Source organism: Sorex fumeus, unplaced genomic scaffold (assembly GCF_029834395.1).
Source record: "Sorex fumeus unplaced genomic scaffold, SorFum_2.1 ptg000081l, whole genome shotgun sequence".
NCBI classification, from domain to species: Eukaryota; Metazoa; Chordata; class Mammalia; order Eulipotyphla; family Soricidae; genus Sorex; species Sorex fumeus.
In genome coordinates, this window is record NW_026606138.1 from 6,126,152 (window position 1) to 6,198,240 (window position 72,089).

The 72,089-nt window shown below is 38.2% G+C and overlaps 1 protein-coding gene across 1 annotated transcript; it reads left to right on the forward strand.

The window, feature by feature from the left end:
- Positions 1 to 21,456: 21,456 nt before the first annotated feature.
- On the forward strand, positions 21,457 to 45,388 carry IL26 (interleukin 26). The gene is made up of 5 exons (XM_056130845.1): positions 21,457 to 21,627; positions 21,720 to 21,776; positions 21,952 to 22,086; positions 45,144 to 45,209; positions 45,302 to 45,388. Exons 1-5 carry the CDS (start codon positions 21,457 to 21,459, stop codon positions 45,386 to 45,388), a joined length of 516 nt encoding a protein of 171 aa, XP_055986820.1.
- The last annotated feature ends 26,701 nt before the right edge of the window (positions 45,389 to 72,089 follow it).

The following is a 72,089-nucleotide window of genomic DNA, read 5'->3' on the forward strand; positions in this document are numbered from 1 at the left end:
TTCTAATCAAGACACAGAGAACTCCACAGAGAAAACTGGGTTTCTCTCCAGTGAAACTTGAAGGTCCTCTCTTCTTTTTATTGCAGCTTGTGCTGATCTCTGGGGTGCAAGAGGTCCTTTATTCATCCAGAGCCATGAAACTCTCTCAGTGTCCTTTTCTTATGGCTAATTGTTAGTTTTTTTTCCTCTGAGGAGAAAAGCAAGTCACCTCCTTTATACCATCTTGGCTTCTAATTATATACCTGCAAATATTAAGAAATTTCTCTTTTAATTACTTCTTTGACTCCATAGTTATTCACAAACATGTTGTTTAATCTCCACATATTTGGAAGTTTTCCAGTTTCATTTTTGTGGTTGATTACCATTTTCTAGCAATGTGCAAAGAAGATACTTGGTATGATTTCAATCTTCACAAATTTATCTACAATTGTTTTATGGACAAACATATGGTCTATCTTTGAGAACAGTCCTTGTGCATGTGAGGAAAAAAGTCAATTCTGCTGTTTTCAATAAAATTTTCTGTAAACATCTATCTTTCAAATTTCATCTGTGATTAATTAATCTTATTTTATAATGAAAAAAAAAGCCCTATTTCTTATCCTATTTCTTGAGACCAGAGTGATAGCATAGGCATTAAGGTACGTGCCTTGCATGCAAGTGACCCTGGTTCTGTCTCTAGCACCACATGATCCCCCAGGCATCATTGGATACAACCTCAGAGGGTCTTAATCATCACTGGATATAATCCTGGAAGCCTTTGAGCACCACCAGACTGGCATAGGTACTCCCAGGCACCAAAGTCCTTCACAGAACCACATTCTAGGAACTTCATATGAAACTGCTCACCCTGTAAGGAATCACTACTTGGGCCCTCCCCCACCTCCAGCCCTGTTATATATCTCTACAAGGAAATACAGGGAATGTGGAGATTTACTCAAAGAAACCTATGGAACTTGATGATCCTCTTCTTTCCCTTCCTTTCCCTTCTTTTTCATGGACCACACAAGGAAACTACTTAAACTGGGCCAGTTTGCCAGCTAGAAGATAAAATTATTGCACCTGAATAATTCTGATTCCTTTTAAAAAAAAAATTTTTTTTTAAGAGTACTAGGGCACCAGAGCAATAGTATAGAGGGCAGACTTGCACACAGCCAACCTGGTTAATTCTGATTCCTCTTAACTTTCTGTTTTGGTGACTTTTTATTGTGTGGAGTCCCACTACCTTTTCTTCTCATTCTATAAGGAGAAGGAAAAGTAGGAGGAGGAACAAGAGGAGAAGGAGGGGAGGAGGAGGGAAAGAAGAGATAGTGGTGGTAGTGAAGGAGAAATACACAACTCACTATATTTGACTCATAACAACTAATATATTTATTATTTTGTATGGTACAGAAAAAATTTTCCCATCCAGTTCTAAGTCACTGATTATTATGAGAACATAAGCCATTTCTGGACAAAAATATTTAAGAAGACTGCCTGGGGTGTGTCTATAGGAGGGTAGGGCAACTTGACACATCTCTGGATACACATACTTGGGGAAGAAATAAAGGAGCTTAGGATGATGCTTCTTATTTACCTTTTTTAGAACATTATTAAAATTCAATTTAGAAGAATATAATTTCCAGAAAAGATTGAATTGATGTAGGCAGGTAGATAGTGAAAGGCCCTTTGCAATGAAACAAAGTTTCATGGAAGAAGAATTCTAGGAATGACCCACCTTGTGGATACAGAAAACAAAGGACTGATAAGACCACCCGCAGACCCTGAGGATTTAGGCCTCCTCCCCTTGAAATTCCTCTTTTTGGACCTCCCCTTTAATCTGATTATCTTTAGTGATTCAGCCCAAAGAAGACCATCATTGCACCCAACCATCCTGGTAACCTTCTTAGCAATGGACTTGTACCTGAGAAGAAGCTTCACGAGGGGGCAGGCTGGAGAAACCTTGAACAAAGGAAGGGCGCACATATGCTGCCCAAGCCCACGTGCTGCTCGCGCCCACGTGGCTGAGCACATGTGATGCCCGAGCACATGTGTCGCCCGCATCTCCCCTCTTGAGATGTGTACTTTCATGCTTTCGTGTCTTATGCTAGGATGTGTGTAGGGGGTCTCTCTCTCTCTCCACCCTTGGAGAAGCCCGTGTTCTCTCTTGAGTACGTTACTCTCTCTGTCTCTCTGTCTCTGTCTCTGTCTCTGTCTCTCACTCCCTCCACACCTTAAAAATCCCCCAAATAAAATCTATTTGTGTTAGGTCCCTAGGGACCCTGAGGGAGATTCCAGATTTAAAACTCTATAAATTAGTAACTCTCCTTTTCCTGCCCCCTCCCTAGCAGAGCTTTAGAATGAAACTCTTCCCTGTTGGAACGTAAAGTCGGGAACCATTTGTTGGGTCCTCCTTATCTGTTACCTCCCTTAGGAACTCTTCCCTTATCCACCTCCGGAATGCAGGCCTGAGAATCAAAGGAAGCCAGGTGATAACCAAATGTCCCAGTTACCTGATGCCCACTAGTCACAATGCCTATGTACGTAAATGCTGATCTTTGAATCTATAGGCTAAGGAGTGATGTACTGTTAAATGGATTGGTTAAGAAAGCATATGTTGTTACAAATCTATTGGCTATGAAATGCGCGGGCTTTGCTGTAACGGCCAGTGAAGGCCTATATAAGATCCCCTTTGAAGAAGTTCGGGGTCTTGCCTCACCTAACTGACCTGCGTGTCTGTGTAGGCAGTTTGACCCTGGCTAGCCAGTCTTACAATAAACCTTGCTTGCTGTTTGCAGTCACTGGAGTCTCTTTGTCGTTAAAGGGAGATCACGATCCGCGCCCTAACATTTGTTTCACTGCTTGTCTACTCCTGAAATTCATTTCTGTGAGGCGAGACAAGAACCCAGTAACCCTGGGTCCCGGGTGGCAGAGGTGGGTAGGGGGAAAGTGACCGTCTTTCTCCTCCCCACTTCACATAAGTCACCTGTGGGGCCCACAGACGTCAGAATGACTTATTTATTTATTATAGTTTATTTTTAAATTTAATTTAATTTTTTTATTGATTCATCGTGAGGTACAGTAACAAAACTTTCATGTTTAAGCTTCGATCATATAGTCATCAAACACCCATCTCTTCACCAGTGCCCATTTTCCACCACCAAAATCCCCAGTATTCACCCCCTCCCCCACCCCTTCCACACCTCCCCAGTACTGTGTGGCAGACAATTTGCACAATACTCTTTCTCAGGGTGAGCTTATTTAGGGAGAGAACAAAAGGGAATGCCCTGCCACAGAGGCAGGGTGGGGTGGGGAATGGAGGGTGGGAGGGATACTGGGACCTGTGGTGGTGGAAAATAGGTACTGGTGGAGGGATGGGTGTTTGATCATTGTATAATTGAAACCCAAGCACAAAAATTTGTAAATCTACAGCTGTACCTCATGGTGTTTCACTAATAAAAATTTTAAAAAAAAGAAAGAAAGAAAATGAACGAGATTTCTTGTGTGTACTGACTGGTTTGGATGAAGCTGAACATTTTTCCTCTTAAAAATGCCTTCATAATATAATTTTATAAATTTCAGTATACTGAAAGAGTCCATTTTTCCTTTTCTCATAGAAGCCCAGCCTGATCTTTGACATGTAGATTCCTGGCTCTGGCCCAGCCTAGTCTTTGGAATGCAAATCTCAAATACTTGTGGGCCAAGAAAGGTTTCTGTTTTGTTGTGTATTTCTTTCTTTAGGACAAAATTCACTGGCCTGAGGATACAAGGAAACAATACATGTTTTGCTGCTTCAAAGTTCTTTCTGTAACTTCTTTTGACTGCTTTTGATGATACAATATTGTCACAGTATTGCACCCTTTAGAGGTACCAACATCAATAAAAGGAGATTTTGGGGCTCTTTATGTGAACTCTCTTTATGAGAGTTCACGATGCCACTCTAACATTCATGGATCTAAAGAAGGCCTTTGATTCTGTCAAGACTGAAGTCTTCATCGAAGCCCTAGCCAAAAAGGGTGTTCAGTACATCAGGATTCTCCGTGAACTGTATTATGGACTCACGACCAGGACCTCACCATTCTACAAGGAAGTGATCATCGACATAAAGAGAGGGGTTAGGCAGGGTGATGCCATTTCACCAAAACTCTTCAGTGTCACCCTCGAGAACTTCATGCGATGAGTGGAATGGGAAGGAATGGGAGTGAAGATAGATGGTCGGCAACTACACCACCTCTACTTTGCATTGTTCTAGTAACACCAAACATTTGCTAAGAGGCACAAATGGTGACCAACTTTGACCTTGAGTGTGGAAAGCTCGGACTGTAGCTGAATCTCACTAAGACAATGTTCATGAGAAACGAGCTAGTTCCTGACGTTCCATTTGCTCTCAACATAATGAACATCTCCAAATGCAGTTATGTGTACCTGGGTGGAGAACTCAACATGACAAATGACTTGGCGTTTGTTGTTATGACAAATGAACTGTGCAGGAGGAAGAGAGCAGCATGAAACTCCTTCAAGAGGATCTAACAAGTTGTTAAGAGGATGAAGAAACTCTGGCTCTGGTTACATCTTTCCAACTCCATGATTCTTCCTGCTCTAACATAAGTCTCCGAGACCTGGGCCCTACAAAAACAGGACGAGAACACTATTCAGGACGAGAACACTATTAGGATATCCCATAGAAAGGCCCTCCCGTTGATCGTCGATTTGCTCGAGCGGGCCCAGTAACGTCTCCATTGGAGACTTTGTTGTTACTGTGTCTGGCATATCGAATACTCTCGGTAGCTTGCCGGGCTCTCCGAGAGGGGCGGAGGAATCGAACTCGGGTCGGCCATGTTGGCCGCTTGTAAGGCGAACGCCCTACCCGCTGTGCTATCGCTCCAGCAGGATATCCCATAGAGGAATTGAAAGAGCTACGCTTGGCATATCACTCTTCAGTTAAGTGAGAGAAGGAATCCAGAGTTCCATCCTCTGTTGACGATCAAGCATCAGGGATGCTGCCTCGTTTGTCAAGTTGTCAAAAATCAGATGGGCTGGACACATGATGCAATTTGGAGATGACCACTGGACTAGAGCCATTACCGACTGGATTCCCCAGGATGTCAAAAGAAGTTCTGGCCATGTGCCTACAAAATGGTTGGACTTCTTTGTCAAGATCCTGAATGAATGGTTTGATGCTCTTCATGTTCCTGGAGCAAGCAGATGCCATTGGGCTACACTAGCACGCTGCAGGGATGAATGGAGATGTTACTGGCGCCCACTCGAGCAAATTGATGAGTAATGGGATGACGAGTGTTACAAGTGATATAAGTTATGGATACAGTATAATATCATGTGGCTGAGAGAGCAGCTGCAAACCCTAAGAATTCTAATTTTTTAAAAATTAATTTGAAGAAATCACTGCAGCAAGTTTCTCAGATCCAAGATTCATTTGTGTGTCTCTGGATTGTGGCCATGTGGGAGTTTAAGTATTTGGTGGCTGGATGTGGCATCATCTCGGAATTCCGTGGGGGCGGGGGGAAGGAGAAGGCCCCACTCTGCCCCTGTTCCATGAGTCTTGGGATTTGCCGTCACTGCCACTGGTACCTGGAGTTTCTCGCTGACTTCTAGAAAATGGCTGCCGCTGGAGCTCCTAGAGGCCAGGTGGAGGGACAACAAGTTGTTCAAGTCCAAGATTTGTTTGTGTATTATAGTTTATTTTTAAAAAATTAAAATTTGAGACATCGTAGTCTGCAACTAAACCCTGTTAATGATAGGGCATCAGGAATACAATGACTCAACACCACACCCTCCAGCAGAGGCATCTGCTTCCTTCCACCATCGTCTCAGTATCCACCCCTCCAATTCTATTTCCTTCCACCAAGGTGAACTAAGTTCTGTAGGCTAGTTCTCATGTTCTTGCATTTGTTATTCCATTATTCTGTTTCTTGGTATCCCCCATATGAAAGAAATTATTCTGTATCTGTTTCTCTCCTTCTGACTAATTCTGCTCACCATGGTATTCTCCAGATAGTGGGAAAATGCATGATTTTTGAAAATTGAATAGTATTCCACTGTATATAGATGTATGTATATGTACATATATATATATTTATACCATAGTTTTTAATCAAGTCTTTGTTCTTTGACTACAGCAAAAATATAGCTGTTTTTATATTTTTGGCTATTGTGACTAGTGCTACAATAAATATAGGGGCATGAGTGTTTTTCTGGAATAGATACCACAGGAAGGATGTCAAGAAATGGAATTGCTAGGTTAGATGAAAGTCCAATTCTTAGTGTTTTGAGAAGTGTCCATATTGCTTGGAATGGTTTAATTCTATATGAGGGGAGGTGTCTCCTTCTTCATTTCAAGAATAAGAAATGTTTAGTTTCAAGATTATGACATACGACCCAACTATACCACTTCTTGGAATTATACCCTGGGGGTCCAAAACACACAGAAGAAATGCCTTCTGCACTTTTATGTTTATTGCAGCACTATTCACAATAGACAGAATTTGGAAACAACCCAAGTGCACAAGAACAGATGACTGGTTAAAGAAACTATGGTACATCTACACAATGGAATACTATGTAGCTGTTAGGAAAAATGAATTTATGAAATTAGCTTATAAATGGATGAACATGGAGAGTTTCATGTTGAGTGAAATGAATAAGAAGGAGAGGGACATACATAGAATTATTGCACTCATTTGTGGGATGTTTAAAAAACATAGGCTGATACCCATGGGCAGTTAGAAATAAGAGCCAGAAGGATTGGTCCACACTTGGAGCCTGATTCAAGTGGTTGGGGAGAAGGTAATTGGGACAGAGAAGGGGCCACTATGACAAATATAGTTTGAAATGATCATTCTGATTAAGAACTGCATGCTGTAAATAGGTAAAGGAACAAACATGGTAACCACTCAGTATCTGTATTGCAAACTATATTGCCCCAAAGGAGAGAGAGAGAGATAGAGAGAGAAAGGAGAAAAGTGCCTGACATAGAGATAGGTTTGGGAGGGTAGGTGGTGGTGGAAGGGAAACTGGGTACATCGATGATGAGAAATGTACACTGGCAGAGAGATGGATGTTGGAGCATTGTTGATGGGAACAGGATCATGAACAGCTTTGTAACTGTGAATCTCAAGGTGATTCAGTTAAAAGAATAAAATTAAATATTATTGACAGTGAAGAGTAGATATTACATCATACTTACTAAGTGATTAGACTGACTTTATATGTGCTTTTAGGTCACAGTATTTTTCTTGTTTACATAAGGTTTAAGTGTCTGGGTCATTATCTGCAATCTGCACCTCACTTTCACAAGTGCTTGCAGATTACCTTCATTCAGTACCACTTAAAAATTTACCAGTTATGTCCTTGCTAGCAGTTGCTACTTCCTCCTATGACTCATTTGCTGTGAGCTTGTGAGCTGCTATTTCATCTGCAACATTTTCATCTTTCCAACACTGCCAATGCTTTTTTTTAGGCAAAATTACTTCCTAGGAATTCTGTGACTCTGACTTTGCTGCTTCACTCCATGATACCTTTAGGGGATCACATTCAGTTCAACTCATTTTAATAAGCAACTATTTATAATAGGTATGAAAGATTCTGTGTGAGGGACTGTGAAAATAGGCTAGGTACAGTTGGATTTCATAAGGAGTCTTCAGTCTTGTGAAGCAAACAAGCAAACATAAATTGGGACATAAACTATAGGAGAGAGTCTGGCAAGATGACTTTCATGACCAAAGAAGGAACCAAAGTTACATTTGACCAGATCTTTTGAAGGATAAGAACATCAATAGTTTTGAATGTAATCTCTGTGGAATTCCCCCATTATATTCCCCCTTTTAACTTAAGCATGTTAATTTATCCATCATTAGAGCTTTCAAAGAAAATACGTATATATCTCTTTCTCTTACTACTTACTGATCTGAAATGTAATTGTTTTCTATGTCTGTGTCTTGAGAAATTTCAGGGACAGAGATTATTCTTTGCCTTTGTTTTATTACAGGACATAAGAATGCCTCATACTTTATAAATACAACTACAAGTTTTGGTGGACTAATAAAGACTGAAAAGTGTTCTGGACCCAAGAACCTAGAGGATCAAAGGACTGGAGACATGAATGGTGGCACAGTGCTCAGGGAAGGTTAGGGGGGAAGGATTCTGTGTGGTTGGACCACAGCTGGGGGTCTGATTACCATGGTAGATGATGACAGTTGGTAACATCAACCTTTTGACTTTTTTCCTCATTCCTCGAAGCTCAGTTGTTGATGGAACTTTTGAACAGAAAGCTTAGTGAACTTATAGTTTTAGCTCAGAATTTGTTCTGGTTGCTAACATGTATGATATCATATGACAAAACAAACAAAGGGACAGGTATAATTTAATTTTCTCCTTGAGTGGGGAGGCCAACACCCACTAACATTTTCCACAACCAAGTGCCTCATAAGAATTATAGAAAACCAATGTTGCTGATAGTATGGACTGAAGTTGACTAAATAAAAAGCAATGAAATCTTCTGAAGCAGATAAATAATGTCACCTCCATGGAAATTGCCACACTGTGGGAAATCCATCTGCAGCTACTTGGACCACTGTAAAAAAAATTATGCAACGCTGAAGGCTGTGTGTTCGCGGGCTCTCTGGACAGCTGTTGGCCAAGGGCAGATGGAGGAAGAGACGAGGGCCAGGCCAGTTGATCTTAGTGGCAGTTTATTACAAAGAAGTTTATCCCATAGAAGAACTTATGTTATGGAGGGCCTAGGTTCTCTCAAGAACATGTTCCCCTTGCTAGTCTCTCGGTAGTCCATCTTTCAGCCCTGCTCTCTCCTTCTCCAGCTCCCTTCTAGTCTGGGCTGACACTCCACCCAGTCAGGTAGCCAAATCAACATAAGAAAGCCCTTCCTGACTGCTCAAGGGCAAGATACCTCTTAAGGTGTTTTTCTCTTTTCCTCAGTCTAATAAACTATCAACTATTCCTGAGGTTATGCAGGAAGGACAGAACAGTGTTATCTTACAGACCACCTTTGTTGGTAATCACTAAGATATGAGGCATCTGGGTCCTTGGTAGTCTTACGCTATGGTGGGACAAACTTAAATTATCTGTTGATGGTTTTGTCAAAATATCTGCTCTGTTGTTTTTCAGAAGATTGTTCTCCACCCAGAGAAGTGAGATCTATTTTTTATTACTCATAATCCTTAAATTGAACATTTTTTTTGTTCTTAAAATAAAATTCTATGAGCAAAATCACGAGGAAACAGTTTTGTGGAAAAAATGGTTTTGTGGGAAGTACTTTTGTTATGAGTGGCAGAATGACAAAGTCATTTAGCATTGAATATGACCCAGAATAAAAATATGCTTGAAATTTCCCTTCAAATGCAAACAGTTCTGGCAGAACCATAAACTGTACCCATGACTACACTACAATTTTATTATGTGTATTCATTTAACTATATTTATTTTTGTTTATTTTATATTTGATTTGTATTATACCTTTGGTAATATAGTTGTAGGTAACATGGTTGCAATCGTGTTAATGTTTATGGTTTTAATGTACCATATCACTGTACCTTCACCACCACCAAAGTGCCTAAGACCTTCCAACACTAAACCTATGTCATTTCTGATCTGCCTTGTCCCTCCACACTCCTGCCGCCACTGCTCGTAAACTCAGTTTGGTAAACCAAGGTCAAGGGGTTTGTCACTGCTTGATACAGTCTATTCTTTTGTTTCTCTATATGACTCAAATGAGTGAGACTATCCAGTAGTTATCTTTTTTTCTCTGACGTTTTTCATTTACCATGATGCTATCATCCAAGTTCATGGCAGTAAAAGTAAAATTTCATCCAAGTTAAAAGTAAACTACATGATTTCTTCTTTTATTTTAGCTGCAGAATATTCCATTGTGTATATATACCACGACTTTATCCAGTTATCAGTCATTAAGCATTTCAGTTTCCATATCCTGGCTATTGTACTTAGCATGGCAATGAACATTTGTGCACATATATTTTTAATTAATGCTTCTGTTGGGAGGGAGCGATAGCACAGCAGGTAGGGCATTTGCCTTGCATGCAGCCAATCCGGCTGAGCGGGGTTCGATTCCTCCGCACCTCTCGGAGAGCCTGGCCAGCTACTGAGAGTATTTCACCCGCACGACAAAGCCTGGCAAGCTGCCTGTGACATATCCGATATGCCAAACACAGTAACAACAAGTCTCACAATGTTACTGGGCCAGCTCGAGCAAATCAAGGAACAGGAGGACAGTGCTACAGTGCTAATGTTTCCGTTATTGAAGTAGATAACAAGAAATAGAATCGCTGAGTCATACAAAAGCTTTATTCTTAATTTTTTGAGAAGTCACCACTTTTTTCCATAGAGGCTAAAAGACTCCCATCAACAGTAAGAGTGTTTCTTTTTTCATACCATCTTTTCTTACATTGGTTTTCTTTTCTACTCTTTTTTGATATATGCCATTCTTACTGGTGTGCGGGGACTCTGCGCCAGGCTGTTTTCACTCAGGGCACCCCAGAGGGGGGATGGGTGAGAGCCCTCCCCGCCCTAAGGGACCCAGCCCTGGCAGCCGACCTCCACTACCCAACCATCACCATGCTCCAAGCCGCTTTCTGGATGCTCAGGCTGAGCCTAACGCATGAATGAAGTCCCACAGAACCCAGGTAATGCTGAACTTTGTGACCTTGAACTCTGGACTCTACGGGACCCAGGAGCAGAGATCCTCTGCCTGCTTCTCCCAGTCTCCAGTGACCCAGGGATCACATCCATAAGTCACACCCTGCTGACACCAAATAATCTCCTCATCAGCTACCCTCCAGAATCCATGGCTGCTCCTCCCAGACGGGAGTATAAAATGAGGCTCCCATAACCATGCCATCGTACTCCGTGCCAGGCTGTTTTCACTCGTGGCGCCCCAGAGTGGGACGAATGAGAGCCCTTTCTGCCCCAAGGGACCCAGCTCTGGCAGCTGATCTCCACTACCCAACTGCTGCCATGCTTCAGGCTGCGTTCTGGACTTCACAGCCACTTGAGGCTGCGCGACACATTATAAGACACTTCCTACTCATTTTCCATAATTACCACACCCTATTTGATGGGGTTCAGACAGTAGGCAACAAATCATAGAGGGAAATAAATAAATATATGCCTCTCAGAAAGACAGGCAAGCTACCAGGAATATCCCGCCCACACCGGCAGAGCCTGACAAGCTCCCCGTGGCATATTTGATATGCCAAAACCAGTAACGACAACAGTTCTCATTCCCCTGACCCCTGAAAGAGCCTCCAATCGTTGGGAAAAGACAAGTAAGAGGAGGCTGCTAAAATCTCAGGGCTGGGAGGAATAGAGATGTTACTGGAGCCCGCTCGAGTAAATCTACGAATAACAGGATAGAGTGACACAGTGTTACAGTGATACTGATGTGAGATGATATCTCACTGTAATTTTGATTTCTGTTTTCCTAATAATATATGGTCATGATCACGTTTTATCCTCCTACTGACTAACCTCATGTTCTCTTCAGGGTAGTGTCTGTTCATCTCCTTTCCCAATTTTCTGATGCAGTTATTGGATTTTGTTATGTTTGAAACTTTATTTACAAAGTTTTTTACAATACAGTTGTTTCAGGCATCCAGTGTTCCAACATCAGTCCCACCACCAGAGTGACCATCCTTCCACCAATGTCTCTTATTAACTGCTTCCTGCCATCAGGGAGCACTCAGACCTGAAATACCATGAAAACAAGATGTACGTGACTCTGCAATAAAGTGAACAACTGGCATGTGGGGAGGTATGAGAGAAAAGATAAGAGCAAAAAGGAGTAGCCATTCTCTGAAGTGTTGTTGGAGAGGCTCCCATCAAACCCAGATGCTGAGTTGATCTGCTCCTCCTACGCGTCTGGTGTGGTTTAAATGCAAAGGAGAGAGGAAACATTGACGGGAGGGAAGGGGATGCCCATTCTAGGTTCTACAGATGTCAAGGGCAAGTTAAAAGATAAGGAACTTCTTGTGGCTGCTCAACTTAACTCAAAAGTGGGTCAAGAAGTAGACAAGGGGCAACTCCCAGAGTAGAGTTTATCTTTGTGTCAGCACCCATGTTTCTTCCTCTATCTCCCGAAGACTTGGTCATATTCTGCTGTTTTCCCATCCTCACAGGACATTAAGTGGTTATCAACTGGGGGCATATCTGATAATGAAACAGAATTTTGAATAGTGCAATGTAGCAGTCACTGTTTTGAACTGGGAGTACAGCAGACAAAACAGACCAAACAGATAAAAATCCCCACTGTGCTTTGGCCCCACTACTGGGATTTCTAAATTGTATCTCACTCTTGCTGTTATTACTGTGAGACTTCTTCTAATATAAATTAGAAAACACTATTATTAAGTCATAAACTTTTATTAAACTTTGGAGTATTCTTGGGTTTGTGCACATTGCATCCTTTCACTCCCTTTTCTTTTGCTTTTTAAGTTTATGGCAGGAGAAGAGATCAGGGTCACAGTGACCTATTTCCTGTGAGGTAGCTCTTTCTGGATATCTCCTATCTCATTTTTAATTTTGAGATAATAGTTTGGGTACTATTTTTTGCAGATTTTAGGAACTATGTCTCTCCTACAGCCAGACTGAGTGGCTAATTTTTTGATATGTGTAAATTTTTTTGAGTTTTTTTAAATTTTATTTTTAATTTTTTTAATTTTTATTAGTGAAACACCATGAGGAACAGTTGTAGAGTTACAAATTTTTGTTCTTGGGTTTCAGTTATACAATGATAGAGTACCCATCCTTCTGATACGTGTAAATTTTAAAAATGGCAAAATAACCAAAAGATCATCAATCTAAGAAGTAAATCTACACTGAATAAATAGTCGGTAAATTGTATAATAATTTTTAAAAAAATAAGTAAAAGTGTTAATTTATTTTATCAAGCTAACATGGCACAACAATTTCCATATTGTTGTATAATTTCAGTGCTATGTATCTGTCTCTCATCATCAGCCTTTCAATAACCCTCCTTCACTATCCTTTTCCCCACCTACCTTTGCTTTGTTGCTTCAGTTGGCCATTCTGTTGACAGTATTGGAATTTTATTTATTTATTTTATGTTTTGATTTCGGCTATACCCAGACGTGGTCTGTACTCTTCACTCAAAGCTCACTCCTAATAGAGCTCAGGGAACCACGTGGGGTACCAGGGATTGTATCCAGGTTAGAAGCTTCTGACTTCTGTATTATTGTTCTGGACCTGGGATTTGTTTTCTTTGGGGACTTTCTACATGTAAATATATTGCATGTGTGGGTGAGATTATTCAGTATCTTTTCTCCAGACTCACTTCACTTACTATGAAACTCTCAAATTCCATAGAGGTTGTGACAAACTGCATTATTTATTTTTAACAAAGCTGTAAACTATTTCGTTTTGTATATTTACCACAATTTTTAAATTTACCCATTTGTTTTTCGGTACTTGGATTTCCAGACCTTGGTTACTGTGAATAATGCTGCAAAGAACATTATTTGGCAACATTCTTGAAGATTATTTTGTTGTTCTTGGGATAGATGCCCAGGAGAAGAATTGCAGGGTCATATGTAATGTCTCTTATTCTTTCTCTGAGGAGTCTCCAAATTCTTTTCCACAAAGACTGGACCAGACAACAGAGACACCAACACTGAATGAGGATCCTTTTTTCACTGCATTCTTTCCAATACTGGTTGTTTCTATTATTTTTGATGTAGACCATTCTTGCTGTTGTAACTTTGATTTTATGTTACCCTGATAATTTTGATGATGAACATCTTTTAATGTTCCTGTTGGCGTTCTGTATATCTCTCCTTTGAGAAATGTTGGTTTATACCTGTGCAGTTGTTTTGTCAGGACTGGATACTTTTCTCTTATTGAGTTTTGTGGTTGTTTTATGTACCTAGGAAACTAGCCCTTTGTCTGATCCATGATGTGAGAATATATTCTTCCATTTAGCAGAGTGTACTTTTATTTTGGGCATTATTTGTTTAGCTGTAGAATTTTTAATTTGACATGCATATGAGAATTTACTTCTAGATTTTCAATTTTATTCCATTTATTTGAGAGCCTGTCTGTAGTCCAGGACCAGAGTTTTGATTACTATAGTTTTGTAATACAATTTTAAGTCAGGGAATGCAAAATCACCATAGTCCTCCCCAGCCCCCTATTCTCTTCGTTAATTCACTTAATGTATTACAGCCCTGGCCTCCTGCCTGCAATCCCAGGGATTTCCTTGGAAATTCTGGAAGCTTTTTGGTTCAATACAAATTTTAGAAATGTTTTGCCTGTGTCCTTAAATAAAATTGAAGGAATTTTTATATGTATTGTATTGAATGTGTAAATTGTTTTGATCATTTTGATGATACTGACTTTTTCAATCTAAGGAATATTTTTTATTTCTCTTGTCTTAGTTCTTTTTTTTTAACAATTTTTTTATTAGTGAAACACCATGAGGTAAAATTATAAACTTACAAATTTTTGTGCTTGGGTTTCAGTTATACAATGATCAAGTACCCATCCCTCCACCAGTGCCCATTTTCCACCACCATGGGTCCCAGTAACCCACCCACCCACCATCCCCCCATCCCACCCTGCCTCTGTGGCAGGGCATTCCCTTTCGTTCTCTCTCTCTCCTTTTGGGTGTTGTGGTTTGCAAGAGAGGCATTGAGTGGCAATCATGTTTGGTCTATAGTCTACTTTCAGCATACTTCTCTCATCCTGGTGTCTTAGTTCTTTAAGAGTAACTTAGAATTTTCACTAACAGGTTTTTAGCCTCCTTGTCAATTTGATTCCCAGGTATTTGATTTTTTTTATGACTGTGATAGGACTGATTTAAAACTTTTTCTTTTATTTGTTGTTTACAGATAAGAATGCAACAAATTTTTGCACATTGATTTTTTTAAACCTGATACTTAGCTGTATAGATTTATTAATTCTAGAAGTTTTTTTGGTGGAGTCTTTAGTGTTTCCTATGTTCAACATCATGCCATCTACAGTGTTAGTTTGACTTCTTTGCCAATATTAATCTGTTTAATTTCTTTCTCATTTTTCCTGTTGTTGTGGCTTAAACTTCCAATGCAATGTCAAATAATAGTTATGAAAGTGGACATCCTTATTTTGTGGCCAATATGAAAGGAAAGACTTTCAGTTTTGCCCCATTAAGTATGATGTTAACTGTGGGTTTGTTGCATATGTCTTTACTATGTTGAGGTAATTTCCTTAAATTTTCATTTTGTTAAGGATAGTTTTAATCACAAATGGATATTGGATCTTGTTATATATTTTTTCTGTATATACAGATATGATAATATGGTTTTAATCATTCCTTTTATTAGTATGTTGTATTATATTAATTGATTTGCATATATTGAACCATCTTTGTATTCTTGAAATAAATGCCACTTGATCTTGGTTTATGATTCACTTAATGTATTACATTCAATTTGCTAGGATTTTATTAAGGATATTTGAATCTATGTTCATCAGGGATACTGACCTATAAATGTCATCAGGGATACTGTCCTAAATGTCTCTGTCAACTTTTGGAGTCAGGGTAATAGCTTTATGGAATCTGTCTGGGAAAGTTATTATTTCTTTTACTCTTTGAGAGAGCATAAGATGATGGGTAGTATATCTTATTTGAAGATTTGGAAGAACTCACTGGTGAACCCAACTGATCTGGGCTGTTGTTTCTGGGAAGATTTAAAAATATTTATTGTTTCAACTTCCTTGATATAAGTCTTTTCAGGTTGTTTCCTTTCTAGTACAGTTTTGGGATAATGTATCACTAGAAATGTATCTGTTTCTTCTAGGTTCTCTAATTAAGTGGCATAGAGTTGTTCATAATTATCTTAAATATATATATATATTCAAGCTATATATATATATATATATATATATATATATATATATAACTTTTTGGGTCTCACCCGGCAATACACAGAGGTTATTCCTGGCTTTGTTTTCAGGAATTACTCCTGGTGGTGCTCAGGGAACCACATGGGATGCTGGGAATCGAACCTGAGTCAGTCGCATGCAAGGCAAACAGCCTATCGGCTGTACTATCATTCCAGCCCCTGAACATTTATATTTCTATAGTGTCTGTCACAACTTTTCCTCTTGGATTTCTGATATGATAGATTTTTGATGGTAGATTTTTCTTATACTACTTATAAGTTCCTGGACAAATGCAAACAATTACAATGCAAAATAGTTATAAACTCAGTAGAAAGATGGTACTTTCTACCATGGAATTGTTAGGAAACCAATGATTAAAAACCACCAGCTCTTGGCAAAAACCAACTTCTTGCAAAATCCATAACAGGATATTCCCATATGGAACACAGAACTAGCAACCACTGTCAAAATTTCCCAGGGAAAACCCAGTAGGGACCCCAAAGAGTAGGAGACAACATTTCATAATAAGTCATGCTTATTCTCCCAGAAATTCTCATTGTGACTAAAAGATATGCATGCTAGCAGGAAAAATCACAAATTAGACCACATATGAGCATAATCAAGCAGATTGGACTGGACCTGTTACATCCTAGAAATCTATCTAAGTTTTGGGTCCTAAGACAGGTACTCCTCTCTGGGTTCCCTTGTCCGATTGGTCTTCACTTGAGTGCTTTTTTCAATAAAGTCTCTTGTTTTGTCAATATGCAAATATATTCAGAAAATACTTTTTTTGGGTTAGACTAGGGTCCACTCTTGGTCTTTGGAAAGGGTCCTCCAGTAGTACAACTAACATTGGGTTTATTTGAAGACATGAATCAAGGCCTTATATGAGTTTTGACTTGGGAATGTATTTGTAAGATTTCATGAATTACAAAATGTAATGATTTGAGAAATATTAAAGTGTGAAAAATAGCCATGTCTTTGAGTCAAATAAGCAGCTAAGAAATTTAGGAATCCCTCCCCACCCCCACATATACATTCTATCAAAGGTCAGATATAAAATTGCATCACAGAGGATTCCCATTATGCCACTATTCTCTGCATAAGGAGTGAGTTCATTTTGCACATTGGATATACAGCAGACTATGAAGTATACTTAACAGCTATTTGTTCTGTGGATGTGTGTGGGATGAATTAGATGGCTTTTGCCCATACATATATTTGTACATGTGTATGAAGTATTATCATACCATTGTTCATCTATTATTCTTTATATTTTTTGACCAATTCTCAAAGTTTCTGAAAACTTGAAATTAACTGAACTATTTCTCAGAGTATTGTAGCACTGTCTTCCTGTTGTTCATTGATTTGCTTGAGTGGGCACCAGTAACGTCTCTTGTTGTTACTGTTTTTGGCATATCAAATACACCACAGGGAGCGTGCCAGGCTCTGCAGTGCAGGCAGGATACTCTTGGTAGCTTGAGGGGCTCTCCGAGAGGGGCGGAAGAATCAAACCAGGGTCAGCTGTGTACAAGGTAAACGCCTTACCTGCTGTGCTATTGCTCCAGAGTATTAGACATGTATTTTACTATGATATAAGCACTTGCATTATCCCTATAAATTCTACCATACTCTATACATCCTCTATAGGTCCCAAAGGATGACAGTAGGAGCTAGTGATTTGGTCTCCAAGATGTGCCATGATTAAGGGAATTAGTGCCTTTGTGAAAGATACCTGAGAGAGATCCTTTTCGAAGATCAGTGAGAAGTTGGTATCTTGGAAGAGAACTGCAATCAGAACATGACCATGCTTGTGTACTCATCTTGAACATCTCTGCCTCCAGAATCATAAGAAACTAATTAATGTGCTTTGTAAGTAACCAAACCTTTCATTTTGATTGATCACTTAAATGAAGTAATTAAAAAGTAACTCAAAAGCTGTTATACCCAGAGAATTTCTGCATTTCTGTAGCTTTTCTTGCTTGAAACACTGTATTTATATTAGTTTTTTTTTTTGGCTCAGGAAAAAGTATACCATCTAAAGTAGATATAATTCTGTCCAATATTAATGATGACCAAACTATAACTTAAAAATTATGAGTATGAGAAATTTTCCTAAGAACATAAAACTAGTGAGTAGTGGATGAGTTTCAGAACTGAATTTCTTTGAAATTATCAGGAGTTTTCATACAGATTTATACAAGAAATTTGTGAAAGTAATAATAAACACAATTAGTGATTAGGGAATAAACTTCCAGACACTCCTGGTACACTGTAGACTTATTCTAATGTCTCTTGTATTATATAGGACATTTTTGGGCCATTCCCTTAGAACTGTTTTTGAGATCCATAATTTGAGTATTTTTTACATAGATGTCTATTCAGTGTTTAAAATCAGAATTGGATTGTTTAAAGGTTCCTCATGAGACAGGCCTGCTGACAAAAGTGTAGAATGACTGTGATCAATGGCAGACCTAGATTACAGTGATAAGAAATGACCACATTTCTCTTGAGTTGACTATATACCAAAGCAGAGGTGATAGCATTGTGGGTATTCTATTATGTTGTAAGTGCTTCTATATTTTGTTATTCCTGGTCATTTCCCAATAGTTCCAAGGAACCTCTTTGGCATGGAACATTACTCTTTCCACTGTTACCACACCTGCAACTTCTCTAGCCTCTGGGTGAGAAGAAAGTCCCTTTTAAAAAACCTATCCACAGGGGCTGGCGTGATAGCACAGCGGGTAGGGCATTTGCCTTGCACGTGGCTGACCCAAGTTCAATTCCCAGCAACCCATATGGTCCCCCCAGTACTGCCAGGAGTAATTCCTGAGTACATGAGCCAGGAGTAACCCCTGTGCAATGCCAGGTGTGACCCAAAAAGCAAAAAATAAAAATAAACTTAAGGACACTAAAAAAAAAAATTCTATCCACTTCTCTTTACAGCACTAAAGGTTGAAAACTGAACTAGGACTTTGGTTCTTAACAGTTTTTTGTCTTTCCACAGTTTGCCTCATCAGACTAGGTGGCAGAATGAAGTTGTAAGTTGCTGCTTGGGCCTGCCTCAACTGGAAGGTGATAAAAACCAGTTACTGGGGTGTTTTGTGCATCCTATCTATTCTGAGTCAATAGTGGTCTTTACTTTACCTTTTCATACTCATGTACTCCTCGATTTTGAGAAATGATTTTTTTTGATAGTCTAGTTTGGTTACATACTTTTCATGTTGCTAGCAAGAACACACCAGCTGGGGAATTTTCCTGCTGATGGAAGCATCCTTGGGATATGTCTCATTTCCCTTGGGTCATGGTGGTTTGAATGGTGGTAAGACATTTATAGAAATGTAATTATTCATAGTTTAAAGCAAACACAACCTACCTTGGCTTAACTAATCAACATTAACAATTTGAGTTGCATGCTAATTGTATTGATTCAGTTAATGATCCTAAGTTAAATACTCAAGTCACCATAAGACTCCTGAAAATATTTTGTGTCCCTTTAATGTCATGCTTTTGTTTGATTTATGTTTACGTTTATTGCACCCTCTTATAATTGTATTAATATGGTATCTACTTTCGCAATAGCACAGCAGTAGGACATTTGCCTTGCATGCAGCTGGCCCTGCCGAGCCGGGTTCGATTCCTCTGCCCCTATCAGAGGAGCCCGGAAAGCTACCGAGAGTATCTTGCCCACATGGCAAAGCCTGGTAAGCTACCTGTGATGTATTCAATATGCCAAACACAGTAACAACAAGTCTCAAAAATGGAGACGTTACTGGGCCCGCTCGAGGAAATCACTAAACAATGGGAAGACAGTGCTACAATATTACAGATATCTACTTACAAGATTTAGGGGGAGAGATAAGCAATTTAGTTCCAATTGTCCTATATCCACTAATTTAGAATGTTTATGTTAATTCTATGCCCACTGAAGGCATTTGAACTTTTGATCCCTGGTGTTTACACTCCATTAGAATTTTTTTGTTTTATTTTTTTTATTATTATTTTTTTTAGTTTTTGCTTTTTGGACACACCCAGTGGTGCTCAGGGTTTTCTCCTGTCTCTACTCTCAGGATCACTCCTGGAGGTGCTCAGGGGACTATCTGGGTTGTCAGGAATTGAACTGGGATTGACCATGATCAAGGCAAATGCCCTACCCACTGAACTATTTTTCTGGTCCTTCACACTTCCTTTTTTTCCAAATCAACTTTGAATAGTAGAATAAAACAAAACAAATGGATATTTAATATTCTAGTCTAACATCCTTTAAACTACTTCCAGATAAAAGTAATTCTCCTTTTCTTGAATTATATATTTTTATGAACCTTTGCATTCCTGTTCACTGTATTCTGTTGTAGCTCTTAGTAAGTTATTCTCATCTCATTTCCTATGGTGTTCTTCACAGTTGAACTGCTCAGGTGAAAATTAAGTGTGGAGTTTTCAGAGAGATCCACTTAAATCTTAAAACCTGACTTACAACTTATTATGGATTCCAGCAATTGGTAATGGCACTTTTACCCAATATGAGGCATTCCATAAGCATTGCCATGGGAAGAACTGGGACACAATTAGGGATTGGAGTGAGTATAGCAACCACCTTTAAGGTTTTCAAGTCCTAATGTCATTCTTTGGAGTGCATTAAAAAATAAAATAGTAGCAGTTCATGAAACAGGAAGGGAAGTATTTAATGAATACTGTATGAACATCTTTACATGAAGCATGACAAAATGTGTTGAGTAGTCAAAGATGAAAATATTGGGCAGATGCACTTTCCTTTAGAAATTCACACTTTCTTGGAAATATAATAATGGAATGAGAGGTCTGAAGTGTCAACTTGGAAAAAGATGACAGAAAACCAATGAAGCTGTAGACCTTTATTCCATTGTTCAGTTCTCAATAAATATCGAATAGGTTAAAGGAGTTACAATTTCTGAGTTGAAAAAGTTCTTGAAAACAACTTAAATTTTTTTTTCATTGGTTTTGTTGCAGTTTCAGGCCCAAAGTTCTGAAGGCTGTGGAGGAGCCTGTGAGGAGTTCCTGGCTGGAGAAGACTTTGGCAAGCTATAAATGTCAAATTTATATGTCATCAAAAGTAGATTTCCCTACTTTTCAGTTACATTTTTCTGGGCTCCTTCTTAGTAAAGGATATTTTTTATCCATAGGGTAGTTAAAAAATAATAGCACTGCCCATGGATATCATGCTGTTATTTGCATGTCATGACATTTGAATGATAAAATCTGTTACGATATATGCAACTGAAGTTCTGAAATTTGGCTAGAGGAAGTGGCTGGGGAATGGGCTCTAATGTTCCTGTAAACTTGAGCTTTAACCTAATGACACGGATGGTGTGGCTAACATTTTTTTTTTGATTATAAAGCAAGATCAAAATATAGAACGACCAGAATGATCTCCCTCTATATAAAGTGTAAGATAGCTTTGGTAGCAGCTCATTGGAGAGGTGGCGTTGAGGGTTAAAGTAAGTAGGTTATCCTCTCATCTAACTAACCCATCAAGTAATTGTCTGCTTTTAGTGAGGAGCCAGACTGGGGTGGAGGGAGATGAGGGTTCATTGCATCTTGAGGTCTGGGTTGCTGTTAGTCACTTTGTCTTTTGCCATCGCCAAGCACAAGCGATCTTCCTTTGCCAAAACTTGTCACCCGAAGGGAACACTATCCAAAGCTGTTGATTTGCTCTATATCAAGGCAGCATGTCTCAAAGCAACAATTCCAGTAAGTACATGTTTCTGCTTAGAATTAGTGACAGAACAGGCATTTGAAATTCTGGATAAAACAAGTTTATTATTTTTTTCATTTTCTTGTAGGAGGACCGCATTAAGAAGATACGATTATTAAAAAAGAAAACGAAAAAGCTATTTTTGGTAAGCCAGAGGGTCTTTTTTCTCTTCATATTTCTACTTGTTGGTTGTTTCTGTTTTCCCGTATTTAAATTTTTCCAGATGGGCTTTAAATAATAACCGGGAGGATGATTCTTCCAGTGACAGTCTATGAAAGTTATTTATGGTCTTTCTGCAATTTATTATATCTTATTTATAGAAAAATTGCGTATTCCAAGAGCAGCTTCTATCCTTCTTCATGGAAGATGTTTTTGGTAAACTTCAATTACAAGTTTGCAAAGAAATACACTTTGTGGAAGATTTTCACAGCTTGAGGCAGAGGTTGAGCCATTGTGTAAGTATGCACAGCAGTCCTAAGAGTTTGATCTCATAAAACTTTCTAGAAAACAGAATGTTTATACATGAAAGTGTGAATAGAGATTTCTAATAGCTTGCTTTTAGTCCAAATGTATTTCCAGGGAAAGAGGTCAGAGAAGTATTTATAACTGCTCATTCCACTATTTCTTGTTTTCTAAGGAATGGCATGTATGCATTGAAGAGAATTAAAATAATATGAAGTACTTTCTTTTTTAGGCCACACTCAGGTGGTGCTTAGGTGATGCTCAATCCTGGTTTTGCACTGGAATCAATCCTTCAGGGTTCTGAGGACGATATGGGGTGTCAGGGATTGTACCTGGATTGGATGTGTCAAGGAAAGCAACCAATACTTCAAAATTTTAATTTTAATCCTCCTAAAATATAACTCCCAAGTAATTAATTTTTGCATTTATCAAGTATTTCTTAGACACCAACAAGTGCCAATTACTTTTTAGACTGCTGTTTGCTTCCCTTCCTTCCTTCCTTCCTTCCTTCCTTCCTTCCTTCCTTCCTTCCTTCTTTTCTTCTTTCCTCCTCTTCTCATTCCTCTGTTTTATTTATTTCTCATGTTCATAAAAGTATTTTTTTAATTAAATATTTTAATTATACCTTTAAAAAGCATAGTCTTAGAGAAACGTCATCTAAAATATATGGGGTCAACTTTACACTCTGGAGAAATCTTTGTTCTCTCTTGAATACGTATCTTTCCCTCTTCTCACACTTCTACAAATTTCTTTCAGCTAAGAACTGTTTTGCTTCACTAAAAAAATGGGATATGTTATTTGGTGCTGCAGTTCGTCTGTCACCAAAAGCAATGAGGAATTAATTAAGAAGGTGAAAGTGACTATATATATATATTTAAAATGTTGTTGTTTGTTTGGGGGTATAATCCAGTGTTGCTCAGAGCATACTACTGGCTCTTGGGCTCAGAGATCACTCCTAGCAGAACTTGGGGATTGAACCTGGGTGGGACTTACTATAATACAAATGCCCTATATTCTGTACTATCGCTTCAGTTGAACATATTTCTCAATTTTTTAAAAATTGTAATTTAGGTTATATGATTGCATTACTGCCAAAGGTTATGGTATTGATATACAAAGTTGCTGCACTCAATCAGCACTAATTTGCCCATATTCCTTCACTGTCCACATGTCACTTCTAGTCTAGTCATTATTTTCTTCCATCTCTTCCTCTAAGGTTTGGTAATAAGTATTACAATCCAGGGTCAAGGATTTGTCATTCTTCCATATTCTCTTTTCCCTTGTTTCATCTTATGTATTACACAGGTAAGTGAGATCATTTGGTATTTGTTCTTCTCTGACTTAGCATGATACCTTTCAGTTGCAACCACATTGCAGCAAATGGCCTGGTTTCTACTTTTGTGTATAGCTGCATAGCATTTCATCTATACCTATGTCTCCATGGTGATATGTCAGGGTTAAATTGAAGTTTTTGCTCTGCTCTCCCTGTACTCCTTTTGGTTTGTTTTTGGGCCATGTCCGCAGTGTTCAGGGCTTACTCCTGGCTCTGTGCAAGGATCACTTCTGGCTCTGTGCTCAGGGGTCACTTCTGGAGGGCTTGGAGGACCATCTGGGGTGAGGGGCATTGAGCCCTGATCAGTCAGCTATGTGCAAGGCAAATGCCCTTCTCATTGTGCTGTTGCTCTGGACCCCTTTTCTGTACTTCTTGAGAAATAAATGCCTTATCTTGATGTATTATTGTAGTGGTGGGAAAATTTGAAACATAAGCAGGTAGCTAAAGGCAGGAACTCTGAGTGACCCAGTCTGGGAACTGGGCAAAGATAAATGAGTAATAAATCACAAAGCTGACCAGAAAAGAACAGGGGAGCCAGACCAATCTGGTTACCTAGGAAAGTAATAGGGGGGAGGCACAGAAACAATTAGTAGCACTGTAGCACTGTCCTCCTTTTGTTCATCGATTTGCTCTAGCGGGCACCAGTGACGTCTCCATTGTGAGACTTCTTACTGCGTTTGGCATATTGAATACACCATGAGGAGCTTGCCAGGCTCTGCTGTGCGAATGGGATACTCTCGGTAGCTTGCTGGGCTCTCCAAGAGGGATGGAGGAATCGAACCCAGGTCGACTGTGTGCAAGGCAAATGCCCTAACCGCTGTGCTATCGTTCCAGCCCTGTGCTAAAAACAGAAAGTATCCATCACTGATTCCCAGAAACAAGGGACTCCTCTAAGTTTCATGTTATGCCTTTCCTGATTTCAACTATGTCAAAGTATTATCATAAAGCAATGAGCTGAGAACTCCATTCTTTTGCTCTTCTACCATTTGTCTTACAAATGTGCTATGTTGCCAGGAATCTTCCTCTATAAAGAGGATTGTGCCTCTGCTTGGGCTGCAGTTTCAGGTGATTATTTAATTGTGGTCCATGGAAGTAAAATAATGAACTAAATCTCTTTGTGCTTCTGCCTAAGATGGTCTCAATGTAATTGGTTAGGTAAATGTCATTACAGTAATGTCTATATCTATATTTATATACCAAAATATCTTTATCTGTCATTGTACCTTCTGTTTGTTTCTATATCCTAACAATTGTACTAAGTACTGCAATGAACATAGATGGCATAGATCTTTTTGAATTAAAGCTTCTGTGTTTTGTAGGTAGATGACTGAAGTGGAATTGCTAGATCATATGGAAGTTCTGTTCTTATTTTAATGAGAAATATTCAAACTATTTTCCATAGAGGCTGAAGCAAACAACATCCCACCAATTGTGGATGAGGATAAAAGTGACCACATTTCTATAAAAACATATCCAATACAAAGACTAGTCTAGTGCAGTATTAGTTTGATTGCTTCTATGATTCAGGTCAAATCTTATTTGGTGGCCGTGTTTAGACTTAGTCTACTGCTCCAGTTCCCTGAAGTTGGGTGTAAAGGTGAGGTAGTGATGGTTATGGCAGTCCAGAGGTGCTACTCATGGTCCTGGAGATTTAACTGCTTGGCAGTTAGACTCGGATTTCTATTGTATTAAACTTATATGTATTTCTATTACATTCTAATAAATTACTATAGTTCCAGTTCCAGCTCATGATACAGGGTTTCTTACTGAGGACAGTCCTTTAGTTAGATACAAAAATTAGCAAGTTCAACTACTTCTTTTTCCTTTGGTTAGTTTGTGTTTAAGTTGTGTCCTTTGGGGCTCAATTTGTACATCTTTTACCTATAACATTCATAAAAGTTACAAACTGCAAACTCTGCAAAATTACAGAGAGAACATTCTGAAATAGTTTCTTTCTTTGAAATAATAAAAATAGCATTGTTTATTATATTTGGTTGATTGCATACCTGACTTAGAGGGTCATTGGTATAACCTCCTAAACTTTAGTTGAAGGACTGGACAATTTAATATTTTATTTACATTCAGTTGATTAGATTATTATCACTTCAACTAAGAGAGATTCTTGGTTTGCTTGCTTGTCAGCATCAAGAGAGAGACTAAGCAAGTGAAGTCACTATAGACTCAGGTGGAGTTATCCAAAGGAACAGGAGAACTGTTCCCGTTGTTCCTATTACAACAAATGGAAGATAGGGATTCTGTGTAGCATCTAATATATGCTCCTTTGTGCTAGAATCCTCTGTGTCAGTGCTTTCTATTGAATCAGTCATCTGATTTAACTTAATGCTATTCTAAATCAAGTGTGTAAATGATTGTGAGGTACTACAAACTCTTGTTTGAAACACTGTAGTGTAACTAGACACTGGGAACCCTCAAATTATGCTGTCATTGATTTGTTTTCCTTGGTTCAAACAGCTACAGAACATGTAATGCTAGTTATTGTTCAACTGAACAATATTCTAGATGTTAAACTTTTAAAACGTGCAACTATCTAGGAACTCTGTTTTTCTTAGATTTGCTTTTGGAGACTTTGTCCCCTCCTTACTTCCTTCAGTGGATCAATAATGGTTTTGAGACTTAACTGGTTTAGGCTTCTTTAGCGGAGGGAGCTTTCGGCTGGAGGTGTTTCTACTAAAGTGGCTGGCTCCCCCTGATGGCCAAACATGAGCACACCACCCCATTCGCCTCTAGCGCCTGCTATGGGGCGCAGCCCTTCCTATATCCATTCTCCACCTCAAAGCATTACTGTTATCCTTAGTTACTTTGCTTCACAGACTGTGGCACCCATATCCTTAAGTAAGTCAACACACAGGTTTCACACACACATACACACTCACACATTCATACACGCGCATACTCACACACTTATACATGCACACACTTGCACAAATTTTCACACATACACACATCCACAAACACATGCACCTGCACAAATTCACACTCATACATTCATGCATGCACACACACTCATGTGAAACCTTTTCTGAAACCTGATTTTTAGTAGGACAGACTCATTCATTATGCCGAACTTTAGAAAGGCTTCTTGCGTGTATGAATTCATTCAACATCACATTGTTATATTTTTGGCAACCTCTTATTCTCTAGTTCTCACTTTCAGAGAATACCGAGGCTATTGAGAGAATAATACCCTCCTATATGCCTGACTAGGAACAGCTGTAAAGGTGATTAAAGGCTGCCCCAAAAATCTCCATCTGTCTCGGAGAACCCGGCAAGCTAGCGAGAGTATCCCGCCCGCACGGCAGAGCCTGACAAGCTACCCGTGACGTACTCGATATGTTAAAAACAGTAACAATGAATGGTCCTCATTCCCCTGACCTTGAAGGAGCCCCCGGTATGTCATTGGGCTACACTTGCACATGACAGGGACGAATGGAGACGATACTGGGCCCACTAGAGCGAGTTGAAGAACAACGGGGTGATAGTGATAGTGATAGTGATAGTGATATTTTTGGCAACTGCTGGTATCTGCTTAATGTAAATCTACTGAGCATCTGCTCTGTTTAATCCTAAATTTGTGCTTGAGTTTGGTTTAGTAATAAAGAAGTTGCAAAGTCTCAAGAAGGCAACATTAATTTATCTGTTTTTTTCTTAACAAAAGTGGACACTAAATACAGTCAATATATAAACAGTACACATATGGAAATAGTTGATTTTGCTGTATTTGTATTTCCCGTGTTGTCCTTGATATTGGGCTGTTGTGAGAAACAACAAGTACAGCTCATACCTTGTACTCCAGGAGATATACAGTGTGTCTGATGTTTGTGAGTTCATTATATGGGTGTGTGAGCATCTATATATGTTTGTGTATGTGTGTTAGTGTGTATTTGTGTATGGGTAGATGTGCAAGCATGAGTGTGATGTGAATTTGTGCATATACATGTATGAGAGTGTGTGAGTTTTAGCATCTATGTGTGATAATTTGTGAGTTAAATGCTGTCCGAGTTATAAAGAGTTGTCTTAAAATTTTTGGCATATCTTCTTGTTGCTTAATTTGTATGCTTGGAATTTGAATTTGAATATATGCCTACATTGGTGTCTGCACTTCTAAAAATACTGAGAGAGAGAAAGAGAGAGAGAAGGTCGGGAAGGAGAAGGAGAGAAAGAGGGATAGAATTTGCCATATAGTTTCTTTATATAAAGACTTGACAATTATTTACTTGTGTCTTAAGTCACAGTTAGGGGCTGGAAAGATAGTATAGTGGTTAAGACATATACCTAGAACTTCTGGTTTCTTGGACCCTTTAAACCACTGGTTGGCTGAGAATCACTAGGAGCGCCCTTAGGCCTTCTGAGCACTGTTTAGGAAAACACCCTCCCCCGCCCAACCCCCCTCCCCCAATTTGCTTAGCTAAAGATGCAAGGATATTTTGTGATAGTAACTTATATATAAAAGCCTTCCTTATGACTTGTGATAATAACTTTTGTATGTCATAACCTGCCTTATTTTACCAAGTAAGAGTTGACTCAAGATGAATTTGTTGCTTATATATAATTAACTAAGTGTATTTTTTACTTACTAAGAGAAATGTACAGATTCCTCTAATAGTTTACAGTTAATTTTTTAGCATCATTGGGAGAATTTAGCTTGGGCAAACATTACTATTTTAGTGATGGGAAACTCATGTGCTAATAGCAAAATCTCATTATTGGGGGTCATACCATATCTGGGGTGTGTCTGAGTTATTCCTGGTGGGGGTTGTATTATTTCAACAGAAAAATATTTTTCAAAGCAAATTCTAGGAATTAGTAGATCATGAGCTGTCAACCGGAAATTATCAGTATCTCTTTCCTATTTTGCAATTCTTATGGAACTTTAAGAGTACTGGAAATAGCTAAAAAGTTACAACTCCTTGATGTTAATATTATCAATTGACCATTGAGCATTTCTGACCTTTAGATTTCTTTTCTCAAAACTCAGACACAAAACTAAAATATCCCTATCAAGCACATAGTCTTGTTTTGACCTCTTTTATTTTTTATAGGCAACATCTTATGGAAGAGGAAATAATTCTTCACATTTTGAGGGTTTATGGATTTATGGTTTGTAGGTAGCTACTTATATGACTGCACCAAAATCTTTTTTCCTTCCTCACAGAAATCCATGCATCTGCTCTAAGGCAATTTGCTAAGATGTCAGTTGAATAAAGACCAACTTTTTGAATCCGTTACCATCATTAACATCTATTTTCACTTATTTGGTTCTGTTAACTAGCTTTAGTTTGATATTTAGATATACATTGTATTTATATAACAATAAAAGAATTTTTATTATTTTCAATTTTGGGGCCACAACTGGTGGTGCTTAAGGCTTATTCCTGGCTCTGAGTTTAGGGATCACTTTCTCCTGGCAGTGTTTGGGGGACCATGTGGGGTGCTGAGGTTGAACTTATTTACTCTTATTTATGAATAGGAAGAAGAGAAGATCAATTTAATATAACATTTTCTGTTATGATAACTGAAGAATTTCTCAATAGCATGTTATTTATGATCAGGGCCACAATTCTTCTACAGCTGTGAGCAGTTAGGAAAATGTCACAACCCTCTGTGAGCCTGGGATAGTGAATAGAATATTTCTTTAAGCAGTGTACTCAGGGGTTGGGCCTGATCTATACAAAGTAGATCTATTCATGATTCTAATCAATACATAATTTCTTCTTACATGTGTTTTCTTCTCATGTATAGCAAGAAATCTGAGACCAAAAAAGTTCAACTTTCCTTTAAGTGGTGTGATAAAGACAAAATGAAAACCCAACCAATGCAAATGAAATAGTTTGGGCTATTTCTGTCTTTACCAGTTCTGATGATGGGCTTTGGTTTTAAAAAAGGCAAGTGTGATATGGTTCTGATTTCTAGAACTTTTGTTTTAAGAATATAAGCCAAAGGGTTCCGCAAATCATAAAATAACGTATGTATCATGAGTTGGGGGAGAAGGCAGCTGGAATAGAGAAGGGATCACTAAGTCAATGATGGTTGGAGAGATCTATCGGGATGGGAGATGTATGCTCAAAGTAGATAAAGTACTAAATGTGATAGCTTCTTAGATTTGTATTGCAAACCATAATGCCCAAAAGTAAAGAGAGAGAATATGAGGGAAATTGTCTGCCATAGAGGCAGGGGGAGAGGTGGGATGGGGAAGGGATACTGGGAACATTGGTGGTGGAGAATGTGCACTGGTTGAGGGATGGGTGTTCTATCATTTTATTACTGAAACTCAAACATGAAGGCTAAAGTGTTGCTCACAGTGATTCAATAAAAAAATAATAAAAATAAATAAAAGATGGCAAGAAATGGTAACTGAGTTTTCTTTCTGATGAAGTCACTTTGGAAACCCATACAAGGAAGAAGTTCATCCTATCTGTTCTGGGACTTTGGGTGCATTGGAGAAGAGGCTCAAAATTGAAAGGAGGTGATACTTGAGTACAATCTCCCAGGAAAAATTGGGGAAGAATGATAGGGAAAGAAACTTAAATAAAGAGGTGAAAAAAATGACATGACCATATTCAGGAAGCTGCAAGTAATTGGGTTCATTAATTAATGTTATTACAGATGGTGATTTTAAAATTCTTTTATACTTTTTTGTTTCTAAATTGGGAATATTCTACAAAGAGAATATATCCTTCACCAAATATTTGCCAATCATGATAAATTTAACATCTAAGAAAGATAGGATTAATATTTAATTTTTTCCTTTATTTACTAATTTTTAATTTATGGGGTTAATTTTTTTATGTATTTAAGATGACCCAAATTATTGTTGGTTTTTGTTTTTCATTTTATTGTTAACTCATGGGTTTTAAATATAACTTATTTTTTGAAAATTCTTTTTTTCGCCTCTCACCCAGCTCTTTTCAAGGGTTTACATCCTGTCTCTCTGCTTAGGAATCACTCCTGGAGGTGCACAAGGGACCAAATATGATTGCCGAGATCAAGCCCATGTGCAAGGCAACCATTTTAAATATCTGTGTTATATACCTGGCCCATTAAAAATCTATCTAATTTTTTTATATTAGTGAAACACCGTGAGGTACAGTTGTAGACTTACAAACTTCCGTGCTTGAGTTTCAGTTATACAATGATCGAGTACCCATCCCTCCCCCAGTGCTCATTCTCCACCACCAATGATCCCAGTATCCCTCCCACACCCCCACCCCACCCTGCCTTTGTTGCAGAGCATTCTCTTTTGCTCTCTTATTCTTTTAGGGTGTTGTGGTTTGCAGTAGAGGTATTGAGTGGCCATAGTGTTCGGTCTATAGTCTACTTTCAGCATACATCTTGCATCCTGAGCGAATCCTCCAAACATCCTTTACTTGGTGTTCCTTTCTCTATCTGAGCTGCCTTTTCACCAAGCATGTGCAGCTGGTTTCCAAGCTGTGGAGCAGACCTCCTAGTACTAATCAAAACTATTCCTGGGTGTTCATCTTCCATTTTGTTACTTTATATTCCCCAGATGAGTGCAGTAGTATTATGCCTGTCCCTCTCTTTCTACCTCATTTCACTTAGCATGATACTTTCCATGTAGAACCACTTGCATATAAATTTCATGACTTCATCTTTTCTAACAGCTGCATAGTATTCCATTGTGTAGATGTACCAAAGTTTCTTTAGCTAGTCATCTGTTCTAGAGCAGTCGGGTTTTTTCCAAATTTTGTCTATTGTGAACAGTGCAGCAATGAACATACAAGTGCAAGTGTCATTTCTACTGTACTTTTTTTGCCTCTCTGGGATATATTCCCAGGAGTGGTATTGCTGGGTCAAATGGGAGCTCAATTTCTAATTTTTGAGAATCGTCCATACTGTTTTCCAAAAGGTCTGAACCAGTCAGCATTCCCACCAGCAGTTAAGGAGGCTCCCTTTTTCGCCACATCCACGCCAACACCGGTTGATTTTGTTCTTTTGGATGTGGGTCAGTCTCTGTGGTGTGAGATGATATCTCATTGTTGTTTCGATCTGCATCTCCCTGATGATTAGTGCTGTAGACCATTTCCTCATATGCCTTTTTGCCATTCAGATTTCTTCTTTGAGAAAGTTTCTGTTCATTTCAACACCACATTTTTGATGGGTTGAATGTTTTCTTCTTGTGGAGTTCAACCAGTGCTTTGTATATCCTTGATATCAACTCCTTATCAGATGGGTATTGGGTGAATATCCTTTCCCATTCTGTAGTCTGTCTTTGTATTTTGGTCACTGTTTCTTTTGAGGTGCAGAAGCTTCTTAGTTTAAGTTAGTCCCATTTGTCTATCTCTGTTTTCACTTGCTTGGCCAGTGGCATGTCATCTTTGAAGATACTGTTAGCTTCAATGCCGTGGAGAGTTTTGCTAGCCTTGTCTTCAATGTACCTTATGGATTCCGGTCTGATGTTGAGGTCTTTAATCCATTTTGATCTTACTTTTGTACATGGTGTTAGGTAGAGATCTGAGCCCGCTTTTTTGCATGTAGCTGTCCAGTTTTGCCAGCACAATTTGTTAAAGAGGCTTTCCTTGCTCCACTTCACATTTCTTGCTTCCTTATCAAAGATTAGCTGATCATTTATTGGGGGCGGGGGGAGCGTGGTTGGTCTATGGGTCTTCAGTCCTGCCTTTTTTCCAGTAGCATGCTGTTTTAATTATAACTGTTTTGTAGTAGAGTTTGAGGTTGGGGAGGTTGATTCCTCCCACTTTCTTTTTTCCAAGAATTGCTATAGCTATTCATGGGGGCTTATTGTTCCATATGAATTTCACAAGTGTTTGCTCCATTTCTTTGAAGAATGTCATGTAGGCTATTGTGAATAGCCTTATAGGAATCACATTGAATTTGTACAATACTTTGGGGAGTCTTACCTTTTTAGCAGTGTTAATTTTCCTAATCCATTAGCACGGGATATCGTTCCATTTCCTCGTGTCCTCTTTTAGGTCCTGAAGTAGTGTTTTGTAATTTTCTTTGTACAGGTCTTTTATGTCCTTATATAAGCTGATTCCTAGGTACTTGATTTTCTGAGGCACGATTGTGAACGGGATTGTTTTTTTCATGTCACTTTCTTCTCTCTCATTATTTGCGTATAGGAAAGCTATGGACTTTTGGATATTGATTTTATTGCCTGCAAATTTACTATACAAGTCTATTGTTTTTAGGAGTTTCTTGGTAGAGGTTTTAGGGTTCTCTAATTCTAAGTATCATATGGTCTGCAAATAATGAGACCTTGATTTCTTCCTTTTTTACCTGAATGCCCTTAATATCTTTTTCTTGTCTAACTGCTATTGCAAGTACTTCCAGTACTATATTGAACAGAAGTGGAGAGAGTGGGCATCCTTGTCTCATCCCTGATCTTAGAGGGAAGGCTCTTAGTTTTTCCACATTGAGGATCATGCTGGCCATAGGCTTGTTGTAGATGACTTTAACTATATTGAGGAAAGTTCCTTCTGTATCTATTTTGGCAAGGATTTTCATCATAAATAGGTGCTGGGATCTTGTCAAATGCTTTCTCTGCATCTATTGATATTATCATTTGGTTTTTATCTTTTCTTTTGTTGATTTGATGGATTATGCTGACTGATTTCCGAATGCTAAACTATCCTTGCATCCCCGGGATGAATCCCACTTGGTCATGGTGTATGATCTTTTTGATGAGTTGTTGAATTATATTTGCTAGTATTTTGTTGAGAATCTTTGCATCCGTGTTCATCAGGGATATCTACCTTTAGTTTTCTTTTCTTGTGGTGTCTTTGTTTCCTTTTGGTATTAGAGAGATATGAGCCTCATAGAAACTGTTTATGAGAGTTTTTGTTTCTTCAATTTCCTGGAAAAGCTTGAGAAGAACTGGGAATAGGTCCTCTTTAAATGTTTGGAAAAATTCGCTAGTGAATCCACATGGACATGGGCTTTTGTTTTTGGGAAAACTTTTGATTACAGTTTCAATTTCCTTAATGTTAATAGGTCTATTCAGGTACTCTATATCTTATGATTCAGCTTTGGGAGATTATAGGAGTCCAGGAATTTATCCACTTCTTCTAGATTCTCTTCTTTTGTGGCATACAGACTTTCAAAGTAGTCTCTGATGATCTTCTGAATTTCTTTAGTTTCCATTCTGTTGTCCTCCTTTTCATTTCTGATTGGGTTTATTTGAGTTCTCTCTCTCTCTTTCTTTGTGAGTTTCGCTAGTGGTTTATCAATTTTGTTTATTTTCTCAAAGAACCAGCTCTTGGTTTCATTGATCTTTCGGAATGTTTTTTGGATTTCCATGTCATTGATTTCTGCTCTAAGTTTTATGATCTCTTTCTTTCTGCCTGGTTTGGTTCATTTTGTTGGTCCTTTTCTAAGATCTTTAGCTATGAAGTCAAGTTGTTTATGTGGGCTCTTCTTCCTTCCTGAGAAATGCTTGTAGAGTTATAAATTTTCCCCTTCACATGGCTTTAGCTGCGTTCCACAGGTTCTAGTAGCTTGTGTCTTCATTCTCATTTGTTTTCGGGTACCTTTTGATTTCTTACTGTATTTGTTTCCTGATCCACTCATTGTTCAACTGAATTGTTTAATTTCCAGGTGTTTGATTTGTTTTTCTGCTTCTGAACATGTTTAACTTCTATCTTCAATGCATCGTGGTCTGAAAAGATAGTTCATACAATGTCTATCTTCCTGATTCTGTTGAGGTATGATTTGTGGCCCAGTACATTGTCTATTCTAGAAAATGTTCAATGTGCACTGGAAAAGAATGTGTATTCTTTTTTGGGGGGATATAAAATCCTTTATAGATATATTAGCCCTCTCTCTTCTATTTCTTCCTTCAGAACCATTATTTCTTTGCTGACTTTTAATCTTCTTGATCTATCCATAGGTGGTAAGGCAGTGTTGAAGTCTCCAAGTAGTATTGTGTTGTTTGCAATGTCCTTCTTAAGGTCTGTTAGCAGATGTTGTAGATATTTGGCTGGTCCCTCATTGGGTGTGTATACATTTAGGAGTGTGATTTTTTTCCTGCTGTACATATTCCTTGATTAATAAAATATGGCCTTCACTGTCGCTTCTAATCTTTTTTATCCTGAAATCTATGTTGTCTGATACTAGTAAGGCCACCCTGGCTTTTTTGAGGGAATTTTTTACTTGCAGGATTGTTTTCCATCCTTTGACTTTGAGTCTGTGTTTGTTCTGACTGTTGAGATGTGTTTCTTGTAGGGAGCAGAATGTTGGGTTCTGTCTCTGGATCCATTTTGCCACTCTGTGTCTCTTAGTTGGTGAATTTAGACCATTGATGTTGAGAGAGATTATTGCTATGGGGTTTTGTGATATCTTTCTGTAAGGGTTTGTTGTGCTTGTAGTGGTTTTTCTTGTATTACAGTAGCCCCTTTAGCCCTTCTTTTAGGTTTGGTTTTGAGTCTATGAAGTTCCTGAGCTCTTGTTTGTCCACAAAATGGTGTACCGTTTCTTCAAGTTTGAGTGAGAGGCTAGCCAGATAAAGTATTCTTGGTGAAGCATTCATTTCATTGAGTTTTTCGCTATATCCCACCATTGCCTTTGGTATTAGAGGGTTTCCTCTGATAGTTCTGCTGTGAATCTAAGGAGTGCTTTTTTTTTTTATGTGATTTTCTTCTTTGACCTTGCTGCTTGCAGTATTGTGTCTCTATCCACAGGATCCATCATTCTAACTATGATATATTTTGGAGTGTTTTTGTTAGGGTCTCTTTTAGCTGGCACCTTTTGGGCTCCTTGAATCTGGATGCCTGCATTGTCCAGCTCAGGGAACTTTTCAGCAATGATTTCTTTAACTGCGGATTTTTCATTGGGATTGCTTCCCTGCCCTTCTAGTACTCCAATGATTCTAATGTTGTTCCTCTTGAAATTATCCCTTAGGACTCTGATTCACTCTAAAGCTATTTTGAGGTCTCTTCTCATGGTTTGTTATTGCCTGTAAGCTTCCTGAAGCTCATCTTCTAGCTCACTGATTCTGTCTTTGGCTGTAGCCATTCTACTGTAGAGGGCACACACTGAGTATTTTATTTAATCTACCAAATCCTTTATTCGCAACACTTCTGTGTGTAGTTTTTCAATTTCTGCTCTCATTTCTTCCTGTAATTTCTCGATTCTCTGATTCATTGTTTCTTCCATGAAACTGAAACTGTCCTCCCATTGTTCATCGATTTGCTCAAGTGGGCCCAGTAACGTCTCCATTTTTTTTTGAGACTTGAGCGATAGCATAGTGGTAGGGTGACTTGCACACAGCCAGCCCGACTGAGCCAGATTCGATTCCTCCGCCCCTCTCAGAGAGCCTGGCAAGCTACTGAGAGTATCTCACCGCACGGCAGAGCCTGGCAAGCTACCTGTGACGTATTCAATATGCCAAACACAGTAACAACAAGTTTCTTCCATATCCTCCCTTAATTTACTGGATATCTGTCCCACCATTTCTTTGAGTTCATTGAACATCTTCAATAGTTCATCTCTAAATTCTTTATTGAAGAGCTCACATTTGTGAGTAACACCTGTTGAAGCTTCTGGACTCTTCATTGTCCTCTCCTCGGGCTGGGGATTTGTGCTGTTTCTTCTTGTTGTGGTGGTGTTATGGAGAATGAGATGTGACAGGAGATTGCTGGGTATGGGTAATTTATCTGCAGCCCCCCAATAGGCCACGCCCACTTCTGCAGAGGCCACATCCCTTACCAGTAACTGGGAGAGGGAGAAAAGTGGCCAAAGTGTTGATAATCTTTCTAATTTTTACAAGCTACCTTCCCTTTGAAGTTTAAACACAAGTCCACTAAGACTGGAATCTTTGGAGTCACTCTTTAGAAACAGCACTGTAATAATTCTCTTAATATCCAGAACTCAAGGTTTAGAATCTCAGTACTTTTGTATCTGAGTGTTATTTCATTTTTTGCCAACATTCTTGGCATTTTGTCATAACAGAATAAACAAGGTTTTTAATTACTTGTAACTCAGGTGGTATAAATTGTTCAAAAATATGTAATCTAGGGGCCAGAGAGATACTTCAGTGGGTTGAGGGTAATCTTTGCATGTAGGTGACCAGATTCAGTAGCTGGCATTCCATAGTCCACCAAAGAATGCCAGTAAGCAACCTGCGTACTGAATTGGAATAACCCCTGGGCATTACCAGGTATGTCCTTAACCCGGCAAAAAAATTTAAAATAAATAGGATATTGGGATGTAAAATATTTACTTTTATGATTTTTACTAACCACGTCATTTGGAAAACTGACTAATGTATATGTAAGAAGAAATTTTAGAGCTTTTAGAATGCACAAAAAGTTAAAAGTAAATTTTTTTAGTTGCTTAGTTGAAGTCATAAAATAATTTTCCTAATTGCAGTGATCAAAGTTGTAACTGAAAAGAATGACATTAGTTCTTAAGATTTCATTATCTAATTTAATTAACATTTTGAGAACCTAAGTAGCAATTAGTAATTAGAGTGGTACATTTCTTTATATGGATTGTATGTAATTAATTTTAAAGTTCAATAAATCTTGGAAAATAGAATAGTTGTGTTTCCATTTTATGTGGCTTGCTTGATAAGTAGTTGTATAATTAATTAAAAGTAACGTCAGTTTGTAAAGCATTGCCAATAATTTATCCTCATAATTTCAGTTTTTTTAAGTTGCAATTGGAACTGATAAAACCAGTGTTAGGAATTGAAATAGGAAGTGAATTCTGTTTTATTCATTTGTTAACTGTAAATCTCTTTTCAATATCAATAATTCCATCTTGTGGTTTTTGGAAAGATTAAATGAAATATATGTCAAAGTACTTAGTATTTAATAGTTCTGAAAAATCATTAGTCTTTCTTTTTGCTTCTCATATATAGAAAACTAATTTTCTTCCAGTTACATTTTCTCAACAGTTTCCAAAGAAGTTGATTTCTTACACAGATACTTTTAAAGTGCCTATACACACACACACACACACACACACACACACACACACATATGTATATATATGTATGTGCGTAGTTTACAGTAATATTTAAAGGTAAAGAGATCATCCAATATAATTGGTTTTAATTTTGGTAAGTCTATTTTCTGATTGTTATAGAGTTTCTTGTTCACAAATTCCTTCATTGGTTAATGATACATAGCACCTATATATCATCAGAAATAGAGGACTATTTCTGAGTTAGGAATTTTATCCATGTATGTAATTGCTTAGACTTATTTTGATGAATATAATTGTGCTTAGAACTTAGAAAAAAACTCAGTATAATAGAGTAATAAGATATTACCACCCCAGTATCAATTTATATTTAAGGTACTTAAAATTATATTTTATATTAGTTTTTTTCTATTATTGGAACATGGAGAATATTTTGTGAAAGTATAACAGTATTATATGTGAGATTATATACACTGATATAGATAATATACCATATGATTCTGTTTTTGATAATATAGACATAGAATAATGTTTTATAAGAACATTCAATTGAATATCAAATATTTGTTATTTTTTACTACAGTACTGGATATAGAACCCAGGCCATCACATATTCATGCAAGGCATATGCTCTACTACTGAGCTATATCCCCGGATCTCATATTTGTGATTTTTAAAAAATTACAAAGAAATAAAATGAAATGTTTTATTATAAATTTGGTTTTATAGAGAAGTTCTGGTTAATAGTCTAGTCACTCCTCCAATGCAACCTTTTCGGTTTCAAATGAAGTCATGTTTTCTTTCAGTAATGCTGATTTTCATATTTTCTTCATGTCCTATAAAGTTTTCTGATGTCAGTAATTTTATGTTGGTGTTCTAGGTCTAATACTTTTTGCCAAATTTAGATGTAAGTTTTAGCTTATTTGTAAAACAGTTTACACTTTTCCTCAAATGCTTTTTAAATACAACTCAGAAAATAAATTGTAAAATTTCACATTATAATTTGCAAGAAGAATAAGACAACTTTGCATCATAATAAAAAATAGTCTAATTATTTTCTTTTAAACTTTAGTTACTTTAAAATTTAAAAAATTAAATTTTAATTTTTAATTTAATTGAAAATTAATTAATCTATTTCTTTCACTTAATTCCTTAGCTACTATTTTAGTTTTTCGAGGGTAACCTCTTAAGTGCTTAGAGGACCTGGCCAACAAACCAGCAATTCAATGAAGGGCCTAAGGATGTGATGCTGCTTGGGCCCTGCGGTGCTGAGAATTTCAGGAATACTCTTGGTAGTGCTTGGGGGCCCCAAGGCCATACCCAGAGTACTGTGGGGGACTTCAGGGCTGTACCCAGTGATGCTCAGGGGACCACGTGGTGGCCATAATTGAATTTGTTTTGCCGCATGTCTGGAATGTGTCCTTGTTGCTGCAGTATTGCCTGGCCCTTCTTTTGTATTTTGTGAGAAAAAAATATTTTAGAAACAAGGTGTTTGTAGGAACTTTCTCAAGCGTTAAAGTTAACTGAAAGAACACAACATCCCCCTCCACAAACACCCCCCCCCCACACAGAAACACACACACACACACACACACATACACACACATGAGCAGAAAGAGTACTTATTATCCAATTTGAGGCTAAGAAAAATTCACACGATGTCATAAATGGTTCATACTCCTTAAGTGTTTGTGAAAGTGCTATGCATGTTTATAATCAGACATACTATGCTAAAATCTCTTTTGTAGAAAGAGTTCAAGGCTGTTCTTCGAGAATGAAGTTAAGCACTTAATTCTCTGAGAGCATGCCTTTCATTCTTCTCATTTCTTAACTGTATATTTCATTTCTCAGAATTATTAATGGCTAGAGTTTTCATTTTTTGTTTCGGGAGAGGCAGTGCCAGGGATCAAACCCAAGGCCTCACAAATATGAGGCCTATATTCTACCACTGAGTCAGGAATTTTATGTTTTGCTTTAGCTTTCCCAAGCAATGCAGTTTCGTATTCAAATAGGTGGATAATGGGGATCAGGGGGTTAAGGATAGTATTATTTGCTCATCCTTTTTCTACTCTAAGAACAAAGCTATAATGATTATTTGTGACTACACCCTGCTGCAAACTATTATCAAATAGTTTTTGTGGACTCTAAAGTCCTAAGTAATGTTTGCATTTTATTCTTTGATTTATTCGCTCAACAACTGTTGACTACTTTATATTTGCTGAATACTCTTCCAGATGTGATTTGAATTATGACAGTGAAGTCTGTCTTATCTGGTTTGCAGACATCTTCACAACAGTGAGAAAAAGGAGAAAACTCTTTGTGGGTCAGATCATTATGAAAACTCATTTATAGTAAATGGAGTTCAAGTCACCCGAATGCACCCCATAAACTAGCATAGCTCTGGAAGCAACACTGGCACTATCCATTTTTCCCCTCTAAACCTTATTTTTCTCTCTTTCTATTCTCTTCGCTCTGCTTAAAAGAGCATGAATGAGGTCAGGAGCCTTTCCAGTACTTTATACCCCTGCTGTGAAATATATTGTTAACAAATTTCTCTAGGCAGAGTATAGTAAACAAAATGCTTTGCTGATATTTAACTTCTGAATAGTCCAAAGCTTCCTTAATCTCAACCTTCAGTATCAAATCTTTAATCCTAACAGTCATATGTGCTCTCGTGCTACATGGCTTCCGCATTTGTAATTGATTCTTGCCACTAAGAAACTTAATAGAGTCCCTGGAATTTGACGACTGTTGAATTTTTTCATGAAGCTGCCAGTTTTTCCCCTCATTATAGGATTTGGGACAATTACTGTTATGTTCAATAAAGAGTAGAAGGATTTCACATCTAACAAAACTTCACATTTAAAAATAATATGTATACTACATTCTTTCCATAGTAATGATCTTGGTTGGAAATAGATTGGATCTTTTCAGAATTCCTTTTGGTAGATCCACTATGAAAAACAAATGAAGAGAGGAAATAAATCTTTCTCTTTTATCCCCCTTCTATTTTCTTTTCCTTTTCCCCTTTCTCTCTCTTTTCCTTCTCTCCTTTCCTCTCATTTTATTCTTTTTTTGCGTGATAGAGAAGAATTTTTTTCATTCTGGGTCACATCCAGCGATGCTCAGGGGTTATTCCTGGCTCTGTACTCAGGAATTATTCCTGGTGGTGCTCAGGGGACCAAAAGGGATGAGGAGAATCAAAGCCAGCTCAAGCGACATGCAAGACAAATAAATTCCTTACCCAACTGTTGTATTGCTCCAGTCCAAGGATAAATATTTGAACCAATCTCTTCTCAGAATTGGATTCTGACGTTTTTCAACGAGAGCTTGACATAATTGAATATTTCTCCAAGATATTATTTATTTAGAATCAGATCACAGATCACAGATCATCCTGTTAGTCGTCGATTGCCTCGAGCAGGCCCCAGTAACGTCTCCTTCATCCTAGCCCTGAGATTATATTCAAGGCTCTTTAGGAGAATGAGACCCATCATTGTTACTGGTATTTGGCATATTGAGTACGACACAGGGAGTTTGCCAGACTCTGCCGTGTGGGCAGGTTACATTCAGGAGCCTGCCAGTTTGTCAAAGTAGGAATGAGATGTTCGCGGCCACGCGGTTCTGGGATCTGGTTTTTATAGTCTCTGAGTCTTGGCCGCTGATGGGATTACATGGCGCCAGGGGGCCAGTAGGTGGGTGTGACCCCCGCCTACTGGAATTTGGAGGATCTCGGTGGAGGATGCTCCACCCAGAATAGAGCAGCATTGTGAAATACAGATTCTGAGGCCAGAATGCTTGAATTTAGCTCTCAGCTCCATGAATCACTGAGTGAACATAGGCAGAATATTCACATCTTTAGTACCTAAAGTCCACAGTAAATAGGACTGACAGAATACCTTCATCTGTGAGAATTCCATGAATGGATTTCACAAAAACCTGCAGATCAGTATCTGATACATAAAATTATCAAAATACATTTTGATAGCTTTTGTTTGTAGGCAGGAAAGTTCTCAGACTTCCATCTTCCCAGAGGGTGAATCAGGATAGAGTTCCTAGAACTGCTGGATTTGTCTTCTAATAGTTATCTCCTATTTTGTTTATATTTTTATTGAAACTTTTATTTTATTTTTTAGTGTTTGGGTCACACCTGGCAGTTCTCAGAGCTTACTCCTGGGTCTGCCATCAGGGATCATTCCTAGCGGGCTCAGGGTACCATATGGAATGGCTGGAATTGAACCGGGACTGTCTGCATGCAAGGCAAGCGCCTTACCTGCTCCAAGTTACAGGAACGATTTTATTCACTAACGATTGCTTATCATTAGAGTCTAGTGAATGAGCTGCTGCTTGGAATACCCTTCAGCCAAACGCTTGTGTAACAAATGAATGAATTCTTTCAGTAATCTTTGACAGTGATTGCATCTCTCCTGAATTTGTCAACGTTGTTTTGGTTCAGAGGCTCAAGCTTGGGATGACTTGTCCTACTCTCTTGAGTTAATTAATTAGAACCCTTCACTTCCCCTTGTTGATGTGATGACCAGACATGGCACATATACCTGCGGGTGCTTCTTGCACACTCAGCCACAGTTCTAACACAGTATGGCGTTCCTTTAGTAGAGACCTTGAACGCATGATATCTGGGACTCGCACACACGTTCTGGGTATAGTGCTCGCCAGGAGTCGCTGTTGCGCTCACATTTGCTCACCAGAAGCAGCACTTCCTGACTGTGGTACTCATAAACCTTTCAGTTTTGATGCTTAACCAGTTTTGATACCTTTAGTTGTGGTGCTTAGCTCTTTAAATGTGTATCTGACTTTAGTGCTACCTGAAATGCTTGTGGCCCTGTGGCATTGACTGCAGAGCTGCACTGATTATGCCCCATGCCTGCGGTGGCACTGGATCTTTGGGGTCTATTCATAAAAGCCTTTTTTCCAGAAGCCTATGTCCTTATGCAGGTCCGAACTGAAGATGGAGTCCCTCTTTGGGCATAGTGGTGGAACCATCACTACTTCTGGTTCTTAGAATGGTAATTCAGGGTACGACTATCAAACCATTTGAGCTTTTCTCTACTGTTAAGGAAAGGAGTCTGGGAGCTAGAGATTGGACCACTTACTTTGCATGTAGTCAACCTGGAATCAATCCCAGCACCCCTTAGTATCCACTGAACATAGCCAAATGTGATCCTGATCACCACTTAGTGTGGCCCAAAAACCAGGGGGGAAAAAGAAGCCTGAAAAATGCCTTAATGCTATTCCTTTTCCCTTCTCTTTGTGTTCTGGCTTAAAAGGATGAACTGAGTAATGGACATTGGCCAGGCATTATTTTACCATTATTTTAACATTAGCTGCTACCATGTAATGCATTTTCATTGTTTATTATTATATAATAATTGGTCACAGTCCTCCCTTTCTTCATCGATTTGCTTGAGCGGGCCCAGTAACATCTCCATCCTGAGACTTGTTACTGTGTTTGGCATATTGAATACGTCATGGGGAGTTTGCCAGGCTTTGCCGTTCGGGCGAGATACTCTCGGTAGCTTCCCGGGCTCTCGGAGAGGGGCGGAGGAATCGAACTCGGGTCGGCCATGTTGGCTGCGTGCAAGGCAAATGCTGTGCTATCGCTCCACCCCATTATATAATAATAATACATTTTTATTATGGTTAGTTTGGTTTCTGGGCCACATCTAGCAGTGCTCAGATTTCACTGTTGACTCTGCACTTAGGGATACTCCTGGTAGGCTCTGGGGATTGTCTGGGGTGTTGGGGATTGAACCGGGGTCAAACACTTACCTGCTGTACTTTTATCCTAGCTCTATTTATTTTTATTATTATTATTATTTAGTGCACTCTATTGATAATGCTTATCAATAGGATAGGACCTCTTGGAAAATCCTGAACAAATGATTTAATCAATTTTACCTTGATTTCCCTTTTCACAAACAGGGAAGAATTGACCTATACTATTTGATTCTGTTCTGATCTATTCTGGACTGCTACAGTGCTCTGAGTAAAAACAAAGCAGATATCTAGGCATTTTTTACATATTTCTTCATTTCTCATTTCTTTAACTAACCCTATAAAACTCATGGGAGATTAGAGAAAGATATTAATCTCCTCTTACTTGACTCTTATGAGACTTCTGTGTTCAGATAGGGTTTGAAAATTCACCTCTACCAGGGAGACAGACAGACTCTCCCAGCTTAGCTACCGTTGGGCTTTTAAAGACACCACTCTATGCCAATTTCCCCACCAGCGTCATGGTGGCCACTGCCTCAGAGCTTATTGGACAGCCAGGTGACAGGGTACCTGTGGCTTCATGGGATGGGGAGCAGTACCAGCTCCTCATGAGATGGAAAGCAGTACCAGCACTACTGGTTCTTTCCGCCCTGCTGAGACCACGTGTTGCCCCCTAACCAGTGGCTCTCTGGCACAGCCATGGACCCAGAGGCACACGGACCTAATTTGGAACCCAGCAGCTTTTGGCAGAAATGTGAATGGACTATGCATTAAGCTACTGCACTGTGCCCCCCCACCCCCCGCGTGCCCTGGGATGGAAAGGGTCTCTGTCTCTTCCACCTCCCCCCAGGCCCCTCCCCTCAGAGCTTATTGGACAGCCAGGTATGAGCCGGGGGTGACAGGGTACCTGTGGCCTCATGGGATGGGGGCGGTACCGTCACGTTTTTCCTGCCCTGCCGAAGCCACGAGTTACCCACCCCCCGCCCCCCAAGTGGCTTTCCAGCATGGTCATGGACCCAGAGGCACACAAACTAATCTTGGAACTATGTTGTTTTTGGCAGAAATCCCTCCAAATTTAATTAGTAAAATATCAGAAATCCAAATGGTCTTCATAACTAGCAATAGAAAACAAATTATTTCACGATGCCTTTTCAGCAGGTCTGATTGTTGGGGGAAAATTCCAAATAATGATGGTGCGTCTTTTGTCAAAATAATGAATGTAATCAAAGTAGAGAGGGAATTAAGTGGAAATCATCTGCCTTACAGACATGTGGAGAGGTGGGATGAGGGTTATATTGGGATTCTTGGTGGTGGAAAATATGCACTGGGAAAGGGATGGGTGTTTGATCATTGTATGACCAAGACTTAAACCTGAAAGCTTTGTAACTGTTCTCACGGTGATTCAATAAATAAATTAAAAAAAGAGACACCACTCTATACCTTCTCCTCATTTAGAAACTAGTGTTACATTTCTGGTAATTTCTCCTGATGTTCTACACTGGAATGTTGTACTGTGTAATATTTGTCACAGCCAGATTGACCTTTTTTAAAAAAAAAATGCTTTTTATGTCATTCTCCGTGCCCCACATCTCTTTTGCTCAATTGCTGCTACCACATTTGATTTCTTTTAGCTTCTGCAATGTGCTGCTGCATCTTTTCTGCCTCAGCACCTTTTCCCTCTGCCAAAATTTTATCTTCCATACACCACCCCCATTCCCTCTTGACTTTTTTTGTACAGCTGATTTCTTACTATTTTTTAGATCCTCATTTAAATGCTTATTTAAATGTATGATTCGAAAGAACCTTCCTTGACCACCCAGTCAAAAGTTGATCAGCCCTAAAGCTACCTATTCTCAAGTCTTAAATTAAATTTCAAAATTTCTCTTTTTGCTTGTTATCATCATTCCCCACAAAACTGTAACATCTGTGATAAAGAACCATGGGGCACTTATTTTCTAGTGTATGTCCATAACGTTCAATCAACGTTTGTTGAATGGGTTTGAGTGAGTATGATTAATGCCTATTCAACAAGATCATCTGTATTTATTCTTGTTTTCTTAGTTTTCCTGTGCTTCATCAACTAGAGAGATGAAATCCATTACCAGGATGAAAAGAAAATTTTATGGGGTAAGTATCCCAAATCCTTGTTTTTTGATACTTTGTTTTCAAAAACATGAAGGACAATTGTCATTCTGTTATTATCTCTTTTTTTTTTGCAGATTGGAAACAAAGGAATCTACAAGGCTATCAGTGAACTAGATATTCTTCTTTCCTGGATTAAAAAATTCCTGCAAAGTGTCAAGTAGTAAAAAGAAAAAACACAGTGATTTGATTATTATTTTAAAATTTATGTGAGTCACCAAAAATAAATTTATAGGAGTGTATTTCTTTTTTAAAAGTTTTCATGTAGTATTAACAAGTAACATGCCTTAGACTAGCCTAAGAAATTTAATATAATAATTTTTGTAAAAAAAGAAAATTGTCATTAATATATACATTTCCTGTATTTTTAAATAATTGATTGAGTCTTAAATATGTTTTATTGTTCTCAAATATATTGTATACATTTTATTTAAAAGTATCTGAGCAGAAGTGGCTCTTGCAGTATTTGTCTTTCTCTTTGTGTATATAAAATGTCAGATTTGGGAGTATGATTTCATGCCAGGTAGACTAAAAGAGATTTTATTTATTATGTTTGATTATTTTCTTCTTTAGAGTTTTATGATTATTAATTATACCCAGTGTGAACTCAGCTCCTAAAAGATAAGATTAATAAGCTGTGTTTCTTTCTCTGGGATGTCTTTCCCATGCCAGCATGATAGCATTTCAGTGAATACAATGATTAATAGTCAGATCAGATAAAATAGAACATACATGAAACCTAACTAGTCAGAACAATTTTCTAGGAATGCCTCTAAGACCACAAAATAAAATGATGCTAAAACTTAATAACAGTCTTTCCAGGTTCTGTACAAATTAGAAAAGTAGACAAAGGCCAAGTATGAGTCTAAATGTAGTAGAGTCCACTGTTACTACACTTTCCATATTATCTGAAGACATTACAAGTACAGTTAGCCTTAAACTAAAGGAGAAATATAATCAGAGCATCATCTTGTACTAAACAGATCGCTTTGCAGCTACCAGAACACTATTATGATTAGTTTTTTCAGACAGCAATTCAGGTGGCCACCAGTTTGCTTCCACAAAGCATTCATTGTGCCTGACTACACAACACCAGGGTTAGGTGTTTTATGGTATGAATGGACAGGTTTTCCCCCTTGTGCCTAAATGAATTTTGTCCTTGACACCTTTCTCTCCATTTCTTTCCTATGATCCAGCTCTTCTTTTCAATTACATGGTCATTGTTTTAGTCACTGAGGACTACTCTCTTCATTTATTTCATATTCCAAAATTTTCTCTTTGTTCCGTATCTCTTGCCCTTTCAGCCTTCTTCAGCAATACTCCATGTTTCGGTTGCTTTCCCTTTTAGGAGACCTCTGTTAATTAGACAATTTCACAGGAAGAGAAAGAAGGAGCAGAGGAGATTGTTATTTCAAGGAAAACTGAGGCACCCAGACAGTGGGACAATGAGAGGCCATGAGTACTGGGCCTCGTCTCAGGTCCATGGAGAAACCAGGGGATATGTTCTTGATTCCTAGGTAAAAGTTTTTTCAATGTTTCTCAAGAAAGGAGGCTGTCATAGCCCTGATGGTCTAGGACTCTGCCTTTTAAACTCCTAGTTCAACAGCATGAGACAAATAGAGAGTCCTAGAGTCTCCCTCCAATGAATAGGTTGCAATCTAGATCTTATCAGAGCTGGGGATAATTACTTTGGATGATTTTCTACCCCAAAATACCCAGAAGATCCTCTATCATCCTCTCTCTTCCCAAAACCATTTAACATTTATAGAGGGCAATTCCTTCTCATAGATAACTTTTGGATCATAGTACCTAGAAGACTGGTTTTCCAAGGAAATCCAGTGTTTTGTCTATCTGTGTATGATCAGAGTTGAAGAAGCTGAACTTGCTAAACACGGATTAAAGCAGGACACTGATTACCATGAGCAACCTGGCTTGGAGGACAAAGTCTTGGGGAAACACAGGGACAAGGCCAGGGTCAAGTTGGCTAGTGACAGCTTCCAGCTTTCTTTAGGTTTCTCCCCTTATCATATATACCATTTCTCAAACCAAGTCCTCATTTCTCACTTTTGTTTCCTATTTCTCTCTTACTGGCAGGCCTATACTTACTTGTTGGTTTGCAGTTACCAGCACATCAGAATACAAGCTCTCTGGGATAGGACTCTTGTCTTATTTTGTTCCCTGAGGGTCTCCATATCTGGGGGTCTCCCCCAGATCATGGCTTGGATATAGGGCACGGAGAACATGTGGTAACTATGAACAAAGAGACAAAAGATAAAGGTCTTGGTCCTGCTGCTCTTGAGATATGTGACGACTTTGCCTACTGGGGTTCTTATTCTAGACTGATTCTGGTTTAAATTAATCACAGGTCTGCAGATGGAGGTACTAAGCTTCACTATTGCCCTCTTAGTGACTCGAATGCTCTCTTCTCTTATTTTGCTCTGAGACCACCCCCAAAGCCCTATATTGTTCAGCTATTTTTTTAATTCTTTGAAAGATATGATTCACACATTTTCATATATGCTTAAGTTCTTCACAGAACCTATCATAATGATGAATTTAATATTTTCTGTGTTTACTTCAATGTCTGTTTCACATATTGAACTGTCCCTCTCTGATTATTTCTCTTCTGCCCAAACCCTTATCCATAGTTAGTGCCCAATAACTATTTGTTGAATGAAAGCAAGCATTTTGTTGGGAAAAGTCAAAGATGTACACTTGGATTCTGATCATAGAACTGAAGTTGCCAAAATGAAGGATGAAGAGATGTAGGGACACAGTGTTGTGAAGAGATAGTGAAATGGTAATATGCATCCACAAAGGTGTGAATATGTACCTGAAAACAGCCCGTAAACCAGTTTCCTCAATAAAATTTTTGTTTTAAAAAATTTTATTTGAGTGGACTAGTGAACAAAGTAACAAATTGGATTAGAGAGCCCCCAAAATTTCTTCTCACTATACTGTTGTTTATTCCTAGAATGTTAATGGTTGGCATGAACCTTGAACAATAGAGTATGACTGGGGTTCCCAAATTTAGACTCTTAAAAGCATCTTTTAAATTTGTGTAACAATGCATTTAAAATAAGTGCAATCAGTATTTATTTGCCTTCAAGACCAAATTGTAATCAATACATAACTCTTCAAATTGGTTATTAAACTTAGACATATTCTGACGTAAAACACGCTTGTCTGGGCATTGTATAGTATTATCTTGCGCATTGCTGGTTAAGGTGTCTTACACTCTGGGAAACATTGCATTATAATAAATTTCCACTGCCTCATTCTGGCCCAACTTAGAAATAGTTGGAACTTAGAACTTGATCATTTTAGCTTACCCACAGATACCAGTTTAGAAAAAGTCAAGCCACGAAGATCAGGTTTCAAACTGGTTTCAGAGTGCCTGTCATTGTTTCCAGACGGGAGGTGCGAAAGCAGTCTTACTCAGTCAGTCATTCCATGGCACTAGTGAGTACTAATTACAGGGCCTCTTGACCAGGGTATGGGATGCAGTATGCTCGCATCCTTCCTCCATAGCCCTCTGGGACAGCAGTAGCTTCCCTGAAAAGAAAGCTATGGGTGTCACTTCGTATACCCTTCTGTGCGCAAAGCTTCTGGATTTATTAGATGTGCACACATGGCAAGAAGAAAAAGTGAAAGTTCATTTAGACGGAACAGAAAAAGGAGTAGAAAATCTGAAATGCAGTGCAGCCTAATGCTGTGAATAACCGTACATCACAAGCTTTTATAAGTTTGGTTATTAATACTAAATGAACTAAAATAGTCCTTCACAAATATTTAACAGCCAACTCCATAGACATTGATTGAAAGCTTACTATCTGCTCGTCATTGGGGCCAGGCCAAGGCAACAGTGATAAATATGCAGTAGTGGATGATGAAATCTTAGTGTCGCACCTGTATGTTAGACATGGGTATCACCCCTGAAGGCTCCCTAGTCACATTATTGCAAGATTATTATTTGCAGAATTCAGGAATGGTTCCCATGATACAAGAATGCCCTATTAGAGTGAATACTCAGGATTTGCAAATGAACCCTGTGAAGAGTTTCGTTCTTTTCTGAGAGCCTTAAGCTTAGAAGAATGTAGGCTGGAGCTACTATTATCATGTTGCTTCCATGGAAATCCTGGCTGAGAACCAAGTCTACACTAATCCCTTTCTGGAAATCCACACTGTTCTGTGGTTTTTTCAAGTTTATTTGACTGATGCTTCTCCGTCTCTCAAGTAGACTGATTTCTGGTCTGAAAACTACAGATTGGAGAACTCTAGGGCTTAATTTTCTAATATCTGTGTACTTTATTTTTTATTATAAGCAGTTTTTCTGTCTGCTGATGACACTATAAATGTCTAAAGTATGACCTACCTTATTGAACTCCATATTCTCACAGTCAGCTCTTTTCTTGATATTTTCATGTAAGGACCTCAAACTTAACTTGCCCAAAATAGAAGTTGTATGTCTGTTTTCTTTGAAATTATTTTATTTTATTTTTATGAAGTTGCTCACAATAATTTATTACATTCAATATTCCAACACAAATCCCGCCACCATTATACCTTCCCACGATCATTATTTCTAATTTTCCCAACCACCACCCAAGCCTCCCCTAAATAAATTATTTAGCAGGCCATAAATAATTTATTTAGTGTTGCTTATTATGAATGGTTTGCTAAAAAATGATCAAAAATGTTTCCTTAGAAGGAAGTTGTGGATTGTGGAGCCATTAAGCCCTATATAAGAGATATGGGCTGGAGCGATAGCACAGCGGTAGGGCGTTTGCCTTGCACGCAGCCAACATGGCCGACCCGAGTTCGATTCCTCAGCCCCTCTTGGAGAGCCCGGCAAGCTACCGAGAGTATCTCGCCTGCACGGCAGGGCCTGGCAAGTTCACCGTGACGTATTCTATATGCCAAACACAGTAACAATAAAGTCTCCAATGGAGACGTTACTGGGCCCGCTCGAGCAAATCGATGATCAACGGGAGGGCCTTTACTTTACTTTACTTTACTTTTACTTTAACATGTTGTTACAGGTTGAGCCTTGTGTGCTAATTTTTTTTTTATAGAGATTGGTTACCATCTACTTTACATACCATTCATTGTATGTATGCTATTCGTTGTATATCAATGGTGTAAAGTAGGAAATGTCATGGCCATGTGCTCCAGGAATTCTAAAATTTTGACTAAGGTAATACAGCTGGAGTTAAATTTTTAACTGGATGGTGACTTGGGGATCTGGAGGATCTCTGCAGCTTGTTAATCTCTTCTGAGATTTATTTGTGAATCTCAGATCATGGCTAGATAATGAGCTTATATGGCATCAGAGGCAGTTTGTGGGCATGACTGTCAGACTCCAGAAGAACAGAAGGATGGGGAGAAGTCGCTCATTTTCGACTTCATGAATGTGTCTTCTTTTAAAATTAGCCCATCTTCAGGGGCTGGAGAGATAGCAAAGCAAGATAGTAACACTTGGCTTTGCATGTGGCCTACCTGGGTTTCATCCCTGGAACCCCATATGGTTCCCCTAGCCTTGCCAGGAGTGATCCCTGAGTGCAGAGCCAAGAGTAAGCTCTGAGCACTTCCAGGTATGCTCCCCTGCCCCCACCAAATAAATAAAACAAAATAAAATTAGCCCATCCTCTGTCTTCAGCAACTTGGTAGTGAATACCATGGTTAAGACACAGTCTGGGGTCAATAAAGCCTGGATCCAAATGGAGGCTATAACTTGAAAAGGCAGAATGATGTAAATTTTCTTCTCCTCTATTTCTTTATGTAAGACTGAGTAATACTACCTAGCTCATAACATTGCTGTGAAGGTTATATGGTGTGATATGGTAAAGTGATTGACACATAATAAAAACCCTGAATGCATATGTTTGCATTATTTTATTATAAATTACCACGTATTTGCTATCTTAAGTAATAATCTAAGGTGAGTTCTTCTTTTCCCTCATATACCAAACCAAATTCATTACCATGAACTTTCAGTTCTTCCTCTTCAGTATGCCCTAAATCCTTCTGCTTCTCACGCCATCAAAATGCCATAGGTGTTGCCATTGCCATCTTACATATTGGTATGCAATAAAAAAAATGCCTCCTCCCCCATGGGATTACCATTGTCAAATACTCCTTACCTCAAACCTACCTATGCCACAGCTTACATGTTACAGAAGTAACATAGAAAGTTCAAGTCGAAATGCACACTGCACACTTTTTTTAAATATAGTATCATTTATTGTTTCATCTTATACTGAAAATAAACTTGATTATCTATCCTAGAAGATTCCACATGAATAGCCTAGTTTTCTTCACTGACTTCATCTCCTTGCTGACCTTTTCCCTTCTGAAATGTTCAAGTTCACCATGTTTGATCCCTTTATCCCATACTTTGTCTGGATTATCCTCCTCCAGGGTTTTTGCACAGCTGCTCCTTCAGATCTCAATCCCTGTGTTTCTTGGTTCCAGATGACATTCCTGACCATCTTCCTTGGAACAAGGGTTTCCTTCGAATCTTTTATGACCCTACCTGTCTTTTTCCTATTGAAGCTGTTGTTCTTTCCCCAGCTCCTTGGCCTCTTGCTGCCATACCTGAAAAATATTATGATATGCCATTTATCACACTACCTTTGATGCCTTTGATTTTCTCATGAAAAGCTTAGTAAAAATAAGGACCATGCCTTGTTGATCTTTGGTACTGTCAACATCTAACGAGAGTCTAAAATTCATAAATTATAGGGTTCAAAATTATAGGAATGAACTAATAAGACATTATTATATGCAGATATTTTATTAAGTTTTTCAGAATGAGAAACATCATGCTCAGTTCCTGCGAATAAAAAAAGTGATTTTCTTAGTAAGATGTTATGATATTATGTTAATGCTGTTAAACTGCAAGTTTTTAGTCTCAGAGGACTTCATTGATGAATATAATATAGACTTGCAACTAATTATAATATAATATAATATAGACTTTGCAACTTGCAAATAGTTGTTAGGTCTTCTAAACAGCTGTTTCTTTTAGTTATTTATAATTTTCCAGTTTTTCCTGGGGATCTTCTTCCCTCTTGGAGAGTCCGGCAAGTTACCAAGAGTACCCCGCCCGCATGGCAGAGCCTGGCAAGCTACCCGTGGGGTATTCATTATACCAAAAACAGTAACAATAACGGGTCTCATTTCTCTGACCCTGAAAGAGCCCCCACTACACCATTGTACTATGCTAGCATGCAACAGGGATGAAGGGGGACATGACTGGCACTCGCCTGCTGGAGCAAATCGATGAATAAAGGGATGACAAGTGACAAGTGAAAAGTGTTTTATAATTTTCCGCTCAGAAACTTCTAAATGTACTAAGAGAAGAATGTTTTATTAGTTTCAGAATACCTTTTTTTCTTTAAAAAAAATTCCAAATTGGAAAAAATGAGTCTATCACTTATTTCTAGTAGCTTCTGTGTTAAAATTTGAAATAGGGCTGGTTCTTTATGACACTTTACTCTGTAGCTGTTCCACTTTCTCCACAACGTGCTTCCTGAAATCTATTACATGTGTAATTTTCGGTAATATATTGTCTCTGATCTCTGATTAAATGAATAGCCTTGCAGGAGACCTTCACCAGTCTCATTCCTGGTTAAGTAATGACACGGATACATACCATCATAGATTATAATGGCATACAGAGCACTCAGAGGATTCTATTTTGTAATTCTGAAAATAAAATTGCAAGATAGAATGAGCATTTTCTTTCTCTTTAACTTGACATTCAGAAAGCCCACCACTTAGGTCCTTTGCTATCACTGTGCCTAGCACAAATTCCAGCACGGATGAGATGCTTAAGAACCATTGTTAAATGTGTGACTGTCTGCATTCATGAATATATCTCCCCTGGCCCTTGACATGTAGATAGATAGGTAGATAGATAATTAGATAAATAATACTTGCCTTAATATTGGTCCATTTAAAAAATCTACATAAGAAAAGCTTAGTTCTGCTTTAATATCTTTGTGCATGTTGTTTTGTTCATCTGCTATGTCCTCTTTACTCTTTTATTCCCAGTCAAATTCTGTAATTGATTTGTAACATCCCCTGGTCTGCTGCAGCTAAGTGACCTGCATGACTGATGTCTATCAGTGAATTTCAGTGTTGTAGCATAGATTGGCTATAAATATATATTGATAAGTTTATATAAAGTTTTCACTATTTATCTGATTTTATTAATTTTATTGATACAATTTCAGATTCTGTAACTTTATTCTTATATATCCTTGTAAATGTTTATGTAATTTGATCCCATGCAAAATTCTTTTTGTCAATGAAGATTTATTTCTTATGTGTCAGATTCTATTCCAAAAGCAAATAGTTAACAATAAAGTTTTTGTAGGGAGATACACACAATAAACAAATGAAAATGCTAATATAAAGAAAACATAAAATGCAGAAAATGTTTGTCCATTATATATATGATAAGAAAGTAATATTCAAATACATAAGAAAGTCACAAAGATTTATAGCAAAAAAATAGAACAAAAATAATTTTAGTACTTAACATACTTAAATATTTCCCCCAAAGAAAACATATAAATGACCAATAAATATATTAAAATATGTTCAATATCATAGGGAAAATATAGAACTGTAGCACTGTAGCACTGTCCTCTCATTATTCATCGATTTGTTCGAGCAGGCACCAGTAATGTCTCCATTGCGAGACTTGTTGTTACTGTTTTTAGCATATAGTATACGTCATGGGTAGCTTGCCAGGCTTTGCCACGTGGGCGGAATACTCTCGGTAACTTGCTGGGGTCTCTGAGAGGGGTGAGGGAATCAAACCCAGGTAAATGTAAATAAAAAAAAATGAGGCATCACCTAATACCTGTTAGGATAGTCATTATTAGAAATATACAAATTATGGTGAAGGTATAAAGAAATTGAAACTTTTGCAACTTGTTGGTAGGAATTAAAATTCATAAGTACCTGGTGACAGGTACTATGAAAAACAGTATAAGATTTTCTATAAAAATTAAAAACAGAGGGCTGGAGTGATAGCACAGCGGTAGGGTGTTTGCCTTGAGCGCAGCCAGCCTGACCGAGCCGGGTTTGATTCCTTCGCCCCTCTCGGAGAGCCCGGCAAGCTACTGAGAGTATCTCGCTCAGACGGCAAAGCCTGGCAAGCTACCCGTGACATATTCAATATGCCAAACACAGTAACAGCAAGTCTCAAAAAAAAATTAAAAACAGAATCCATGTATCATAACAATCTGACTTTGGGAATATATTCACAATAAATTGGGAACCCAGAGAGCTATTCACAGTCCTATATTCATTGCTATATTCCAATAATTAAGATGTGTACATAACCTAAATGTCGATTGATGGATGAACAGAAAGCAAATATGATATATATATAATATATATGTATATATATATAAAGGAATATTATCTATCTTTGAAAAAGAAGAAAATCCTACCATATGTAATGACATAGCTAATTCTGGAGGGTATAAGCCAGTCTCAGCAACAAAAATACTACATGTTAATATATGATAAGATTGACAAACTTACAGAAGCAGAAAATCGAATGATGGTTGTTAAGTGCTGCAGGAAAGGGGAAATGAGAAGTTATCCAGTGAGTAAAAAGTTGCAGTTATACAAATGAAGAACTCTAGAGACCTCCTATATAGCACTGTACATGTAGCTAATAAAGTTTTGTTATGTCCTTAAGGGGCTGAAGTAATAGCCCAGCGGTAGGGTGTTTGCCTTGCACACAGAGGGCCCAGCCGACCTGGATTCTATTCCTCTGCCCCTTTCAGAGGGCCCGTCAGTCTACCAAGAGTATTTTGCCCTCAGGGCAAAGCCTGGCAAGCTATCCGTGACATATTCGATATGCCAAACACAGTAACAACAAGTGTCACAATGGAGACATTACTGGGCCTGCTGAAGCAAATTGATGAACAACGGGAGGGCAGTGCTACAGTGCTATGTCCTTAAAACATTTTGTTGAGAAGATAGCACAGCGGTAGGGCGCTTGCCTTGCATGCAGCCAACATGGCCGACCCGAGTTCGATTCCTCCGCCCCTCTCCGAGAGCCCGGCAAGCTACTGAGAGTATTCGATATGCCAGACACAGTAACAACAAAGTCTCCAATGGAGACGTTACTGGGCCCACTCGAGCAAATCGATGAACAACGGGAGGGCCTTTACTTTACTTACTTACTTATTATTATTATTTTAATATAAACTTCTCAGTGGAACTCGGGGTCCTTGGGATCATCATGGTAACTGTCATGTTGATACTGGTGGTGTGAGTATGATTTTACAGTGCTTGGGGCAAATGTTACTGGGGATACCAAGTCTGTGTCGGTCAGTGGAGGACCTGAAGTCTAGAGGATCATACTTGGGCCTCTCATATGCCAAACATGAGATTAACTCCTTTGAGTCATATTCCTGGTACCTATGTAAATATTCTTGCTGTAAAAAATATAAAGTGTGTCTGATGAGTGTTAAAAGGTCCATTGGGTTTGGAAGATGAACAGGGATGGAGATAGGGCAATATGGTTTTTCTCTTTAAAGAATGTGGTCAAGAAAAGGCTCACTGATAACGTACTATTTGACACAAATCTGAAGGAACCTCATAATAGAAAGCAAATCATCAAATTTGGATACAGAAACTTAGCTTGAGGACATTTAATAATGCCTAGAAGATTTCCTAGTTAATATAAAGAAGAATGAAGTCATACCCTACAAGACTATACTTTTCTCTGTTACCCTTTTGCCTTACTTTCTTTTGGGTTCTTTGTTGACTTTCATATGCTGCAGAAATAACTTATTAACAACAAAAAACCATTTTTGACTACACTCATGGTTACTACTGGCTCTGCACTCAGGGATTACTTCTCATGGGGCTTTGGAGACCATATGTGTTGACAGAAGTCAAACCTGGATCAGTTGTGCACAAAGCATGTGCCCTACCTGCCCTATTATTGCTCTGATCCCTTAACCATGCTTTCTTTATTTTTTCTATTTTTAAAAATGGAATCATTGTGAGATACAGTTACAAAGCTTTCATGATTTTCAGTCATACAATGATTTAACACCCATTCCTCCACCAGTATACATTTTCTACCAACAATGTTCCCAGTATCCCTCCCGCCATCCCCAACCCTCCCCACCCCCTACCTCTATGGAAGAAAATGTCATTCTTTCTCTCTGCATTTGAGCATTGATTCATATAAATAATAATCATAAAATTTGCATGTAAGTGGATCCGCATGGAAAGTATCATGTTAAGTGAAATGAGTCAGAAAGATTGCACTCATTTGTGGAATATAAAGTAACAGAATGGAAAACTAACACCCAAGAACAGTAGAGATGAGTACCACGATGATTGCTCCATGACTTGGAAGTTGGCCTCACATGCTGGGGGGAAAGGCACCTCAGATACAGAAGAGACCACCAAGTAAAGGGTGCTTGGAGGACCCGTTCAGGATGGAAGATGTGAGCTGAAAGTAGACTATAGACTGAACATGATGGCCACTCAATACCTCTATTGCTAACCACAACACCCAAAAGGAGAGAGAGCACAAAAGGGAATGCCCTGCCACAGAGGCGGAGTGAGGTGGGGGGCATAGGGTCGGGGTGGTGGGAGGGAGACAGGGTTCATTGGTGGTGGAGAATGGGCACTGTTGGAGGGATGGGTATTTGATCATTGTATGACTGAAACATAAGCACGAAAGTTTTAAGTTTGTAGCTGTACCTCACGGTTCTTCACATAAAAATAAAAATAAATAAATAAAATGCTGGTGATAAATAACAATCATGAGGTGAGGCTGTTAGAAAAGATTTAGTGCTTCTATTTTAACTCAGTTGTCACTGAAGGAAAGAAAGGTAAGAGTTAAAACTGATTTTCTTTGATCCATCCATCTTTCTGTCCACTTGACATAGATTTATTATTGCCAGCCACATACTGAGGTATAGGGAAACTAAACAGAGTCTACCAGTATGGGGCTTATAGTCTTTTTATTGGAAACAGAATAGACAACAGATAAACAGACACAATTATATATTAAGTTGAATAATTAGATATATATGCACATATAGTGAGTATTTATAGTAAGTATACATATACATATTCACACACAAATATATATATATATGTGTGTGTATATATATATATATATCAAACACTGTCCTCCCATTGTTTATTAATTTGCTTGAGCGGGCCCAGTAATGTCTCCATTTTGAGACTTGTTGTTACTCTGTTTGGCATATTGAATACATCACGAATAGCTTACCAGGCTTTGCCGTGTGGGCGAGATACTCGCTCCAGCCCTATAAAGAGAACAAGGAGAACAAGGGTTTGTTATTCCCACAATCAATGTTTCCGACCATGGAATATACTTGGCCATGGAGAGTCATTCATATGGAACCTCAGAAACATATCAATAACCAAAGTGAAGTATGCTATGTTTTCCAGATGTATATGAGAAAGATTGTAATGCCAATTCATGTTTTGGACATCTCACTCCCATAAAAAAATTTAGCCTAAGACTGAAATCAGGAAGCTACAATACAGAGAACTACTAAGAAACGAAGCTGGATTAGTTAGGTGAAATTAATTCCCTTCATTGTTTTAGGCTACATTGAATAGAATTTTCAGTTGCTTTCAATTCAAAGTTATACTAAATTTATAGTTTAGAGTTAAATGCTCACAGATATGAAATATGAGCATAGGTATAATTGTTGGATTTCTGAGTTTTTGCCATAGTTTCCTTTACTGTCCTTCTTTCAAAATTGTTGCATTTCCTTTTGATAATTAATGATGCTGTACTGTCAATGTTCAGAGTCATGAGTCCAGGACTCTGTTAGTCCCAGGAAATAGATTTTACCATCTAACGAGACTTTATAGGAGCCACTCTACAGTTGTAGAGCCACTGAAGCATATTCAGGCAATGTGTGTCAAAAGTAATGTACCACATTCCCAATATACCAGAATCTAGTATTAATGACACGAACTCTCAATCAGGGACTGTTTTTTTATAAGCACCGTTTGCTGTTAATACTGGATATTCTTGGCTAACTTTTTTGTTGTCTGGATAGCCAGACAGTACTTTTGAAAGTGCAAACTTTACTGTGATACAGTATCTGGTTGAGTTGACACTAAGATGAGGCCAATGAGGCACTTGTGTTTACATTTTAAGAATGAATTCACTCAGGGTTGTGCAGACTATAGTGCCTGATGCTGAAAGTGAATGTTGCATTACAGTTTATGTCCTTGTCACCTTACTTTTATTTTTCCTGTGGCCCAAGCTTCCAAGGTATTCTGTGTTCTCATTCAAATTTATATTTCAGTACTATTCCCCTACTTCAAAATGATGATTAGGGGATGGAGCAGGTACAGCAGGTAGGATGTCTGCCTTGCATGAGGCTGACCTGAGTTTGATCCCCATATGTTCCTCGAGCTCAGCCGGGAGTAATTTCTGAGTGCAGAGCCAGGAGTAACCCATGAGCATTGCCGGGTGTGACCCCCCAACACACACACCAAAAATTAATAAATAAAACAATTCTGTGAACATCTGACAATAAAATGGATTTTTTTAAATGCTGATCAAATGATAAGTGAAGCAGAGCATTTTTCATATGCCTTTTAGCCATCTGTTTATCTTCTTTGGAGAGTGTTCTGCTCATATCTTTCTTCCCATATTTTAATGGGGTTGTTTGTTTATTTTCTCTTGTACAGTTCTATCAGTGTTTTATATAACTTGAATATCAACCCTTTATCAGATGGGTGGTAGGCAAATGTTCTCTCCCATTCTGGGGGTATCATTTTTATTCTGGTCATCATTTCTTTTGCTGTGCAGAAGCTTCTTAGTTGAATATAATTCCATGTGTTTACTTCTTCTATTTGCCTGGCCAATGTCATTCACTCATCGAAAATGCCTCTATATTCAATGTCATGAGGTGTATTACTGATATTTTCTTCAAAATAGTCTATGGATTCAGATCTGCTATCAAGGTTATTAACTCTATTTGATTTGATTTTTGTGCATGGTATGAGAAAAGAGTCTTAATTTTTTTTGCAGGTGACCTATCAGTTTTCCCAGCACTATTTGTTCAAGAGATTTTCCTTGATACATTTCATATTGTTTTATTCCTTATCTATGATTAACTACTCATATAACTGAGGATCTCTCTTTGGATTCTCAGACTATTTCACTGACCTGAGAGTTTGTCCGTATTCATTTTCCACTATATTTTATAATTATTCCAGCTTTATAGTATAGTTTGAAGTTGGAGAAAGAGAAGTCTCTCTTCTTTCTTTTTTCATAGATTTTCTTTGGATCTTGAAGTGATGGTAGAAGGATTATTATTCCATATAAATTTCAACAGAGTTTGACCTATGTTTTAAAAAACTGTCATGGGTATTTTTTATAGGAACTGAATTAAATCTATATAATATTTTGGGCAAGATTGTAATTTTGACAGTATTAATCCTTCCAACCCACAAACAGGGACTGTGCTTCCATTTCTTTCAGTAGTGATTTACAATTGTCTTTGTATAAATCTTTCTCTCATTTCTTTTGTTAAGCTGATCATCAGGTACATAATTTACTGAGGAACAATTTTGAAAAGAGATGTTTTTAAATCTTTTAAAATTTTAATTTATGCTTTTGGGCAACATTTGGATGTTCCCAGGGCTGATTTTGTAATGTGCCACTGTATATAAGTCTATTATTTCTAGGAGCTTTTTCCCCCTGGAGTCTTTAGGATTTTTCAACTATAGTATCATGTCATCTATAAGTAGTGAAAGTTTGACTTCTTTTTTTGAGATGAAAACCCTTAATGTCTCTTTCTTTCCTAATTTCCATAGCAAGAACTTAAAATACTACATTGAATAGTAATGATGAGACTGGGAAACCTTGTTATGTGCCTGATCTAAGAGGGAAGACTTTCAGTTTTTCACCATTGAGTATGGTGTTTCCTGTGGGCTGTGATAAATGACTTTCAATATTTTGAGGAAATTTCCTTTCATTCCCATTGTTGAGCATTTTCATCATGAATTAATGCTGTATTTTCTCACATGCTTTCTTTGCATTTATTGATGTGATAAAATGATTTTTTCTTTGTATGATGCATTGATTGACTTGTGTATATTAAACCATTTTTGAATTCCTGGGATGAATTCTACTTGGAAACCAAAACAACAATGAGATATTATTTCACATCAGTGAGACTGGTACACAAGAGAAAGAATAAAAGCAACCAATGTTGGTGTAGTTATGAGGAAAAAGAGACCATCATTTACTTCTAGTGGGAATGTCGCCTGGTCCAGATATGGACACTTCTCGAAAAACTAGGAATTGAGCTTCCATAAGACCCATAAATTTCACTTTTGTCATTCAAATCAAGGGTCCAAAAACTATTCTAAAAAGACATTTGTGTTCTTATGTTCATTACAGCACCATTAACAGTAGCCAAAATCCAAAAACTCCCCAAATGTCCAAGGACAGATGACGAGATAAAGATGACTAGATACATTTGTACAATATAATATACTACTTGACTTTAAGAAAAGATGAAATCATGTAAGTTGCTGCTACATGAATGGATCTGGAAACTATCATGCTGAGTGAAATTAGAAGGAGAGGGACAGACACAGAATAATGTCTCTCATATGCTGATTATAAAGAAACACAGTGGAGAGTAACAAATGCCCAGATGCAACAGAAACTGAGACATGTGGTCTTCACTAGGGAGCTTACAAGAATTGGCGCAGCAATGAAACAATGGTGGAGCCAAGAGACACTGGCAGATGCCATGGTGCTAGAACAGTTTATGCAAGAAACCCTACTAATCACAGTTTCGTGAACCATGGTGCCTAAAATTAAAAAGGAATAGTTTAGAGAATATGCTTTCTAATAGCTTCTTGGAAATAAATGATGAACTATTTTAAAATGATGATCAATCTAAAATTACAAAATTCTTATCTATTTTAAGTTAATTGAGATGTAATTGATACATAAGTAAGTCTAAGGTATATAATATGCTGATTTGATAAATACTGCAGTATTAATATCATTATAGTGTTAGTAATATTTTTATCATGTGCTCTAATTATTTTTTCTCTTTCTATGAGAAGAATTAAGATCTATTCTTTTAGTAACAATTAAACACATTACACAATATTGATTCATTGAATTTCTCATGACAAATGGTGGAAGAGCAAGGGATCAAGCCAAGTCATGCAAACATACTTTCTGTCCACATAATGTCTGTCCACTGGCCAAACCCAGTCAAATGTCCTTTACCAACATGATGGAATAGGAAAATAATCTCTGCTTAATCTAATAGAATGTAATATATAACTTAATATCAAGGAGGCATGGATGAATAGTTTAATCATAGAAAGATAAAGCAAAGAACTAAAGCATTTGAAGAACTGATGCACTGTAGCCCTGTAGCACTGTCCTCTCGTTGTTCATCGATTTGCTCGAGCAGGCCCAGTAACGTCTCCATCATGAGACTTGTTGTTACTGTGTTTGGCATATTGAATATATATTATTCTATATAAATATATGTATATATACATATATACATATATACTGTGTTTGGCATATTGACTACGTCACGGGTAGCTTGCCAGGCTTTGCCATGCAGGCGAGATACACTCGGTAGCTTGCCAGGCTCTCCGAGAGGGGCGGAGAAATCGAACCCGGATCAGCCACGCTGGCTGCACGCAAGGCAAATGCCCTACCACTGTGCTATTGCTCCAGCCCAAGAACTGAAGCATAATCTAATCTACCTTAAAAGCTTCATTGAGTTGTTATAGAGTCTATATTACAGACTTTTATATTATCTGGGAAATATGCCCTTTGACCTATAATCTTTTGGTGACTTTGATAATAATTTAAACTTAGATTTATTTTGCCAGCACCATGTGTGAACCTTGCAAAACTTGTGCTATCTGCCATGAATGTGTAAACATTCTGTCTTTTGATCTTGAATAAATGTATCCTTAGAACAAGAATCCAGGAATTGATTTAAGATGATAATAACTCTGTTATCACCCTCAAGTCAGGAATCCAGACAGCAGAAAAGAAGATGTTTTCAATTTTAAAAGCGTGACCAGTTTTCTTGGAATAAATCAATAGGATATTTTAGTTGTGATTCACTTGACCCTAAATATCACTCACTAGTATTTGTAAGATTATAACATCTGCAAGTAATGACAATTAATAGGTTGGTGCTTTCTTTTGCTCCTCTCTATCCTGATATACCAACTTACTTGGAGAAATTTAGGGGTCCATACATCTTAATATAATGAAGACCTACAGTTTTGTATACCATCTAAGGGGATGAAGAACTGGGGAGAAAGAGAAGTGGTGTGAGTCAGTGTATCTGCTTCCTGAGTGTTATTTGATTTGGTGAAGTGATGGAGATGTATGTATTCAGATACTATCTGTTACTTGATGACTTCACTGCTCTGATAATTTGGGCTTTATTAATCATCTCCAGATTCACTGAGAGGACTTTCTTTGTATTTTCTGAGGCTGTGCTCCTGACCAGGGAACTGAATTTTACTTTTTCTGTTTGTCTGGGTCTTTGTTTTAACCAATAAACAATTGATTAGCTCTAAAATCAGTTCTCCTTCCTAGATGTATTTATTTAACATTTTTGTATTGAGTACTTACTCATTATGAACACAGTTCTACTAACAGGAATATAAATGAAAAGAGATAGTACCCCTACCTTCAAGGTGCTTATAATTTAATCATAAAGAGGAAATAAACAAAAAGAACCACTAACAACAAAATGTATGGTTTCAAAAGTGATGAATGCAATGCAGGAAGTTATTGTGAAAGAATGATAAAAAGAATTGTTTAGAAATGGGTAAGGATAAAGAGGACCAGTTTAGGTAGGGGCTGCAAGGTGAATTTTGGGATAAAATGGCATTGATAATTGGATACTTGAAAATAGAGTTGAAGTGAACATGTGAGCATTGGAGAAAGGACATTACAGGAAGATAAAATATCAAGTGCAAAAACCTTCCAGTGATAAAAAATCTTGGGAAAGGGGTCAGGATTATAGGATCATAATAAATAGTAAGATTGAAACAGAGTGAGGTTAAAGAAATACTGGGAACTGGATCATGTTGGACTAGTAGGAAAAGGTGGGAAGTTACAATTTTATTTTGATTTAAGAAATGTTCAAAAAGTTTTCAGAGGTTTTGGGGGGAAACTTTAAGAGTTTTACTCATTAAAATTTTCATTCCTTTTTAATAAGATCTTAAAAATACAGACACACTGTTGTTGATAACAACATCAACAGAAAAACCCTAATACACAATACTTTCAGTTAAAAAATTTTCAATACGCGGCAATCTTGGTTTTCTGATTTCAGTATTCCATTTTATTGCTACCACAGTTTTATGAATATATGCTTTAACATACCAAAGAATGAAGGACCATTGGAAACAACTGGAATATTTCTACCACACATAAAAATGGACAATTTTTGTTAATAAAATTAAATGTATTCTAAATGTAATTTTCAATTGCTTAACTTAATCAGAATTCAAAATAAATGGCTTACCACATTACTTACCACTACACATCTTTTTCTCTCTTGTTTGTTAACATTTGTTGCAGAAACCAAATGACTTGTCTGTAGATTTGCCCACCACTGGAGTGTGTGCCTAAGGTGACATTTAATGTGTCCCTCATTCCCAGAATTTCCTGTAAACTGGTTGAGGCAAAGCCATGACCAGATTTAGTTTTGACTGTTTGGCAATTCTGTGAATGGCTTATTGTACCACTTCAAATAGCAGCTAATGCCTGTTTGTCATTTCTTGATGTGAAAATAGATCAGTGGTTTCAGATATTGTCATATAGATAAAATTTATAACCAGAGAGCGCTGAGTCATGATTTCTGCAAAAATCACTCTGGCTATTGTATGGAAAAGGTTGCTGGCAAGCATGGTAATAAAAGTATTTTGCAATGTGTATAGCATGGGAATTTGTTGACAGCTACAGTATACTGAGATATATTCATTGCTCTCCTAAGAGTGGACACTTAGGAAGCAATTAACTTCAAAGGCACTTTTAGGGGTGCATGTGAGAGATGGTGATGACTTGGACCAGGGAGTCAGTAGCAGAGATGAGACAAGGAAGGATCTAAATGTTTAGGAAGATTTAGGAATACCAACGGTGGGTTACTATTCACTTCAGACAGGAGCCATTCCTCTTTGTAATCATGGATTTATAAGACTCCTAATTTAAAATGCACTAGATGTACTGTTCCAGTATTTTCTTCTCATGGCCTTCGAACAAAGCCTATCTACAAAAACAAACCCCTTGTAATACCACCTGAGAAGAAAGACAGAAGAATCCGTGTGCCACAGATGAAGAGAAAAAAATCTTAGATTTCTTTTCAAAAAAGAGAAAATAAAACCTTATAAAGGAGCAAAATATGAATATGGAATAGGTTGTTTTTTAGGAGACTAGAAGAAGAAATTAAGTATAAAGAAACTCATGTTTTTAGTTGCAAATCATATTTATTAAAATAAAGTAATATCGTAAGTGTTAAATTTACTTATGACATGCATAGACAGCTGCTTCCTGCTTAGCTGATCTAATGAAAAAAAAAATTCTGTGTGTTGCCACAACAACTTGCCTTTAACCACAAGTGAGGAAATAAGCTTTATTTCCTAGAGAAAAGTGTAAAAGTTGATATTATTCATTTACTTCTATTCACCATCTTGGGAATAACCAATGACACTCTTCTCCGGAGAAAGAAAGCATTTCATGGTAGTAGAAACCACAGGTTTGGTTGATTAGTCACATCACTATCATCTTTTGTTCTCTACTCCACATAAGGAAAAAAAGTGCTGAACACAAAACCACAACTCCAGCTGTCAGTGGAAATGATATTTAATGGCACTTTGCTGCTACATCAGGAGAACAATTCTTGGTAAAGAGGATCAATTTCAATGTGGTTTCCAAATTAATGGATAAGCATGAATTGAAACAAAAGTTAAATAATTTAATTGCTAATTATTCTTTAACAATAGCTTATTTTTCATTTGGATAAGAGAAAGTCTATAAAAATTATTTGTATAAATAAATATATAAAATTCCAAATTACCCTAGATATCTGAGATTTAGCATATTGCATATTTTATAACATAGCATAGGTGACGTCATCACATAAAGTAAATGTGAATAGCACTGTAGCACTGTCCTCTCATTGTTCAATGATTTGCTCGAGTCTGTCCAGTAACATCTCCGTCATGAGACTTGTTGTTACTGTGTTTGGCATATCGAATATGTCACGGGTAGCTTGCCAAGTTTTTCTGTGCGGGCAACATACTCTTGGTAGCTTGCTGGGCTCTTGGAGAGGGGCGGAGGAATCAAACGTGGCTCGGCTGGGCTGGCAGCGCTCAAGGCAAATGCCTTACCACTGTACTATCACTCCAGCCCTAAAATTCCAAATGATATTAAAATTATTATTTCTTATTTTGGAGTGACACCAAGCAATTCTCAGGGCTTACTCCTGGCTCTACACTCAGGAATCAGTGGTGACAGTGGTTGGGGGACCATATGGAAGGCTAGAGATCAAACCTGGGTCAGCAGCATGAAAGGTAAATGCCTTAATCACTGTACTATCTCTCTGGCTCCCTTAAATTGTATTAAAATTATACATAACAGACAAGTCAACAAAAACCTAGATATATGATCAATTTGTGCTTTTAAAAAATTGTTTCTAAAAGAAATGTAGGTTATATTGGAGATAATTTGCAGTCTTAAAATATCATTTCAGAAGTCTAAAAGTCCTTGTCCTCCCATTGTTCATCAATTTGCCCGAGCGGGCCCAGTAATGTCTCCGTTGTGAAACTTATTGTTACTGTGTTTGGCATACTGTGTTTGGCATATCATATACGTCACAGGTAGCTTGCCAGGCTTTGCTGTGTGGGCGGAATACTCTCAGTAGCTTGCCGGGCTCTTCAAGAGAGTGGGAGGAATCAAACTTGGATCGGCGGAGCGGACGGCATGTAAGGCAAACACCCTACTGCTGTGCTATCTCTCCAGCCCGCTCATAGCTCGCTGTGATTGTCAGAGTTCACGATCACGATTATCCTGTTGTTTGTTGATTGCCTCAAGCAGGCACCAGTAACGTCTCCTTCTTTCTAGTCCTGAAATTCTAGAAGAGCCACATGCTCTTTCAGGGCCAGGAGAATGAGACTCATTATTGTCACTGGTATTTGGCATATTGAGTACGACACGGGAAGTTTGCCAGACTCTGCCATATGGACAGGATGCTTTCGGTAGCCTGCCAGGTTCTCCAAAGTAAAAATGAGATAAGATGCCACATGGGAGCTAGGTTTTATAGTCTCCAGGTCTTGGCCGTTGATGGGAAACAGTTGGCGCCGGCAGCAGCTGGTGGGTCTAACGCCTACCTACTAGAAGGTGGGGGATCTGGGTGGAGAAGGCCCAGTTCCCATCAGAGCAGGCTTGGAGATCTCAGCCCCGGGACCCGCCTGCCTGGGTTCCTCTGCCAGTTCCTTCACCATGAGGCTTGTCCGGACGTGTGGAGAGTGGTCTCGGCATGGCTGTGGCTGGTTCTGGAGGTCTTTGGCTGCCGGGGCTCTGCTCGGGGCAGGGAGGGAAACTCAACCCGCCCCCCTCCAAGGGGCCAGGGTGAGGACAGCCAGGCGCGGGGGCAGGAGACTCTGACTCTGACTTTGTCAGAGAGTTAAGGCCATCAAAGTAGCCAAGGAAAATTCTAAGAAATGTTTGTAGTCACTGAAATGTAGTTTTGATCCATGGAGAATTCCAAAGACATTGGACCTTTGTTCTTTAAACAAAGGCACACATTTGTGAAATGCTAAGGAAATAAAGTCGATAGCTGCCAAGAAAATATAAATTTATCAAATTGCTTCTCAAATTTCATAGGCTTAACAAATAAAAAGTGCATTTAAAAATAATATAGATCATCTGTAACTGTTTCTATAAACTAGTGAAGTGTAATTCCCAAATCCTCACTAAAACAAAGACATTCATTTCAGAATATTCTAAGCGTCCTCATAGTTCTGTTATCTCAAACTCAGCCATACTGACCCCCAAACATGTGGTATTTATTTTTCTCTTTCAGTGTGTCTCTTCTTATGTAGTTTCTCTTTCGTAGGAAGCCTTTCTCATGAAGCTCCACCCATGAGTATCCAGGGTCCAGAATGAGCAGGGAATTTTCCTTTGGGAAACCAGCCCATTGCTCCCTTATACTTCTCATAACCATTATCAGGAATGAAGACGGAACCAAAAATCTATTCTTGCAGGACAAATAATAGCCAAACCTTTGAGCCCAGAGGGATATCCTATGATGCTATTTATCTCTATTTAAGGTAGACATCCATCCCACTAATGGTTGTGCCTGTCCTTTACTCTTAACTCATATTCAATTTTTGAAACCTTTGCATTGTATGCCTTGAATTCACTGCAGGTTTCCCCAATCCCTTATATCTTTAGCACTTTCTTTCAACTTGGCCTTCTTGTTGTAATGGACCTTACTGGTCACTGCATTCTTAAAATTCTCTTAGACATGTTTGTTTTCTCTCCTTTTCCTCTTGTACCTTAGACATGAAGGGAGTCTAAGTGCTTTCTTGCATTGCATCACATCACAAACATTCTCCCCATTGCTCTATTTTAAATACGTCATCACAGTATGTCAGAATCCAGCCTTGGTTTCTGACATAGTGTGATGATGTATTTAAAAAAAAAGAATGAGGGGCTGGAGCAATAGCACAGCAGGTAGGGCGTTTGCTTTGCACGCGGCTGACCTGGGTTCAATTCCCAGAATCCCATGTGGTCCCCCGAGCACCGCCAGGAGTGATTCCTGAGTGCAAAGCCAGGAGTAATCCCTGAGCATTACTGGGTGTGACTCAAAAAGAAAAAAAAAGACTCAAAAAGAAAAAAAAAAGAATGTGATTCCTCAGTTATTCCTCATTCTAGAAAGATTTTTACTCCTGATTTACTGTCCCTCTACATGAAGTGCATATAGATACATTTCAAACACACTGGTCTCTCAGTCCATGATATCTTTCCACCTGAACCTTGCGCTTTATTCTGTCTTGCCTGAGGGCAGATACCAAAACTTACATTATAATGACAGCAGCTTCCCCAGCCCCACTTTATTTCAATTTATTTCATGAATACTGCTCTTGACTTTCTACAGTGTCCTTTTGCAATTATTCAATCTCAATGGTATAGAAAGTTAATTAATCCTAGCACCTTTTTTCCCGTGATTCAACCCGCTTTTCGTTTTTATTTCCCTCAATATCCAGATCTGTCATTTTTTGGTCATTTTCCTTTCTCTTCACATTATTCTCCTGCAAAAGTTTCACTTTTAGTCATTTATGGTTAAAATCCAATTCTGCCATCTACAGAGCAATTTCTATATGGTGATAACTTTTCAACTTATAAAGAAAATCTTTCTCTTTTTTATAGGATTTGCAATAGAAGATAAGGGTTTTTTTAAAAAAATTATTTAAACACTGTGATTTACAAAGTGTTCACAATGCAGTTGTTTCAGGTATCCAATATTTCAACCCCAGTCCCACCACCAATATTCCCTTCCCTTCACTAATGTGCCTAGTTTCCCACCCAGCCTTCAAACCTGCTTCTTTAGCAGGTGCTAATTAATTTACTTTATATTGTTTATTACAACATATCTCGTAATGGTGTTGTTAAAATCATGGTATGATGATTTACTGGGCTATTAGGGGTGAATTGGGCCTTCTGTATTACTATTTTCACTCATTTTTCTTAGTGGTATTCTACACAATTCCCCACTCTAATTTTCTTGTTTCTCCTGGTTCTGTGAAGTTTGGAGGTGTTTCAAATTGCATATGTGGCTGCAGGATGATTCAGGGGCTTTGGAGCTGGGGCAAACAACTGTCATTGTCTCTCTGGGACATTTCTCTGGCAGTGGCAGAAGCCAGATAAGGGTGGGTGGAAAGCTGGGCTTTTGGCAAGGCAATGACTCGGTCTGCCCCCATCTCACCTAGGGTCCAGAGATCTTGTCCAGGCGGTGGTAGGTGGCCCGGCCTTCCTGGGATAACTCAAATCCTGGTGTCTTCCAGAAGCTAAGGTTTGACTGGCAACAATCATGATCATCACCCACAGTTTGTGCCTGATAGAGTTCTAGATGTTTTACAAACACCAACATAGGTATGCTTTAAAGTAACTCTAGGAGGTAGTTATTGTTATTTCCCATAATCTTTAAATTGAGAAGAGTTAGAGGCTTAGAAAGGCTAAGAAACTTGTTCAAAGTCACATACTTAGACAGTGTTGTAGCATAGGTTGGAACAAGTATTCCATGGCTCTCAGGTCAGTCTGTTTGTTGTTACCCATAAGGCTTCCCGACTTAGAATTCCCTGAACAATAAACATAATTCAACTGAACAATGATGAAATAAAAAGTAGACATTTTAAAAAAAAATTTATTTGAGAAACACCTTGAGGTACAGTTGTGGACTTACAAGTTTTTGTGCTTGGGTTTCAGTTATACAATGATCGAGTACCCATCCCTCCACCAGTGCCCATTTTCCATCAATAATGATCCCAGTAACCCTCCCACCCCCCCACACCCAACCTCCCATCCCATCCTGCCTCTGTGGCTGGGCATTCTCTTTTGTTCTCTCTCTCCTTTTGGGTGGTGATGTTTGCAAAAGAGGCATTGAGTGGCAATCATGTTCGGTCTATAGTCTACTTTCAGCATGCATCTCCCATCCTGGGAGGATCTTCCCAACACCCTTAACTTGGTGTTCCCTTCTTTATCTGACCTGCCTTTTCCCTTAGCATGTGCAGCTGGCCTTCAAGCCATGAAGTAAACCTCCTGGTACTTATCTCAACTATTCTTGGATGTTAGTCTCCTATTTTATTACTTTATATTCCCCAGATGAATGCAATCTTTCTACGTCTGCCCCTCTCTGACTCATTGCACTTAGCATGATACTTTCCATGTAGTACCACTTATATGTAAATTTCATGACTTCATCTTTTCTAACAGCTGCATAGCACTCCATTGTATAGATGTACCAAAGTTTCTTTAACCAGTCATTTGTTCTTGGGCACTCGTTTTTTTTTTTTTCCAGATTTTGGCTATTGTGAACAATGCAGCAATGAACATACAAGTACAGATGTCATTTTGACTATACTTTTTTGCCTCTCTGGGATATATTCCCAGGAGTGGTATTGCTGAGTCAAATGGGAGCTCAATTTCTAATTTTTTGAGAATTGTCCATACAGTTTTCCAAAAGGGCTAAACCAGTCAGCATTCCCACCAATACCTCGGAATCAGCCTAACTAAAGAGGTAAAGGACCTCTACAATGAAAACTACAAAAGTAGATAAGTTAATGCAGAAACATCTCTTTTCCGACGACAATTTTCTGTGTTTAATCATTTGCAAAATTTGAATGAAAGCAGTACGTATTTCATAGAATTTTCAAAGGATGAAATGCAACTGGGATTTAGTAAGCATCCTTAAATAATGGCATAGTTATTGTCACCATAATTTCTTGTTCATAGAGTTATAATGTCCTCACTATTCTGTTGAATGTAGTTGGAAAATACCAGTTATATGTATATAAAACAGGGTGAGTAGTGTCATCTGAAAATTAATGTTCACCTGGAACTGTGAATAAAATTATTTGCAGTTATGGGCAGATATAGTCAAGATGACATCTGTCTAGAATAGGGTGTGCCGAAGTCCAGTGGTTGGTGATGTACATAGAAGATAAACTCTAGTACACTCAGAGGGAGACAGCCCTATGAAGATAGGCAGACATGGAGTTATGCTGCCACAGGTCAAGAGGTGCAAAGAATTTCCAGCAACTACTAGATTTTGGAGGAGACAACGGAGCTCTCTTCTAGAGCTCTTCTTCAGAAAAGGCATGACCCTGTAGATGCTAGAGTTCCTGCCTCCAGCATCCTGAGATAACAAAATAGTGTTTCTTTTTAAAAATTTTTTTTAAAATTTTAAGCACTGTTTACAATAGCAAAAATCTGGAATAAACCAGAGTGCCTGAGAACAGATTGGCTAAAGAAACTTTGGTACATCTACACAGTGGAATACTATGCAGCTGTTAGAAAAGATGAAGTAATGAAATTTGCATATAAGTTTATTAACATGGAGAGTATCATGCTAAGTGAGATGAGTCAGAAAGAGAAGGACAGACATAGGAAGACTGCACTCATTTGTGGAATATAAAGTGTAGAATAACAGTTGATTTGTCCTTTCTCCCTTGCCACAAGGAGCTTAGTTTCATTGAGTCACACCCATCGCAGTGCTCCAGAGTCACTCCCATTACTTTGTCTGTAAGCACTTCTTTGTGCTCTCTTCCCTAACCAGTTAATCAGCTTTTCGTCTAATCAGAATCTGTTAATTTGTAAGGTCAGATACTTCTAGGACCCTGAACTTGTATTGTAAGTCAATATTGCCTTTCTCCTCTCCTTATGTCTTTTGAATGGTTTACTTTATGTCCTTTTTGTATAGATGCAGGAAGACAATTAATATTATGCTTTGTAACTTAGGATTTAATTGGCTTTGAATATTATTCATTCCCGGGCATCTGCTTTCTCAACTTAGCCTCAGTTGCCCTCACTTCCTAGCACCCCTAAAAGCAGGGTCCCGACGAGGGACTGGATGGAACCAGAGCAAACGGTAAGCTATGTGCTACCCTGGCATCAAGATGGGCCAGGCCAAAGTGCCACGATTCTTAACTCTAAGTTAGGAGTTTGATCATAGACAAATGCTGTCATGATCCAAAAGTAACGATGAGACTAGGACCCTGCTAGGGATAGGAAAGACTATT

Bases quoted from the DNA above. Each gene is read 5' to 3' on its own strand.
- IL26 (XM_056130845.1), top strand. From the start codon at position 21,457: ATGAGGGTTCATTGCATCTTGAGGTCTGGGTTGCTGTTAGTCACTTTG. The intron at 21,777-21,951 runs GTAAGCCAGAGG...TCTTATTTATAG, and splicing joins AAACGAAAAAGCTATTTTTG to AAAAATTGCGTATTCCAAGA. The intron at 45,210-45,301 runs GTAAGTATCCCA...TTTTTTTTGCAG, and splicing joins TGAAAAGAAAATTTTATGGG to ATTGGAAACAAAGGAATCTA.